The sequence below is a fragment of the Podarcis tiliguerta genome (assembly GCF_965153285.1).
Source record: "Podarcis tiliguerta genome assembly, chromosome: 8".
Lineage (NCBI taxonomy): Eukaryota > Metazoa > Chordata > Lepidosauria > Squamata > Lacertidae > Podarcis > Podarcis tiliguerta.
This window is the reverse complement of record NC_139541.1, coordinates 10,020,129-10,088,735: the sequence shown is the minus strand read 5'-3', so window position 1 is coordinate 10,088,735 and position 68,607 is coordinate 10,020,129. Positions and strand designations below refer to the sequence as shown.

Sequence of the window (68,607 nt, the reverse complement as noted above, 5' to 3'; positions counted from 1 at the left end):
TAAAACCACCATCATTAAAAAGACAAACAAACCAAAATCAATAACACTTGAAAAAACCCACATATAGATACATAGGGATATAGGCAGCCATCTTATACTGAGGTTCCTGTGGTCCAATCCAGTTCAGCCTTGGCTCCCTGACTGGCAGCGATTCTCCAGGGTTTCAGACTGGGCTCTCTGTCCCAGCCCTACCTTAAAAAGCCTGGATTTAAATCTGGGCCCTTCTGTGTGCAAAGCAGGTGATGTGCGGCTGAGCTTTGGTCCTTCCCCTAAAGAAAACCCAAGATCCTAGTCCTCATGATTCTGAACAGAGGGCTGATTTAAATAGAAACCTAGGAAGCTCATCATACTGGTCTACCTAGCTCTTTGTTCTCTACGCTGGCACTCTAGGGATTTCGGCAAGGCTTACCCCCAGCCTTACCTGGAGATTGCTCCCAGGGATTGAGCCTGGGACCTTCTACATGCAAAGCATGTGCTCTGCTCCTGACCTGTAGTCCTTCTCCTTTCAGCCTGTGGCTGCTGGTTCTGGGATTCCGGAGATCAAATGCTACTTGAACGGAGTGAAGGTCCCTGGGATTGTTCGCCTCCGGACTCTGGTGTGCAAAGCTCTCGGGGTGCTCTTCAGCGTCGCTGGAGGTAAGAGGGGACCTGTCCCCTGTGGGATTCGGCTCCCACCTGCATGACACTTTTTATGCTGTCTCTTATCCTTCCAGCTCCCAGATCTTGGCTTTTATAGAGAACTCGCCTACCTGTCTTTTTTTCCCCCAGGTCTCTTTGTAGGGAAGGAGGGTCCCATGATCCACAGCGGTGCAGTGGTAGGAGCCGGTCTGCCTCAGGTGAGTGCCAGCAGAGGTGGTGTCTTGCCAAATGCCAGGTGGCTCATTTAATGAGATTCAGAAGCAATACAAACACAAGTGAGTGAGAAGATTAAAGATTTTATTCTGAACAGCAAGCATTATATACATTACCAAGCAAGCACTTTGATCTGCCACTGGGAAGCAAGTGGTGAAGTGACTCCCAGGTAATCCTCTGGCTATGAGTTCGTACACAAGCTTCACAAAGAACTATGCCCACAAACCATCCGATTTATAGATACAGTGGTGCCCCGCAAGACGAATGCCTCGCAAGACGGAAAACCCGCTAGACGAAAGGGTTCTCCGTTTTTCGATGCGCTTCGCAGGACGAATTTCCCTATGGGCTTGCTTCGCAAGACGAAAATGTCTTGCGAGTCTTGAGATTTTTTTCCGCTCCCCACCCCCTTTTTCTAAGCCGCTAAACCGCTAATAGCCTTTTAGCAGCTAATCCCTTAAGCCTTTAATAGCCGCTAAACCGCTAATAGCGCTAATCCGCTAATAGGGTTGCTTCGCAAGACGAAAAAACCGCTAGACGAAGAGACTCGCAGAACGAATTAATTTCGTCTTGCGAGGCACCACTGTACTAACTTGTTAGCCTACGTGTCTTGCCCAGCTAGCTAGTGCAGATTATTTATTAGCCAGCCCCCTCTTCCAATACTGCACGGTCCTCCAACAACAACAATAATATATAATAATATTAATTTATTATTTATACCCCACCCATCTGGCTGGGTCCCTCCAGCCACTCTATGTGGCTTCCAACAAAACACTAAAATACAATAACTTATTAAACATTAAAAGCTTCCCTAAACAGGGCTGCCTTTAGATGTCTTCTAAAAGTTGGGTAGTTATTTTTCTCTTTGACAACTGGTGAGAGGGCATTCCACAGGGCGGGCGCCACTACCGAGAAGGCCCTCTGCCTGGTTCCCTGTAACTTGGCTTCTCGTAGCGAGGGAACCGCCAGAAGGCCCTCAGGGCTGGACCTCAGTGTCTGGGCAGAATGATGGGGGTGGAGACTCTCCTTCAGGTATACTGGACTGAGGCCGTTTAGGGCTTTAAAGGTCAGCACCAACACTTTGAATTGTGCTCGGAAACGTACTGGGAGCCAGTGTAGGTCTTTTAAGACCGGTGTTATATGGTCACGGCGGCCGCTCCCAGTCACCAGTCTGGCTGCCGCATTCTGGATTAATTGTAGTTTCCAGGTCACCTTCAAAGGTAGCCCCACATAGAGCGCATTGCAGTAGTCCAAGTGGGAGATAACCAGAGCATGCGTAACATTAAAGAAGGTCAGAAGGTACCTGGCATTATCACTTCTTCCTTCCACCAGATTATACATTAAAGACTGCTATCAGCCATCAAAGAACTTTAACGAGATAGAGAGGGGAACTAAACAAAGGCAGGAAGTAAACGGGCAGGAAGAGATGACCATGTCAGATCACTAAACGCATCGAAATTACAAATATCTTCCGGATAGAATGCCCATACAGGTGGTCAGTCTGTGCCCATTTCTGAGCTTGCAACAGGGATTCCCTGCAGGCTTTCAAGTCTCTTGTGAGAGCTTAGAGACTTGACCCTTTTCAAGATTCCAAGAAGTGGAACTCTGTTCTTAGAATTCTGTCTCATGAATTTGTGCTTGCCTCTAAGGACCTGAGCTCTCTTCCTAGTTCATTTACTGTGATTTGTGTGTGTGTCCTCAAAGGGGATCACTGTTTATATGCAGAGCACGGTCTACAGTAATTGTGTGTGTTTGTATCCATATTGTTCAGCTTCTGAGTTGTTATTTCTCTCTTTCTCTGCCCAGTTCCAGAGCATCTCTTTGAGGAAGATCCAGTTCAACTTTCCCTATTTTCGCAGCGATAGGTACATTACCAAATCATGGTGGGGATGTGGTGGTGGTGATGATTTCAAATGTTCTATCTTAAGAGGTGCATACCTGTGGTTTATGCCACGCTTGGGCAAGGAGGAAAGTGGGTGTACTGATGGTGAATCACTGGCTAGTTTCTGGAGAAAACCTGATTCACATTTAAAGGAGAGAGCAATTCTTACATGCTCATGGGAACTGGCGCTCACAGTCAAAGAAGTTGGGTCTAACACACATTCATGACAAATGGGGGTTAAATCCTGCACAGCTTGGCTGTGCATGCCTGTTCCCCAGCTGCAAACAGGCACCTGCAGCCCAAAGCACACCACGGGGCTGCTTGAAAGCCCTTTTGCAAACAGCCTTGCTCTGCTCTTTGAACTTCCAGAGCCCCACGCTGCACTTTGAAGTCCCAACGATTGGGGCTTCAAAGCACACTGCTCCCTGATTTCACTATGATGTGAGGTGATGGATCCCATCCCCCCGAGCCAAAAAGGTTCCCCGTCCCTGCCCCAGCCTCTTTTGTTAAGAAACATCTCCTAAGAAAAGCTCACTAAGCGTGTGAAAGCTTTAAATGGAATGCAAGACTCTGGCGACTTTATACAAGTGCTTACCTCTCTATTACCTTTTTCACTACAATTCCATGACAGAGCATTCTCCACTAACACATAAAAAGTTGTGGGACAATGCATTTCACTAATGACAACGTTTATATCCTACTTCTGGCGTGCGTTCCTGCAGCATTTAAGTGTGATTGGAAACCGATCAAAACATCTCCCAGTTTCTCCCTCAATTTTTCTCTTTTCCTAGGGACAAGAGGGATTTTGTGTCTGCTGGAGCTGCTGCTGGTGTGGCCGCAGCTTTTGGGGCCCCAATTGGTGGCACACTCTTCAGCCTCGAAGAGGGCTCGTCCTTCTGGAACCAGGGCCTGACGTGGAAAGTGGTGAGGCCCTAAAGGGATGATTTATCACAAGTTACTGGTTTGTACTGAAAATGAGTCTCTGGGAGGAAGACTATACCAAATCTTTTAGGTAGGGCTGCCTCTGAAGACGGTTCGGAAACTTCAGCTGGTGCAGAATTCAGCGGCCAGGTTGCTCACCGGAGCAAGATGGTTTGAGCATATTACACCAATCCTGGTCTGAGTGCACTAGCTACAAATTAGTTTCCCGGCCCAATTCAAAGTGCTGGTTTTGATCTATAAAGCCTTAAACGGCTCAGGACCGCAATACCTCAAGGACCGCCTCTTTCCATATGAACCTACCTGAACCCTGAGATCACCTTCTGAGGCCCTCCTTCACGTGCTGCCTCCTCAAGAGGGCCAGAGGGTGGCAACACAAGAACGGGGCCTTCTCTGCAGTGGCTCCCTGTCTGTGGAATGCTCTCCCCAGGGAAGTTCACATGGCACCTTCATTATATACCTTTATGCACCAGGCGAAAACGTTCCTTTTTAACCAAGCCTTTGGTTGACTTGATTGACATCCTATGCCCTTTAAAAATGTTGTAGCTTTTTTGGAGGGGGGTTGTTATTAGATTGTCGTTTTTATTCTGATTATACATGCTGTGATCTTTTCTGTGATCCGCCCTGAGACCTCAGGGTATAGGCACCAACCCTTTCAAATGCCACCTTCTCTCTCTCTCTCTCTCCTTCCCCAGCTCTTTTGTTCTATGTCTGCCACCTTCACTCTGAACTTCTTCCGCTCCGGGATCCAGTTTGGAAGTTGGGGTTCCTTCCAGCTCCCGGGATTGCTGAATTTTGGGGAATTCAAGGTAGGTATCGCTTGACATAAAACGATGCGTGGCACGGAGAAATTGGAGCAAGGAAGGTTTTTCTCCCTTGTAAGATTAGATCTCATGGGTATCCTGTAGGAATGACCGCTGGGTGCCGAGCACACTCCCAGCACACTCAGCTGCCTGCACGCATGACCTTGGGGTGTGGGGCACACTCCCCCTCACAGATAAAGCCACAGCTGTCTGAACATCTTGCGATCTCAGTAGTCAGCCGTATCCCATCTGTGACCTTTGTCTCCTTCGTCATACACCGTGCAAGGGGAAAGGATGCGGTGGAAACAGGTGCCAGAATAACTTTGTACCACCCCACGATCTCGGGACTGGAAGATGTGCAGAGGTCACAGCCCAAAATGTATCTGCCTGGGTTTGCATATTGTGTCAATAAAAGGAGCCTCCACAGAGCTGGCCGGCAGCTTGCTTGCAGCTCACCTGTGTGCAGCTCACCTGCATTATCAACTCCTGCCTCATGTCCCTCACTTCAGTATCCAATGGAAGATCTGTGACAGATAAACAAAAGCCCTTCACACAACACATAGTTAAACTATGGAACTCAATCCCGTGGGGAGGCAGGGAAGGTTACCGACTTGGGCGGCTTTGAAAGAGGATTAGAGAAATTCATGGAGGAGAAGGCTATCAATAGCTACTAGCCATGATTTCTGTGCTCTGCCACCATGACTGGAGGCAGTCATGCTCCTGAAGACCAGTTGCTGGAAACCACAGGAGGGGAGAGTATGTTTGCTCTCGGGTCCGGTTTGTGGACATCTGATTGGCCAGTGTGAGAGCAGGATGCTGGACTAGATGGGCTACTGGCTGGCTCCAGAAGGTCCTTAACAACAACAACAACTTTATTATTTATACCCCACCCTGTTGGCTATTTGCAGATTAGTTACACTGCAGAAGGCGTGCTGGGGAGACCACACATTTCAAGAAATGCAAAAGTAACCTTTGCTAGGTTTTAATGACAAAAACTCCTTTTATGCTAAATTACAATATATCAATAAGCATGACCCATCCACCCGGGTACTGACAGAGCTACATGCTGCCCTTTATATACCGTACCCAACAGATTAATAAACATAACTTAACAGCACCTGCTATACTGCTTCCCAGCTGTAAAACTAGGTCACGTTATTTCCTCTGGCCTTTAAAGAAATACACATCTTGTGGAACAATAATGAACCTTCAAATCTGAAGAGACCCTTCAACACACCCATCTGGCTGGGTTTCCCCAGCCACTCTGGGCGGCTCCCAACAGAATATTAAAAACACAGTAAGACATCAAACATTAAAAGTTTCCCTAAACAGGGCTGCCTTCAGATGTCTTCTAAAAGTCAGGTAGTTGTGTATTTCCTTGACATCTGATGGGAGGGCGTTCCACAGGGCGGGCGCCACTACCGAGAAGGCCCTCTGCCTGGTTCCCTGTAACCTCACATCTCGCAGGGAGGGAACTGCCAGAAGGCCCTCGGATCTGGACCTCAGTGTCCAGGCTGAACGATGGGGGTGGAGACGCTCCTTCAGGTATTCTGGGCCGAGGCCGTTTAGGGCTTTAAAGTTAGGTTCTTATTAGAAACAGTGCAGTTATTAAAAGTGGCCATGAAAATTAACAGCATGTCAGTACATAAAGCACAGGCTGTCGCTAGCCTCTGCAGGAAAGAAACGAGCATAACTTGCTAGCAACCCAGAGCGAAGATTTAACATAACAAGCAAGCACTTTTGAAAGTGACATGGAGTGGAAAACCCATCCCTTTAGCCAAAAAAGAGGTGGTGTCCTCTTTTTTCACTGTGCGCCTGCTTCTTGATTCCCCCCCCCCCTCCTTGAAGCATAAAATGAACCGGCCACACCTGCCTCATTTTCTCCCTTTTGACTCACCTGTTTCCCTTCCTTTCGACTCCCTCTAGTGCCCGGAATCTGACAAAAAATGCCACCTGTGGACGGCCGTGGACTTGGGCTTCTTCATCCTGATGGGGATCTTGGGCGGCCTCCTGGGGGCTACCTTCAACTGCATCAACAAGAGGCTTGCGAAGTACCGCATGAGGAACGTCCACCCCAAGCCCAAGCTGGTCAGGTACCTGCCCCCTTTACCCTGCCTGTCATTGTCGTCTTCTTGTTCTGCTGCTGCTACTGCTGTGTGTGTGTGTTTGCCAGACTGTTAATGAAGAAGGGGGTCAGGGTTGGGAGCCTTGACACATATTGGATGTGATGCCGGGTCAGTGGTCGGGGGGCATAGCCTGGGGAGGGTCGCCCAAGGGCCAGATAGGAAGTCCTAGGGAGCCACATCTGGTGTCCTCCAGATGTTTGGAACTACATCTCCCGTTTCCCCTCTCCTGGACTACCTTGGGACAACCTGTTGCGGGGATTTCTGTGGCTTCCCTGTGGAGGGACCGGTGGTGGGCGGCAGCAGCAGTGTGGAAGGTTGGGCGGCAGCAGCGAGCGGTTCTGAGCCACCGAATTCCCTTGCACGCTTCTCTTGCCTCTTCTCGCTTGCAGAGTCTTGGAGAGCCTGCTGGTGTGTCTAACGACCACCCTTGTGGTGTTTGTCGCTTCCATGGTTCTAGGGGAATGCCGGCCGCTGTCTTCCACCAACCACGGGGGCAACAGCTCTCTCGGCCTGCAGGTAAGAGCGAGAGCCGCAGGCCCTTTCCTTGAAGAGAGGGGTAAAAATGATGGCAGTGAACACATTCCTCAGCCCTTAGTTTTAAGTGCACATCCCTCGGTCCCTCTACTACCGACGCTCAGTGTGTGAGTGCTGTTCCTTTTTTATTTTATTTTTATTTTTATTTTTTCCCCAACATTTTCCCCCCAATTTTTTTTTAAACAAATAAACAAACATAAATCTCAACTGTATTAAAACCAAACTTGGTAACATTGTTAAGTGACTTCCTCATATCCCCCATTTGAATTTCAGTGTATATCATTTTAACGGTTTTCCAAAACCAATATTCTTATAAAATTAACTTAATCACTTAACATCTTTCTTTCTTTCCAATTCCGCATTAAACATATTAATTCATCCTTTTTTTAAAATGATTTTTAACTGTTTCTGTCTTGGTACGGGTTAGGATTCTTCATCTGACGAAGTGAATTCCAGCATTAAGACATTCTTCTGCCCAAACGACACTTACAACGACATGGCAACCCTTTTCTTTAACCCTCAGGAGTCTGCCATCCTGCAGCTTTTCCACCAGGAGGGTGAGTGGTCGCTGTGAGGAGCCCAGAGGGCATGTTGGCAGAGCAGCGAAAAAGGCTGCTGCTGGCTTCTTGAAAACCACACCCTGGATATTTTTGGGTGCTCAGGCTGTGAGTGTCATTGTAGCCAAAAGGGGGGGGGACACCAATGCACAGCATCATCCATGCCCAAGAGGAAGGATTCACAGGTGGGGTTTTGTGGGGAGAACCCCAAGGATTGTAAAAGCATAAAATATTCAGGGAAATACCGTATTTTTTGCTCTATAAGACTCACTTTTTCCCTCCTAAAAAGTAAGGGGAAATGTGTGGGCGTCTTATGGAGCGAATGCAGGCTGCGCAGCTATCCCAGAAGCCAGAACAGCAAGAGGGATTGCTGCTTTCGCTGCGCAGCGACCCCCCCTTGCTGTTCTGGCTTCTGAGATTCAGAATATTTTTTTTCTTGTTTGCCTCCTCCAAAAACTAGGTGCGTCTTGTGGTCTGGTGCGTCTTATAGAGCGAAAAATATGGTAATTCTCAGGCAGAATACCCCAAAATAGCACAGGAAGGACCAAGAGGATGCTGGCTAGCTGAGAAGTAGTGGGGTTGTCATGGCTGACTCTACACTGCAACATCTCCCATTAGTTTTGTTTTTCAGCTCTTGTTTTATCTATTAAACTTCCTATTGGACAGCTGCTGTTGTTACTTGCTGTTTACTAGATTAGTAGCTTATCTTAACAACTTACGGCGTGTTATACATAAAGCAGAGCTGCTATTACTCAGCTAGATGATTAGCCTTGCAGTGGTACCTCTGGTTACGAGCTTAATTCGTTCCGGAGGTCTGTTCTTAACCTGAAACTGTTCTTAACCTGAGGTACCACTTTAGCTAATGGGGCCTCTCACTGCCACAGCACTGCCAGCATGCTATTTCTTTTCTCATCCTGAGGTAAATTTCTTAACCCAAGGTACTACTTCCGGGTTAGTGGAGTCTGTAACCCGAGGTGTTTGTAACCCGAGGTACCACTGCACTACTAATTTACTAGCATACAGACTTACTGTGTCAAGAACAGCTACCAATGCTACTGTGGATTCACTAGACTATTGGAGTTGCTAGTAACTTACATATACGGTAGATTCTGGCGTATTAGGCGGCTGGGCGTATTAGACGACCCCCCCAAATTGGCAGCTGCAATTTGGGGATTTGTCTTATAAGCCCAGTCGCCTAATATGCTGGGCACCTCCACGCTGGGAGAAAGCCGCCCAGCGCGGAGCTGAGCCCACTGCTGCTGCTTCAGAGCTGCTGCCATAGCAGCGGGAGGCGGGCTCCACTCCGCGCTGCCCATACCCGGTGTATAAGACGACCCCTGACTTTTTAACCTCTTTTCCGGGGTTAAAAAGTCGTCTTTTACGCCGGAATCTACGGTAATGTCCAGTGAGTCTGTAAGCTAGTAAAGCAGAACTGCCATGGACCGCCCTAGAACAGCTCTTCTGAAAGTTAGGATTTTGTCGCCACGGCAGTACCACCTGTGTCCACTTCAGGGTGCTGTCAGTCCACATACATATTCACATAAACACAAAGACATTGCCATGTCCTTGGGTAATAGCTGATCAAGGCTGAAGATAATGCAGGGAATGGCAGGTGGTGTGAATGATACCCTTTCTGCAAGGGAACGGAAGGTAACTTTGCTGGTGCACACTTGAATATAGGAGAGAGGGATCAAGAAGACCTTAAGAAGCTTTTCTTCTCGTGAGCGAAAACTGCTTTTTAGAAGCTCACAGTTGAGATGGGGTCATTGAGAAGGCTGATATGGAGATAGGTAGGCACAGTTGCCATTAAAACATTGCAATTTTCAGGGCAGGATTTGGGTGTCTGTCTTTTGCCCAGAGTAGAGAATGCTTCTAGGGTAATTTCTCATGGAGCCTTACATAGACCCACACAAACCTGACTGGGGATTTAGAAAACAAAACCAAATGCTCGTCCTTATATAGACGGGTCTGGGGAACACCTGAGGGTCCCCCGGATGTTGCTGGGCTCTAGTGGGAAGGGTACGATAGGAGCTGGACTCCTGACACCATATGAGGCACTGAATGTTCTCCAGACCTCCTATAGAGCGATAAACAGCCAGTATTGAAATAACCTGAGTGCCTTAGGATGGCTTCTGTGGGTGGGAGTCTTCTTGGGGAGGCAAAGCTCTTGCTGAAAGAGGCGTGGCCTTTTACTTCAGTGGGCGGGGCTCCTGCTGGCTGCTACTTAAACCGCCTCTTTCCCCAGCCACTCTGAATAACCGGAGTGCTGTAAGACGGCTTCTGTGGGCAGGGTGCTTCTTTTGGGGCAGGGGGAGGAGCTCTTCCTGAACGGGGCGTGGCCTCTCGTGTCAGTGGGCGGGGCTCCTGCGGGCCGCCACCCAAGCCTCTTTCCCTGTTGTCTTTGCAGGTACCTTCAGCCCAGTCACCCTCTCCCTGTTCTTCCTCCTCTATTTCCTCCTTTCCTGCTGGACTTACGGGATTTCTGTGCCCAGCGGCCTCTTTGTCCCGTCGCTGCTTTGCGGGGCTGCCTTCGGACGCCTGGTGGCCAACCTCCTCAAAAGGTGCCTCCTCTGCTTCGCGCATGGCGCTACGGGGCAGGACCCCCCCTCCCTCTCTCCCCAGACCCTCCCTGCTTGTCTCCACTGCATCCTGACACCCTCCGCCTTGTCTTCTCTCCCCTAGTTACATCGGCCTGGACCACATCTACTCGGGGACCTTTGCCCTGATCGGGGCAGCTGCCTTCCTGGGAGGGGTGGTGCGCATGACAATCAGCCTCACCGTCATCCTGATCGAGTCCACGAACGAGATCACTTACGGGCTCCCCATCATGATCACGCTTATGGTGAGCCTGTTAGCAGGGGCACGAATCTTCCAACGGCTAGCGCAATTGCAAAGCTAAGCAGGGTTCGGTACGGTTTCAAATTGGGTGGGGGACTGTGTGTTGGGATACCTGCATTCAAGGGGGTTGGATTCGATGACCCTTGGGATCCCTTCCAGTTCTATGATCCTCCACTACCACCCCGTGGAACTACATCGGCATTTGTGCCAAGCCCCTTTGTAGGTGCGGTTTGCATCAGACCACAGATTGACAAAATGAGGGTTGCTGGACAGAAAGCCTCCTCAGCTACCCTGAGGACTTCACAGTGCAGAACTCCCTAATTCAGAAATGAACTGGCAACCAATGTAGGTGCTTTAAAATGTCTTCTATGAGATCTAGAAGCAACGCGGGTAGCGCTGTGCTCTAAACCACTGAGCCTCTTGGGCTTGCCGATCAGAAGGTTGGCGGTTCGAATCCCCACGATGGGGTGAGCTCTTGTTGCTCGGTCCCTGCTCCTGCCAACCTAGCAGTTCGAAAGCACGTCAAAGTGCAAATAGATAAATAGGTACCACTCTGGTGGGAAGGTAAATGACGTTTCTTTGATCTCTGGCTTCCATCACAGTTTCCTGTTGTGCCAGAAGCGGTTTAGTCCTGCTGGCCACGTGACCCGGAAAGCTGTCTGTGGACAAATGCCGGCTCCCTCGGCCTGAAAGCGAGATGAGCGCCACAACCCCATAGTTGCCTTTACCTTTACCTTATATGACATCTAAAGGGAGCCCCAGCCAGCAGTCTGGCCATTGTGGAAACCAATGGAGGTTTCCGAGTTGTCTCCAAGGTGTTCCCCATGTAGTATGCACTGCAGTGATCTAATTTGGAGGTTTTTCTCCTGTGTTTAGGAGCTTGTCGTACCAGCTCCTCCTCCTCCTCCTCTTTCCAGGTAGCCAAATGGACTGGAGACCTCTTCAACAAGGGTATCTACGACATCTACGTCAACTTGCGAGGGGTGCCGCTTCTCGAGTGGGAAACCAAGGCAGAAATGGACAAGTCAGTCCCCGATCTCAACAATCTTTAAGTTGTCCTGTGTTAAAATTGCTTGCTCTCTGTGCGTGTGTGTGTGTGTGTGTGCAACTTTCAAGCTTGCTTCTTTCTGATGTTCCCCAGGCTGAGAGCCAGCGACATCATGGAGCCCAACTTGATGTACGTTTACCCCCACACCCGGATCCAGTCCCTCGTCAGCATCTTGCGCACAACGGTTCACCACGCCTTCCCGGTGGTGACCGAAAACCGGGCGTACGAGAGGGAGTTCATGAAGTGGGACCAGCTGATCAGCAACAACATCAAGTTCAAGGTGGGTTCCGGTGCGGAGTCCCTTGTGGGGAACAAATTGAGTGCTTTCCTTGAGTATGGCAGCACCTAGATCTTTGGAACTCCTTGCCCATTGGTATGAGGCAGGTTGGAACTAGATGCGTTCCCTTACAACTCTACAACTCGCATGATTCTATCTTGTGATACAGTCATAGGTAAAGGTAAAGGTACCCCTGCCCGTATGGGCCAGTCTTGACAGACTCTAGGGTTGTGCGCCCATCTCACTCAAGAGGCCGGGGGCCAGCGCTGTCCGGAGACACTTCCGGGTCACGTGGCCAGCGTGACAAAGCTGCATCTGGCGAGCCAGCGCAGCACAGGGAACGCCGTTTACCTTCTCGCCAGTAAGCGGTCCCTATTTATCTACTTGCACCCGGGGGTGCTTTCGAACTGCTAGGTTGGCAGGCGATGGGACCGAGCAACGGGAGCGCACCCCGCCGCGGGGATTCGAACTGCCGACCTTTCGATCGGCAAGCCCTAGGCGCTGAGGCTTTTACCCACAGCGCCACCCGTGGTACAGTCATACCTCGGGTTGAATATGCTTCATGTTGAGCGCTTTTCAGTTGCGCTCTGCAGCAACCCGGAAGTAATGGAGCGCGTTACTTCCGGGTTTCGCCACTCATGCAAACGCTCAAAATGACGTCAAGCGCATGCGCAGAAGTGGTGAAAAGCGACGTGCGTATGCGCAGACGTGCCGTTGCTTGTTTCATTTGCTTCTGGATGTGAACAGGGCTCCGGAATGGATCCTGTTCGCATCCCGAGGTACCACTGTATTAATTCATCGGCCACCCAGTGCCTGGGCGAAGAGGAATGTTTTTCAAATTCCTCTTGGGAATGTCCGTAACGATGGATGATGGACGATGGACGTGATGAAACAGTGGCGGTTTATTTTTGCCAGAAATCCAGCATCCTCACCCGGGCCGGCGAGCAGCGTAAACGCAGCCAGTCCATGAAGTCCTACCCATCCAGCGAACTTCGCAACGTCTGTGACGACCACATCGCGACGGAGGAGCCTCCGGAGACAGAGGACATGTTGCAGCAGATGCTGGAGCGGAGGTGAGCAAACACGGAACGGGATGTGGGGGACATCTTTTTCAAGCTGAGTGCAACATTCCTTTAAAAAATCATTTTGTTTTTCAAATTAAAGTTTTGCGGTCAAGAGACATACAATATAAAAACCAGATTCCAAGGAATCTCCTGGACTTCCCTCCTCCCCTTTGTGGGTCCTGTTATTAATCATTTCCTCCTGGTGGTGCTGTGGGTTAAGCCACAGAGCCTAGGACTTGCTGATCAGAAGGTTGGCGGTTTGAATCCCTGCGACGGAATGAGCTCCCATTGCTCGGTCCCAGCTCCTGCCAACCCAGCAGTTCGAAAGCACATCAAAGTGCAAGTAGATAAATAGGTACCGCTCCGGCGGGAAGGTAAAGGGCGTTTCCGTGCGCTGCTCTGGTTTGCCAGAAGTGGCTTAGTCATGCTGGTCACATGACCTGGAAGCTGTACGCCAGCTCCCTCGGCCAATAAAGCGAGATGAGTGCTGCAACCACAGAGTTGGCCACGACTGGACCTAATGGTCAGGGGTCCCTTTACCTTTTACCTGCATCTTTTATGACAATCCAAGTCTTTTATCTCTCCATTGTGTCCAAAATTCACGCTTAAACTACAACTGATATTCCAATCCTACTAAGGACTTTAACTGTTCACAATGGTTTTTAAGATACGTTATAAATTCTCCCCATTCCTTATTAGAATTTTGGTCTTCCAGATTTCTGGCTCTTCTGGTCATTTTAGCCATTTAGGCATAATCCATCCACTTGATCTGCCATTCTTCTCTGGTATGGACTTTGTCTTCTTTCCATCTCTGGGCCAATAACATCCGTGCAGCCATGGTCACGTACATAAAGAGTATTTTCTGCTCCTTTGGGATTTCAGCACCTAGAATTCCTAAAAGGAAAGCTTCAGGTTTTTTTTAGAGAGAGTTATTTTAAACATTTTTTTTCAACTCATTATACATTGCTACCTTGGGTTAAGTACTTAATTTGTTCCGGAGGTCCGTTCTTAACCTGAAACTGTTCTTAACCTGAAGCACCATTTTAGCTAATGGGGCCTCCCACTGCTGCCGCGCTGCCGGAGCACGATTTCTGTTCTCATCCTGAAGCAAAGTTCTTAACCTGAAGCACTATTTCTGGGTTAGCAAAGTCTGTAACCTGAAGCGTATGTAACCCGAGGTACCACTGTCTGGAACAGTCTGGAACAGATTAATCCACTTTGCATTACTATCTATGGGGAAGTGCACCTTGGTTTTGGAATGCTTTGGTTTTGGAATGGACTTCCGGAACGGATTAAGTTTGAGAACCAAGGTACCACTGTAGTCTAAAGCATCTAGCAGGTGCTAGGCCGGTGAGTTTTTCATCTCAATGCCAGACACTTAGGGAGCTAGTTGTTGTTTAGTTGTTTAGTCGTGTCCGACTCTTCGTGACCCCATGGACCAGAGCACGCCAGGCACTCCTGTCTTCCACTGCCTCCCGCAGTTTGGTCAGACTCATGTTTGTAGCTTCGATAACACTGTCCAACCATCTCGTCCTCTGTCATCCCCTTCTTGTGCCCTCAATCTTTCCCAACATCAGAGTCTTTTCCAGGGAGTCTTCTCTTCTCATGAGGTGGCCAAAGTATTGGAGCCTCAGCTTCACAATCTGTCCTTCCAGTGAGCACTCAGGGCTAATTTCCTTAAGAATGGATATGTTTGATCTTCTTGCAGTCCATGGGACTCTCAAGAGTCTCCTCCAGCACCATAATTCAAAAGCATCAATTCTTCGGCGATCAGCCTTCTTTATGGTCCAGCTCTCACTTCCATACATCACTACTGGGAAAACCATGGCTTTAACTATATGGACCTTAGGGAGCTAGTGGGAGTGTGCAAATGTTTCAGGGGCTGACTGGTTGGCTGGCCTGAGCCGGCCCCTTTTTCCTGCAGGCACCCCTGCAATCCATCTCCAGAATGGCTTGCTCAATAATTACCTGTATGTTACCTGATCGACTCCTTCCCCCCCCATCCCAGGTACACCCCATATCCTAACCTTTACCCGGACCAGTCGCCCAGCGAAGAGTGGACCATGGAGGAGCGATTCCGGCCCCTGACCTTCCACGGCCTCATCCTGCGCTCGCAGCTGGTCACCTTGCTGGTGCGAGGAGTCTGTTACGCGGAGAATCAGTCGGTGAGTTGGCTCCGCTTATTGGATTACTTGGGCCTGCATTGGATTACTTGGGGCGACATTATCATGTACTGTGGAAGAGACCTTGCATTGACAGCGTCCCTGACGAGAGGTGTCCCTTCTCACCTGCACCTGAAGGGAAAAGATCCCCATGTTCCTGGCCCCCCCCCCCCGTGGATATTTGTCCTTTCTTTATTTAAACGATTAACATTTTTTATTGAGTTTCCCCAAGAAAATTCCTCTCCTGTCCTGTCTTGATATGTTTGAAACATCCATAGAGGACAAACTAGAACCCAAATTTTATCTTAAAAGAGCTGTTCTTTCTTTCAGCTCATTGGGAGTAGCTTATGAATGACGCGTGTGCCTGCACTGCATAATCTGATTTAAACTTTTTTATGTACAGTGGTACCTCTGGATGCGAACGGGATCCGTTCTGGAGCCCCGTTCGCATCCTGAAGCAAACGCAACCCACATCTGCGATTCATTTTGAGCGTCTGCGCATGTGCTAGTGGTGAAACCCGGAAGTATCGCACTCCGTTACTTCCAGGTCGCCATGGAGCGCAACCCAAAAATATTCATCCCGAAGCATATTTAACTCGAGGTATGACTGTAGTTTTACTGTACTGTTATTGGTACACTGTTCTGATTTAGTGACCGTATTTTTCGCTCTATAAGACGCACTGGACCACAAGACGCACCTAGATTTTGGAGGAGGAAAACAAGAAAAAAAATATTCTGAATCTCAGAAGCCAGAACAGCAAGAGGGATCACCGTGCAGTGAAAACAGCAATCCCTCTTGCTGTTCTGGCTTCTGGGATAGCTGCACAGCCTGCATTCGCTCCATAAGACGCACACACATTTTCCCTTCCTTTTTAGGAGGGAAAAAGTGAGTCTTATAGAGCAAAAAATACGGTATTTATTTAATCAACAGTGGTACGTACATATTTTTACAAATAAGTGGGGACGACTCTTCTCATTCAAAGATCAGAAATTCCCTCCCAGGACCCTAGAGGACAGTGGTCGTGCCCCAACTTCCCCCCAGCTTCCCTTGCAGTAGAAATTCACAGTCCAGGATTTCCTGTTCTCCACCACTTTTGATACGCCGTAGGATTTGATCTGTGTCCGCCTGACTGAGATTTGCCTTCCAGAGCACCAGCCAGCCTCGCCTTTCGTACGGCGAGATGGCGGAAGATTACCCTCGCTATCCCGACATCCACGATCTGGACCTCACACTTCTGAACCCCAGGATGATTGTGGTAAGGGCAAGAGGGTGTGCTTGCACAAATTTGTGGAGCAACAGAGGGCTCTTGCTTGCGAGTTTTCCATTGGGCCACATTGAGAACAGAATGCTGGACTAGATGGGCTAGTAATAATAATAATAATAATAATAACTTTTATTCATATCCCGCCCTCCCCAGCCGAAGCCGGGCTCAGAGCAGCTAACAACAGTAAAATGATAAAACATTATAAAATCATTATAAAATTAATTCCAATCAGATTAATGGCAACCACTGGGCTAGAGTTCTGTGAGGATTGCCAAAGGAGGGAGTCAGGCTGTGCCCTGACCAAAGGCCTGGTGGAACAGCTCTGTCTTGCAGGCCCTGCGGAAAGATGTCAAGTCCCGCAGGGCCCTAGTCTCTTGTGACATGACAGAGCGTTCCACCAGATCGGGGCCACAGCCCCCAAAGCCCTGGCTCTAGTTGAGGCCAGCCTAACCTCTCTGTGGCCTGGGACCTTCAGGATGTTTTTGTTTGAAGACCGTATTGCGTTAGATGGTACCAAACACCGAGCAAATTGGCAAAAATGTATAAATCGAAATCAAATAAATTTTCCCCTTTTTGTTTATCTCTCTGGGGAAGAGGCTTCTGCAAGTGGACTGGTAGATTCCAGCAGTGGAAGGAAATGGGACAAAGAACTAGCTGGCTGGTAAACACATAAGAACATAACAGGAGCCCTGAAGGACCAGGCCAGTGGACCATCTAGTCCATCCTGGGGGAGACTCACAAGCGGGACTCGAACCCAAGAGCCCTCTCCCCCTGAAAATGATATATCAGTGGTGCTGTGAGTTAAACCACAGAGCCTAGGACTTGCCGATAAGAAGGTCGGCGGTTCGAATCCCTGCGACGGGGTGAGCTCCCGTTGCTTGGTCCCTGCTCCTGCCAACCTAGCAGTTTGAAAGCACGTCAAAGTGCAAGTAGATAAATAGGTACCGCTCCAGCAGGAAGGTAAACGGTGTTTCCGTGCGCTGCTCTGGTTCTCCAGAAGCTTAGTCATGCTGGCCACATGACCCAGAAGCTGTACGCCGGCTCCCTCGGCCAATAAAGCGAGATGAGTGCCACAACCCCAGAGTCGGTCACGACTGGACCTAATGGTCAGGGGACCCATTACTTTTAACACGGAGTAAACTGGCAAGAATGTATAAATCTAAATCAAAGACGTGTTGGAAATGTAAAGAGAAAGAAGGTTCTTTTTATCATACGTGGTGGTCTTGTAGTAAGGTTAAAGCTTACTGGGAAATGACATATAACAAAAGGAAAAGGGTGTTTAAAATAACCTTTGTGGGAAAAAACACCCAGAAGCTTTTCTTTTGGGAATTCTAGGGAAAGAACTACCTAAAATGTATAGAAACTTGTTCATGTATGCTACTACAGTGGCAAGAATGTTACTTGCCCCCAAATGGAAAGAAGCAGAAGTCCCAGCAAAGGAAGAATGCATAGAAAAACTTATGGAATATGCAGAAATGGCAAAACTTACTGGAAAAATAAGAAATCAAGATAACAGTTTTTTAAATAAAAGAATGGAAATGGTTTATTGAATACAGTAGTTGCAGATAAATTATAAACAGATAAGAACATTGGCAGGGTTATTGTAATAACCTGCAGTTTCATAAGAATATATATTTAGAGAAGGCGAATAAATGAGCAAATTCAGTTAATTAGGATATGCAGAAGATATTAAAAACAAATTTAAGGAACCGCAGAAAGAGGGGGAAGGAAGTCAGGTTTTGAAATGTCAGAATGATTGTAAAATCAGTGAAACGTATAAACTTGAAAAGTACAAAATAAAAAATAATATATAAACAGGCAAAAATAATAATAGATGGGCTATTGGTCTGATCCAGCCGGCTCTCCTGAGCTTATTACAAAAGTGCTTCTTGCTGCATTCTTGCTGGGTTGCTTTTGATGACCTCCCCCCGTGTCTGCTTAACTCCTCTGGCAGGACATCACGCCTTACATGAATCCCTCCCCTTTCACGGTTTCGCCGAATACTCACGTCTCGCAAGTCTTCAACCTCTTCCGGACGATGGGGCTCAGGCATTTGCCCGTGGTGAATGCTGTTGGGGAGGTGAGTTTAACCTGTACATACTGTCTTTGGGAAGAATTCTGCAACTGGGTCTGGCTGTAACTTTTCTCCCACCACTTCCTCTCCCACCTAGTTAGGTTTGTGCCAAGAGTTTAAAATCCATAGGCCGTCTTGCTGGAGAATCCAGGGCAGGCATCCCCAGACTCAGCCCTCCAGCTGTTTTGGGACTACAACTCCCATCATCCCTAGCTAACAGGACCAGTGGTCAGGGATGATGGGAATTGTAGTCCCAAAACAGCTGGAGGGCCGAGTTTGGGGATGCCTGAGCTTTAAGGCAAATGTGTCTGCCTAATAACCACCACTAGATGTTGCTGTGCTCCAGAACAAACAATCCCAACATACAGTGCAGAGCATAGGAGGGCCAGTTTGTAGTATGCCTGGTATGTTCCCCAAACTTGGGTCTCCGCCTTCTTTTGCAGTGTGGAGAGCCAGTGTGGTGTAGTGGTTAAGAGCGGTAGTCTCCTAATCTGGGGAACCGGGTTTGCGTCTCCGCTCCTCCACATGCAGCTGCTGGGTGACCTTGGGCCAGTCACACTTCTCTGAAGTCTCTCAGCCCCACTCACCTCACAGAGTGCTTGTTGTGGGGGAGGAAGGGAAAGGAGAATGTTAGCCGCTTTGAGACTCCTTAAAGGGAGTGAAAGACGGGATATCAAATCCAAACTCTTCTTCTTCTTCTTCTTCTTGCACTACACTTCCTATCATCCCTGACCCTTGGTCCTGCCAGCTAGGGATGATGGGAGTTGTAGTCCAAGAACAGCTGGAGACCCAAGTTTGGGAAACCCTGGGCTAGATGATCCTGGCATAAACTGCTAGCAGATGTACGGAGGCAAAGGACTGGGTGGCTCTCCCAAGAAATGGGTCCCCCACGTGGGCAGTATTGCCCTATGGGGGTTGGTTGGATTACCGCATTTTTCGCCCTATAGGACGCACCGGCCCATAGGACGCACCTAATTTTTTTTGGGGGGGGGGGGATAAAGGGAAAAAAATTTATTCCCCCCCCAGCCGCGAGGGAAGCCCAAGCTTTTAAAAACGCACCTACCGTAGTTTTTAGAGGAGAAAAGGATATCTTCCTGAAGCGCGGGGGGCTCTGCTTCAGAGTGCCCAGCGCTTGCGGCAGGCTGCGGATATCTTACCGAAGTGTGTGGCACTCTGCTTCAGAGTGCCCAGCGCTCCGGGCGGCAGGCTGCTATCCGCAGCCTAGGGAGCCCTGCAGGAACTCCCGCGGGCTCCCCAGGCTTGCTGATAGCTTCCTGAAGCCTGGAGAGCGAGAGGGGTTGGTGCGCACCGACCCCTCTCGCTCTCCAAGCTTCAGCGGAAGCCTGCATTTGCCCCATAGGACACACACAGATTTCCCCTTCATTTTTGGAGGGGAAAAAGTGCGTCCTATAGGGTGAAAAATACGGTACCTAGGGTGTTGCCGGAGGTATAAATGACTATCAGAGTCTGAAAAGCTGGTACCTTTAGATCAAGCTTAACAATGTTGTTGAATTAATTAAACAAAATATATTTTATTGAATTTTGAGGAAATGTGTAATTAACTGTTTTATTGTGTTGCTATCTTCCTTAGTAGGGACGCGGGTGGCGCTGTGGTCTAAACCACAGAGCCTGGGACTTGCCGATCAGAAGGTCGGCGGTTCGATTCCCTGTGACGGGGTGAGCTCCCGTTGCTCGGTCCCTGCTCCTGCCCACCTAGCAGTTCGAAAGCACGTCAAAGTGCAAGTAGATAAATAGGTACCACTCCGGCGGGAAGGTAAACGGCGTTTCCCTGCGCTGCTCTCATTCACCAGAAGCGGCTTAGTCATGCTGGCCACATGACCCGGAAGCTGTACGCCAGCTCCCTCGGCCAATAAAGCGAGATGGGTGCCACAAGCCCAGAGTCGGCCACGACTGGACCTAATGGTCAGGGGTCCCTTTACCTTTACCTTTATCTTAGTGGGTCATGCAAACCACTATTCTGAATAATATACTACAATAATATACTACAATAGAATAATATGCCACAATGCGCTAGGTTATCCTGCAATGAGCTAGCAGGTGTTAGGAGGCATAAGTCTGCCTGTCTTCTGGGTCTTTGGGGCTGCAGTTCCCACAAGCCTCAGACAACGTAGTTCAGATTCATGGAGGGAGGGCCAGATGAATTTACAGTTGTACCTTGGAAGTCGAACAGCTTAATTCCCGAACGATTTGGCTCTCGAACGTCGCAAACCCGGAAGTGACTGTTCCGGTTTGCAAACTGCTTTTGGAAGCCAAACGTCCGATGGGGCTTCCGATTGGCTGCAGGAGCTTCCTGCAGCCAATCAGAAGCTGCACTTTGGTTTTCGAACGTTTTGGAAGTCAAACGGACTTCCGGAACAGATTTCATTCGACGTCCAAGGTATGACTGTCTCTATCTTTCTAGGCAAAATGCTCTTGCACTGGCAAATTAGAACTTCCGTGTTCAGAACTTCCATGTCTGGACAGTTCAGACCAGGCCCGAGGGCAGCTCTACAGAGAGCACATTGCAGTCTTCAGGTCCTGGGCTGCTGGACTGTTTATTTAATAAAATATATGCATTGCTTGATTATACAAAAAAATAAAGAAAGAACAAAAACTTTAAGCAGTTTACAAAGAGAATAAAACAAAGTTACCGGAAGGCTTGTCTAAACAAAAACGTTTTTAGCAAGGGTTGAAAAGAGCAACGGCGCATGCCTGGTATCAGTAGGCAGGGAGTTCCACTGTGTAGAAGCTGCCACACTAAAAGATGGACAAGATGAGCCTTTGCTCTGATCCAGCCACCTCCATAACATTGGTTTACCCTGCCCTCTTTTTCTCCCGCCGCCTCTTCGCAGATCGTTGGCATCATCACGCGCCACAACCTGACCCACGAATTCCTGCAGGCCAGGCTACGACAGCACTACCGGACCATCTGACCCCTCCGCTCCCGCCACCCAAGCCGCCGCTTCGGATCCCGCGTGGCCCCCGGGTCACCTTCGTGCACTTTAAAGGCAACAAAAGCGGACCGGCTTCTTTCTCACTGGGGGGAGCCCCCCCAGTGACCTCTCAGGGGGCTGGAAGACTCTGGGAGTTGTGGTCTGAACGCTTGCCGGCTCATCTTGGGGGCTCGCTCACCTGCTGCCCCAATTGGCTTCCGATCGGCATCGTCCCGACATTTCACCGCCCCGCCGGCATGATTCATATCAATGCCATATTCCAGATGGAAGGAACACCTGTCCTTTTCTTTTCTCCTCTCCTTGCCTTATATCCTAAAACCAGGTGTTAACCATCTCGAAAGACTCAGAAGACCAATGCAGCACTTAGCCGCTATATCTCAAGCTTGGGCCAGCAATTTCCTCCTTTTTCGCATTCGTAGTTTCAGTAAGGCTAAGAAGAAGAGACACTTTTTTCTTTTCTTTTTTACCGGAGACTCTGGAATTCTCTGCGTGGAATTTTCATTTTCATTCCACTTAACTGCACTTTTGAGTTGTTGTTTTCTCGGCTAGAGGCTGGGATCCTTGATGTTTGGGGGTGGGGGAAAGTCTCCACTTGAGTGAATCAAACCCTTGATCCTTAATTATATTTTTTTGGGGGGGAGGGGAGGTTATAGGTGCATATGGAAGGGAACGAACAATCGTGCCACTGAAAGTAAGTGTATGTTGGGGTGTGTTTGTGTGTGTTAGTGAAAGGCAGCATTTGCCTCTTGGGAGTGTGAGGAAAGCCGCATGGGTCAGTTTTGCAGGGGTTTGGCAGCTGGAGTGCCGTGGGTTTGCTTGCACCTACAATCCTCCAGGCATTGCTGGACTACAACTCCCATCACCTCTGACCACTACTGGCTGCTGGAAGTTGTAGTCCAGCACCTGAAAGGAGTCACAGAGTCACCAACCCTGCCTTGAAGACCCAAGATGGAGCAGGTGTGTGCATACAGAACAGATTCGGGTCTCCTAGCTCTCTAAAGGCTTGATTTTTTAAAAGAATAAGTCAGCACCCTGAATTGGACATTGGGGCCTCAAATTATCTCTTCCCGGGCCATCTTAGGTTGGCATTGTAGTATAGAAGCTTTAGAGCAGAGGGTTGGAACCTGTGGCCTTCCAGATGTTGGGACTACAACTCGCATCATCCCTGGCCCCGGGGCTGATGGGAGTTGGGAGTCCAGTGGCCTCTGGAGGGCAAAACCCCGCTCTTGAGGGAGAGAGACATTGGGAGTGGAGCTGAACCAGTTTGTCTGAAGGGTTTCCAGTACACAGTAGGCTTGATGGCCGGTGGCGGTTCAGCATCACTGAGAAGAATCTCACTTGCCTTGCGGGTGGCTGGCTGGCACCCTGCCGCAGACATTTTGCAGGGAAAGTCAAGCTCATTGGTGAAAGTTTCCCCTAATCAAACCCACTGGTGATTGGCACCCGTAATTCCTACCTGTCTCAGCCCCTTAAACTGCCACCAGCTGGTCGCTCCATACCAGGCTGCTGCCACTGTGTAGAAAACCAAGCTTAAATATATTTCTGGAGTGTTTAAAGGTTTTCTCCTGCATGCGCCAGGCATCTAGCAGCAATTCCCTAAGCAAACACGAGCAGGTCACTTCTATTGGGACAACAGCTCTGTCGCTACAGAGCGGCCAATTTGCAGCGTGGCCCTGCCATGTCCCCTCAAATCTACCCATGACACATCTGGTTGGGTTTGTTTGACACCCCCACACCCCACGGCAGATCTCCAATCTTTCCCTTCCTCCTGCAAGTGATCGTAAGGACAGCTGGGGAATTCAGTCGTCCGAACAGTAGATCTCCAGGGGGTGTCCCTGAGAATCCAGTTTTCATAGAAAGACTTCCCTTTAACTAGCAAGTCTTGAAAAGTTGCAATTGTGATACCCAGTTCAGGAGCGAAATAGGATGTTTTTTTTTGCAAGGGGTGGGGGTGGGGGACTGTCTGCAGCAGTTCCAGGAGCACTTGAGAGAGTTCATGTAATTGCAGAGTCACCTCAAGCCAGCCCAGGCTGGTCTGGGGCTTCTCGCAAGCCCCATCTCGGCTGCCCCCTTCGCAGTTATTCCAGCGGACTCCTGCCTCTGAAGGTTTTTCCCCCCTGTTCTTGCTTCTGCTAAATCTCTCCGGTTTGGAAAGGTGACAGCCCTGATGCTGATGGTCTTGATAAAGCACAGTCGTGGAGTGTGGATTTTGCAGGTTTTTTCTTCCCAGGCCGAACAGCCGGAGAGAAAATGCATTCCAAGAAAAGGACCCCTACAGCTCTGCCTGCACACAAAAATAAAACAAAATCCTCCTTCCATGTAACCCCACCTGTTAAAACCTGTTCTGTGCCACAAGGCAGGCAGGGAAGGAATCGCTTTGAGCGTCTCACCCCATCACAACCTTGTCGGTGTCTTTAAAACCAAAACGTGGGCTGCCTCCAATGTTAGTTTTACTTACAAGTAGTCCTGCTGAAATTAATAGGTTCAGGCCTGTGAATTTCAGTGGGTCTACTCTCAGCTGGATGCAACCCTGTGTTTGTGGACCCCTCCCTCTTTTAAACCATTCTGTGCCAATGACACTAATTCAGGCATTTCCTGTCTTCTGAAATTATATGTGTGCATTTGGGCTCCTGGGGTGTAGCTGGGGGGGGGGGGTAGGACACAGTGCCTGCTTTCGAGTACTGATTTCATCTCCTTGAACCAAGAATGCCCTGTGTGTGTATGTGTGTGTGTAAATGTGCAATGTGTGTTTAAAATGTGTAAAGTCTGTCTCTGCATAGCTCTTTGTGATTGTGTGGTGGTACGTGTGGGGTTTTGTTTTTCTAAGGGAAGGAAAATCAGAACCAGGTCCTCCTCTCTGTCCCTCTAAATCCATTGAAAGACTTCAGCTGTTTTCTGCTTCTCAGACCCACTGCTTTATTCCTTTGACCCCTTGAGGAGGAGGAACGAAGGAGGGCAGTCCACATCTTTAAACCTTAATTTGGCCCTGGCATTTTCTGGTTGCAGCAGGTATCAGCTCAGCCCTGCAAACCACTTTATTATCTCTCTCTCTCTTAGCTGGGGCATAATCAACTTTCTTCCTAAGCCTGTGTCCTTGACGGCAACTACTACTCTTAAATTGCTAAGCTCTTACCAAAAAAAAAAAAAAAAAAAGTTGCCACAAGTTTGAACCTCTCTGATACTTATTGATCTGCAAGCCGTGTTAAAAAGTGGGAGAGTTGAAGATTTCATTTGCACTAAATGACATGTCTGTGGTTTGTTGGGGGGGGCATGTGTGATTTTTCGTGCTGCCCCCTTGTGAAAGGGAAGGGGCTGCCACCCCCCCCCCGAAGTCCAGCAGCCTGGCACCTGACAGCCGCAGCATCGTTGACATCTTGACTTTACAGCCAGTTAAGTGAGCTGTTTTGCCACTTCTCTGCAAAGCTTGCCCAGAACGTTTCGGGTTTCTTCCTTCACTGCGATCTCGTAAGATGTCGAACCAATTAAGGACTGTCTTCCCCAACTCCCCAGAGCTGTTGGCTCGAAGGAGCTTGACAATACATTTCTGTGTTTCGAGCCGATTTATTTGTTTTTGGCATCCTGGCGATGGCCAGATCAAGCGATGCTGCTTCATTTTGAAACCAGTGGCTTTAGGACTCCTGTCCTGAGGAGTGTCAGCTATCCTGACAGGGCAGCTGTGCTCTCTCTGTCTCTCTCTCTCTAAGGGATCTTTCTTCTTCTTCCCTATCATGTTGAAAAGTTCCACTGTTCTCGCACATGCCGACAAGGGGCTTGTTAGCGGAGCTAAGATACAGAGCTGCAATGTGTCTTGGTTTCTTGCTAGGTGATGCCCTTGTGATTGCTGGGCTTCTCGTGGGCTTGAGATTGCTGAGATTTTTGTGCAGGGGGAATTTTGTGGGCGGGGGGTTGTAGTGTGTGTGTGTGTGTGTTTTTCGGGTTTGGGGAGAAAGGGGTATATCATGATGGTGTGCATTTGTTGGCATGCGTGGTAGGGGAGGGGCATGTGAGTTTTTGCTCTCACGCTGTTGTCCAAAGAACCATCGCTTAAGGCGAGACTTAAGTTCCTAAGCTGAGCTTGGTTCCAGCCTATTCACTTCCCTCCGATAGACGCCCTTTTCTCTGTCTCTTACTTTCCGGTCGTGCCTTCTGAGTTTATTCAACTAAGTTTTTAAAAAAGGGTGTGTGTGTAACCCATGCAACAATGGCTTTGTGTTCCTGTGTTATCAGGGGGAGTCTTGAACGGATAGAATCTATGCCGATTAATGCCTGCCACCGCCAAACTCTGTGCCCTCTGCAGTTCGCTGAGGTGTGTGCATGTCTTGCCTTTAGCTAGATGCACATTTTAAAAATGCGCGTAGCCCAACATCCACACACATTTGGCGCTGACCACTTCCCACCACCGCCAAATGCCTCTTATCCAAAACAAAGCAACAGGAAAGTTTTTGCTTTTCTAGGTCCGTCCCGAATAATTCTGGGAGCATCTCATCCCCGCCAACTCTTTCGTTTTTAAAGGAGGAAGCAGGCAGAATCTACTCGATGCTTTTCATTTTGCGAAGTTCAACTATAGGGGAGAAAAGGGTTTACTGCAGACGTGGGGAACCTTTGCCCCCCCAGATGTTGACGAACTATAAGCCCAAGCAAATGGCCAGGGGTGATGGGGGGTTGCTGTTCAGCCAACCGCCTGGAAGGCCAGAGGTTCTTCACACCTGGTTTGCCCAGAAAGCAACACTTTTGTCCCGCGTTGCAAGAGGATTTTTTCCATCTGGCGGATTGAAAGTCAGTGATGCAGACTTGCTAGCCTCCCTGTCTCAAATGTGCCACTCAAACCCTCATTTCCGAAATGGTCACCCCAGACTGCTTGAGGTCTGCTGATGGCTTGGCCAAAGCTTGGCACCCCCCCTTCTCTCTCTCCCCCCACCCCTGGTCAAGCCTAGACTCCCAAACAGACAGAAGGCCCTTAAACCCTCAGATCAGTGTTAAGCTTGAGCCCAGGGCAGAGAAATCTGGAGCAAATATTCATGCGTTCTGCTTTTCACTGCCCACTCTGGTCTCTAAAACAGTATTAAATTGCCATATCAAGGCATAACCCCTATCTCATTCCTCCACGTCGCAGTGCATTCCCCTGGTAAACCCTCTCGATGTTTTCTCCAATCTAATTTGTGTTTATTTTTTTCCCTGAGGGGAGTGTTTGTGACCAAATGATGGGAATTAATTCTGTTGTGTATATAATTATTATTTTTTATTTTTTTAAAAAATGAGTGAGATAATAATTATTTGTGTTTGACCACCTGTAGTGTTTAACCATGGCCATCCTCTTTGGGGGGGGGGGAAAGAAAGAAAATAAATTAAATTCCTCCCGTACATCTGTCTTCAAGGATCTTTTGTGATGACCATTTCCTTCTGTTGCGCATCACTTTCCTAGTTGCTTGGCTTCCTTCGGCCACCTGGGCATAGAAGAAAGCAGTAGCTCTGTTGCTTAGAGCACCTGTTTTGCAAGCAGAATGTCCTGGGTTTGATCAGTGGCAGATGGAAAACCTTGAGAGCCTCTGCCAGTCAGTGTAGAGAATATTGAGCTAGATCGACTGATGGGATGACACAACTTCCCATGGTTCTGTTTAAATCATCCTGTTACCCGGAGCCATGAGGACTAGAATCTTGTGTTACATGTTAGCAGAAGGACCATAGCTCAGTTGTAGAGCACCTGCTTTGAACATAGTGGTGCATGCTCTAGTTATCTCCCGCTGGGACTACTGCAATGCGCTCTACGTGGGGCTACCTTTGAAGGGGACCCAGAAACTACAATGAATCCAGAATGCAGCAGCTAGACTAGTGACTGGGAGTGGCAGCCGAGACCATATAACACTGGTCCTGAAAGACCTACATTGGCTCCCAGTACGTTTCCGAGCACAATTCAAAGTGTTGGTGCTGACCTCGAAAGTCCTAAACGGCCTCGGTCCAGTATACCTGAAGGAGCGTCTCCACCCCCATCGTTCAGCCCGGACACCGAAGTCCAGCTCCAAGGGCCTTCTGGCAGTTCCCTCCCTGCGAGATGTGAGGTTACAGGGAACCAGGCAGAGGGCTTTCTCAGTAGTGGCGCCCTCCCTGTGGAACGCCCTCCCATCAGATGTCAAGGAAATAAACAACGATCTGACTTTTAGAAGACATCTAAAGGCAGCCCAGTTTAGGGATGTTTTTAATGTTTGGTGTTTTATTGTGTTTTTAATGTTCTGTTGGCAGCCGCCCAGAGTGGCTGGGGAAACCCAGCCAGATGGACAAGGGTATAAATAAAAAAAATATTAAGTTATTATTATTATAGGAGGTCCCAGCTATAATCTCAGGCAGGTCTGGGAAAGGTTTTCCGAACTGGATGGACCAATTGTCTGACTTCCAGTGTTCCTAATGTGTTGATCTCACATAGCATCCCCTCTCTTTGCCCTAAAAAAAGTCAGTGAGCAGCCAGCTGCCTCTGGGAAGATTGCAGGCCAAGAACAAAGGCAACTCTCTATCTCAAGCTGTTGACCCCCAGCACTTGATATTCAGTGGTACACTGCCTCTAATATTGGGTCTCTAATTATAAAGCAGGGCTGAGGTCCCCGTTTCAAGTTGAGGGCCAGATTTCTTTCTGGGCAGGCTACTGAGGGCCACATGCCAGGGACAGGTGGGCTTGGGGTGAAAGTAGACGGAGCAACAAATGTAAATTTTACCATGTGTACAATAGGCTGCCTTCTACACTCTTCACCCTCCATTCAGACAAGCAAGAGGCATAACCACCATTTAAGGACACATTGCAACCCAGCAGAAACACAAAGCAGGGTCTGTAAGGGGTGTGGCCTGAGTAGAATGGGGTGTGGCCTATTTGGAGAGGGGTGTGGCTTGGGGAGGAGCATTCCAAGGACCAGGTGAACTCTCAGGAAGAGGAGTCTCGTATCACTCCCAACCTTGAGGTCTTTTTACCTGCAGTCGCCAGAGAACGCAAGTATATACAGGCTAGTAATCATACAAGGGCTGCGCAGATTTTGTCACTGCAAATGCACCATTTAATGCAGCGGTTAAAACAACGAACAGCAGGAAATGTGCCTGGAATATTGGGCAGGGGGCGTCCTTTATGAAAAACCAGGCATGGCAGCTGTTGCAAGAGGCTCTTGAGAAAATAACTGGCATAGGCTCCCTGCCTGAAACCCTAGAGAGCTGCTGCCAGTCAGTGCATGCAATACTGAGCTAGATGGACCATTGGCACAGCTCCTATATTCTGCGCTGGGAGGGAAGCAGTTTGGCAGGTGACACAAGGAGAAGGATGGCTCAGATGTTTCCACACCTACAAGCTTTCCTCAACCTTAGGAACCCAGTTGTTGTTGGGCCACAGTGTCCATTAGCCCTGACCATTAACCATGCTGGCTAGCGGGAACTGGCATCCCAACATCTTCTGGAGAGCCACTGCCAAGTTGTGGGACATCCTGTGTGGGAACAAGGCAGTTCTGGGGCTTGAGAGACCAGGCAAAAAGTGTGGTCTCTTTCCATGGTGCTGAATCCCTTTTATATCCCTGAACGGAGCAAGGGCGTCCAAGTTGCTGCTTTTGATCACATGCGTTTGAGGAAATGAAGCCAATTCGTGTTACAAAGCAGGGGGGATGTCCAATTTCCCTCCCTCCCAGTCCTGAGAGCTTGCAGTGAGGTTACAAGCAGAACCCCATCTCCTTCCGTCCTCATGATGATCTCTGGGAACTAAGTCATGGTGAAAGTGAGAAAAGGCCGGTGAATTGTCCGCATGCCAAGGAGGTTGTGCATTCTTTGATAGGAGTAGTCGGGAGTGCCTTAATAGGGTTCAAGTGCCATGGAGGCAGGGGAAGGCTGGGGAGTTGGTTGTCGCTGGAGACGGAAGACGGAGGCGGTGGTTTGCATCAGCTTCAGTTCTGCGAGAAGGGAGAGAGAATAAAAGAGCAACATTCATTACAAAGCCAACTAGGAGCGACAGCACCATCTTGAAGCAGAGTTGTCTGTTACCATGGGGTGTGGCAGCCCTGGAGTTGGGAAAGTTTATAAGTTAAGGCAGGAAAAGAAATAAATTGATGGGCAGGAAAGCATCATAAAATGATAAACTGGAAAAATCTTTTCTACCCTCCCTCAAAACTGCCTTTTGACAGTTATCTTGCAAAGCACTCTAGGATCCGAATGCTTTTTGCTATTTAAAGCTGTCTGGCTTTTCCTCATTATTGTCTATACCATTATTTACTCTACCTAATAATAATAATAATAATAATAATAATAATACCGCCTGGCCCATCTGGCTGTGTTTCCCCAGCCACTCTGGGCAGCTTCCAGCAAAATATTAAAATACAATATTTGTATTTTACAAATATGACCCCACCAATACCCTCCGTAGCCAAAGGAATCTGGACACAGAGGCTGTAGGGGCACCAGATGGGGAGCTGGGTGCCACCTAACGCCCATTATGCATTTGTAAGAAATCAATCTTCTAGGACAGCAGCACTTGAAAGCTTTGGAACTCCCTGCCACTTGACATCACTGTCCCCTTTCCGCTTCGAAGTTTCTTTAGACAAGCCTATCCAGACACATGGAACACTCACATGGACTTTATACCTTTTCAGCTGCAGTTCATTTTAATTTTGTCAATGCCTTAGAAACCTGAGATCTTATCAAGGATTTTGATGTTTTGTTTTAGCTCTGCTAACTGCCTAGAGGGTGTGTATGTAAATCTTGTTGGATAACTAATAAACAAGTGAATAGCTATTGCAAAGTGCCCCCCCCAACACCCAAAGGGCTTTAGCTCAGACCTAGATCACCTGCACTGCATGCAGAATGTCACAAGTTCAGTCTCCAGCCAGAAAGACACTCTGACTGAAATCTCAGAATGCTGCTGCCAGCCTGTGTAGGCAACATTGCGCTAGAGCGACCAATGGGCTGACTCGATGTCAGGCACCTTCCTGTGTTCCCTTACCCGGTTCCTGTTACAGCCAAGTCCAGTTGAGGTCCCTATCCTGTCCAGCCTCTGGCCGAAGCAGTTTGAGGACCTTTGCAGGCTGCGGGGAGAGTTGAAAAGGCCTCTCAGTTTGTTCCTTGCAGCTGCCGGCTCTCTTGCCACTGGCTGCTCCCAGCTGCTGGGGCCGAAGGCGCCTTCGCCCTGAGGCCTTGCGTATTCGTTGTCCCAGGTGGCAGAAGCCTGGGAAACATCTCTGGCTGTTTCCTCATTGGGTTCCAGCGCTGACTCCTTTCCTCCGAATTCAAGTCTGTCTTCCAGGAGCTCCAGAAGGGCCTGGGAAACAGGAGTGGGGAGGGGAAGAGAACAAGAACCATAGAATTGGAAGGGATCATGAGGGTCATCTGTGGGACGTGGGTGGCGCTGTGGGTTAAACCACAGAGCCTAGGACTTGCCGATCAGAAGGCCGGCGGTTCGAATCCCCATGACGGGGTGAACTCCTGTTGCTCGGTCCCTGCTCCTGCCAACCTAGGAGTTCGAAAGCACATCAAAGTGCAAGTAGATAAATAGGTACTGCTCTGGCGGGAAGGTAAATGGCGTTTCCATGCGCTGCACTGGTTCGCCAGAAGCGGCTTAGTCCTGCTGGCCACATGACCGGGAAGCTGTACGCCGGCTCCCTTGGCCAATAAAGTGAAATGAGCGCCGCAACCCCAGAGTCGTCCGCGACTGGACCTAAGGAAGTATGACCTTAACACAAGAACATAGGAAAGATTTTAAAATTGCCTAAAGTGGAGTCACACCCTTGGGTTCACCCAGCTCAGTACTGTCTGCCCTGACTGGCAGCGGCTCTCCAGGGATTCAGGCAGAAAATCTTTCCCAGCCCTACTGGGAGATGCCATCAAGGAGTTAAGCCTGGGATCTTCTGCATGCAAAACAGGTATTCTGTTTCTGCTCTACAGGGTCCCTCCTGCACAGGAGTCTAGCTTTTACTTGTTTGTTTTTGCAATTGTTTAGTCGGCAGAGCGTGAGACCGCCGGCCTTCTGATCAGCAAGTCTTAGGCTCTGTGGTTGAACCCACAGCGCCACCTGCGTCCCTGCAACCTAGGAAGCTACCTTGTACCAAATTCTGAACGGGATGCTATTCCATAGAACAGGGGCGGCCACACTAAAAGCCCTGCTCTGAGTTACTGCGGAGCTGGCTGCTGAGATCCATGGAGCTTGCAGGAGAAGTCAGCCTTGCCCATTAACTTCGAGGGGGTCTACTCTGAGTAGGACTAGCATAGGATGCAATCCTTTAGCTCTGTTGTCCGAACCAACCTGAAATTAGAGCCCTGCTAGTCCTCTGTGGGTAAAACCACAGAGCCTAGGACTTGTCATTCAGAAGGTCAGCAGTTCAAATCCCCGCAACAGGGTGAGCGCCCATTGCTCGGTCCCTGCTCCTGCCAACCTAGCAGTTCGAAAGCATGTCAAAGTGCAAGTAGATAAATAGGTACCACTCCAGTGGGAAGGTAAACGGCGTTTCCATGTGCTGCTCTGGTTCACCAGAAGCAGCTTAGTTATGCTGGCCATATGACCCGGAGGCTGTACGCCGACTCCCTCAGCCAATAAAGCGAGATGAGCGCCGCAACCCCAGAGTCGGCCATGACTGGACCTAATATTCAGGGGTCCCTTTACCTTTACCTAGTCTTCTTCAAACCTATCCATTCTGAAGGAAATCAGCCCTGAGTGTTCATTGGAAGGACAGATCCTGTAGCTGAGGCTCCAATACTTTGGCCTCCTCATGAGGACTCCCTGGAAAAGAGCCTGATGTTGGGAAAAATTGAGGGCACAAGGAGAAGGGGATGACAGAGGACGAGATGGTTGGACAGTGTTCTCGAAGCTACCAGCATGAGTTTGACCAAACTGCGGGAGGCAGTGGAAGACAGGAGGGCCTGGCGTGCTCTGGTCCATGGGGTCACGAAGTCAGACACGACTAAACAACTAAACAACAACAGTCTTCTTCCTCTTACCTTGAGGTCCGCTAGCTCTGAACCGTGGGCAGCTCTGCCTTCAAGTTGACCGCCAATGAAGAACAGGACAAGGAGGAAAGGAATTGCTAATCCCATGGTGTTGGGGTTGGACTAGATGATTCTTGAGGCCCCTTCCAACCCTACGATGGCCACCGATCTCCCTCTCTTCTTCCTTTCTCAGTGCAAACCCTGACGCTCTCCCCATCTTTATAGCCCCACAGGACCAGGAAATGTTAATGGCCAAAGAATGAACCCCACCACATTCCGTCACCCGCACTTGATAAGGGATCTGAGATACGTGGAGCCAGGAGAAGATTCCCTTTTAAAGTGATCTGTGTTGGCCTGACGGGAAGAACTTCTCAGCCCCCATGAAGAGCAACTGTGGGCGGCCAGTTCTCTCCCTTGTGACACCACATTCCTGTTGACTCAACTGAAGAGGCTTCACACTTCCAAGGTGTGAAAGAAGCTCCAAAGTTTCCCCTCTTAGTTTATCTCTCCGGGGAAGCGGCTTCCGGCTTCCGCAAGCCAACTGGTAGATTCCAGCAGTGGAAGGAAGTGTGACAAAGAACTAGCTGGCTGGTAAACACATAAGAACATAACAGGAGCCCTGAAGGACCAGGCCAGTGGACCATCTAGCCCAGGGGTCAGCAAACTTTTTCAGCAGGGGGCCGGTCCACTGTCCCTCAGACCTTGTGGGGGACCGGACTATATTTTTTAAAAAAATAATGAACAAATTCCTATGCCCCACAAATAACCCAGAGATGCATTTTAAATAAAAGGACACATTCTACTCATGTAAAAACATGCTGATTCCTGAACCATCCGCGGGCCGGATTGAGAAGGCGATTGGGCTGGATCCGGCCCCCGGGCCTTAGTTTGCCTACCCATGTTCTAGTCCATCATCCTGGGGGAGACTCGCAAGCAAGATTCGAACCCAAGAGCCCTCTCCCCCTGAAAATGACATATCGATGGTATCTAACACAGAGTAAACTGGCAAGAATGTATAAATCTAAATCAAAGACGTGTTGGAAATGTAAAGAGAAAGAAGGTTCTTTTTATCATATGTGGTGGTCTTGTAGTAAGGTAAACTGGAGTAAACTGGCAAAAATGTATAAAACTAAATCAAATACCATGTTTTCCCATGTATAAGATGCCCCCATGTATTTTTGGCCCAAAGTTGTTGAGATTTTTTTTGGGGGGGGGGGGGCATCACCAATGCAAATTGCTCTATAACCTGCCTGCCACTGCAAATCCCGCGCATCACCCCGACCAAAAAGCCCACGTTCTTGCATTCCAGGGGGTGGACTAGAAGACTAGATGATCCTTTGGGTTCCTTCCAACTCTACAATTTTATGATTCTATGTTTTTAACCCTTTTCCTCGGTTAAAATGGTTTTATGTCGGAAGTGTATTTCAAAATGCACCGGGTCTTATACCCCATAGCTTTGTGCTGCTTTGAGATTTAATCTACTCGATCCAGCCAATGGCCCACCTAGTCCAGCACCGTCTTCTTACAGTGGCTGAACAGTTGCCTGGGGGAGCTACAGGATGGGCAATTTCAAAACCCTATATAAGAGCTTGTACACCAATGTTTGGGGTTCCTCTCCTCCTTCCCTGCGTGGGGTGAGCGGGAGACCCTGTTGCAACAATTTAATAAAGATCATGCTTCAGATTCGGATACTTTATTCGGCTATAAGCCCACAAGGTAAAACCAATCCATAAATAAAGTAGCATTTTACATTCTAAAATATCAACTAAAATATTTCAACGCGTAATCTCCTTCACGTTACGTACCATCTCTAGATATACCATATTGTGGCCTTGAGTATAAGGATGGTGGATAAAGTTTACTAGATTTTTAATAGTCATGCAGCATTCCATGAAGTCTTTTATATGAAAGAACTGAATTCAGGAATCTGGCAACATGTAATGTTCTATAAGAGTCAATGTCCTGGAGTAGATAGGCAAGATGTAATTCAGGTGGTTTAGCAACAGTTTCCAAAATGATTGAACTCAGAATCCTTGATCGGGGAACAAAATATAAAGGACAATTAAACAAGATATGATAAAGGGATTCTATTGATTAAAGATCATGCTTGCTAGCTGCTTTTCTTCTCAATATTCTCTGGTTGGCCTCTGTTATTTTCTCCTATCGATAGGGAACCCACTTAAGGACTCTATAGGGGCTCTTGGATACCCCACAAGGGATAAAGGAACAGTTTTTTTCTTATAACACAGGTTAACAGGCTAGCTAGGGGATGCGGGTGGTGCTGTGGGTTAAACCACAGAGCTTAGGACTTGCTGATCAGAAGGTCGGCGGTTCGAATCCCCGCGACGAAGTGAGCTCCCGTTGCTCGGTCCCTGCTCCTGCCCACCTAGCAGTTCAAAAGCACCTCAAAGTGCAAGTAGATAAACAGGTACTGCTCTGGCAGGAAGGTAAACGGCGTTTCCGTGCGCTGCTCTGGTTCACCAGAAGCGGGTTAGTCATGCTGGCCACATAACCCGGAAGCTGTACGCCAGCTCCCTCGGCCAGTAAAACTAGATGAGCGCCGCAACCCCAGAGTCTGACACAACTCGACCTAATGGTCAGGGGTCCCTTTACCTTTACCTTTAACAGGCTAGCTAGCTGTAAATCGAATGGTTTGGGGCATAGTTTCTGAGAAGCTCGTGCACAGACTGATTGGCTGCAGGGCCGTGCAAACTGAGGCTACCTATGGGGTTCATTCCACCGGTTCTTGAGGGCTTCCAAGTGGCAGGCTGAGGAGCTTGTTGGGTATATATATATTGCTTGCTGTTAATCTTCTCACTCGCTTGTGTTTTGTGTTACTTCTGAATCTCATTTGAAAAGAACCACCTTGCATTTGGCAAGACAACTAACCTGACCCGAAGTCTCTTTTGAATAAATCTTTATTGGTTTAAAATACAAACATACAAGCATACAACGAAGGTAAATATTACCGAGTTAAATACAGAAATAAAGAAAAAGAAAAGAAAAGAAAGAAAATTTTGAAGCAGTCAAGAAATGATAAAAAAGAAAAAAAGACCGAAGATTTATATGACATTATATCTATCAAATACATTTTTTTTTTTGCAAAAAACTTCCAATCTTTCTTGTTATACTTTTTCTGTTGTCATGGTATTATCGCGCAGTTTTGTTTTATATCCTTTTTCTTACATTCCATTATAATGTTTATTTCAGTTATCTATTATTCACAAGTATCATTCCAATTCTGCTAAGATGGTATCATTTTTGCAATATAGTCTTATATATTCCTTAAATATTTTCCATTCTCCGTATGTTTTCTAGTTTAAAATATGGTTTTTCCCCCCCCATCCATTTGCTCCTTCAGTCTGCTGAGTCTATGGACCTCCCTCAGGAGGTTATGGATTCTCCTTCCTTGGAGGTATTTAAGCATAGATTTTGGATGGCCATCCGTCATGGACCAGATGGCCCACAGGACACCTTCCACCTCTTCAGTTGTATGATTCTGGGCAACCAAAATGGTCAAAGGCCTGGAAACGATGCCTTATGAGGAACGGCTAAGGGAGCTGGGCATGTTTAGCCTGGAGAAGAGGAGGTTAAGGGGTGATATGATAGCCATGTTCAAATATATAAAAGGATGTCACATAGAGGAGGGAGAAAGGTTGTTTTCTGCTGCTCCAGAGAAGCGGACACGGAGCAATGGATCCAAACTACAAGAAAGAAGATTCCACCTAAACATTAGGAAGAACTTCCTGACAGTAAGAGCTGTTTGACAGTGGAATTTGCTGCCAAGGAGTGTGGTGGAGTCTCCTTCTTTGGAGGTCTTTAAGCAGAGGCTTGACAACCATATGTCAGGAGTGCTCTGATGGCGTTTCCTGCTTGGACTCGATGGCCCTTGTGGTCTATTCCAATTCTATGATTCTATGATTCTATGTGTAAAAAGAGCACCCTTCAGAAATTCTGCACATTGGGATAATCTGTCAATTCCAGGTTCTCCGTTACTCCGTTATACCAATCCAGTCTGGTACAGTGGCTAGAGCATTGGACCTGCGTTCAAATCCTCCACTCACTGGCCATGAAACTCACTGTGGTGACCTTGGGCCAGTTACTGCCTCTCAGCCCAACCTACCTCACAGGGTTGTTGTGGGGGAATGAATGTATGCGACCATGTGCTCCTTAGCGGAAAAGGTAGAATATAAATTCTAATAATAATAATCTTAGATTCGGTCCTCCACATCTCTATGTCAATCTGCCATTATTTTTTTTGAAGTTTTATTTAATTTTATTAAAATGCATATTAATGGTGGGGTGTGTTTTTCAATAGACTTGTAGTTTCTAACATATTCTAACACATCCCAAAAGGACGTGGGTGGTGCTGTGGGTAAAATCTCAGCGCCTAGGACTTGCCGATCGTATGGTCGGCGGTTTGAATCCCCGCGGCGGGGTGAGCTCCCGTCGTTCGGTCCCAGCTCCTGCCCACCCAGCAGTTTGAAAGCACTCTTAAGTGCAAGTAGATAAATAGGTACCGCTCTGGCGGGAAGGTAAACGGTGTTTCCGTGTGCTGCGCTGGTGCCAATTCGCCAGAGCAGCTTCGTCACGCTGGCCACGTGACCCGGAAGTGTCTGCAGACAGCGCTGGCTCCCGGCCTCTTAAGCGAGATGGGCGTGCAACCCCAGAGTCGGTCACGACTGGCCCGTACAGGCAGGGGTACCTTTACCTTTAACACATCTCAGGTCCCTTTCCTCCTTTCCATTGGAATCTCAAACCTGTTTTCTGGGACAAGTCTGTTCTAAGCTTGATTTTTGTGTTTTAGTAAAAATCTATTCAATTTTTATTTTTTTAATATAATCCTTGTGAAAATCAATTGATGTGAATAGATACAAGTTGTTGTTTTTGCAAAGCAGTTTCCTCTAAAATAATGCATTCTCACTTTCACCAAAACATATACATTTTTATGCACAGTTTACCATGATATAATTTAATTCTGTATGCATTGCTTGGTGGAGACTTGCATTGCAAATTTGGGTAAAGTGCACATTTCAAATATTGCAGGAGGGCTGTGTTTTGCTTCTAATAATAATAATAATAATAATAATAATAATAATAATAATAATAATAAATACTTTATCTATACCCCAGCCACCCTGGGCAGCTATTGTTTATGTATTGTTTCAAGTAGGGTCTAAACCATGGGTAGGCAAATCAAGGTCCGGGGGCCGGATCTGGCCCAATTGCCTTCTACATCTGGCCCGCAGATGGTCTGGGAATCAGCGTGTTTTTACATGAGTAGAATGTGTGCTTTTATTTAAAATGCATCTCTGGGTTATTTGTGGGGCCTGCCTGGTGTTTTTACATGATTGGAATGTGTGCTTTTATTTAAAATGCATCTCTGGGTTATTTGTGGGGCATAGGAATTTGTTCATTTATTCCTCCCCCCCAAAATATAGTCCGGCTCCCCGCAAGGTCTGAGGGACAGTGGACCAGCCCCCTGCTGAAAAAGTTTGTTGCCCCCTGGTCTAAACTACTGAGCCTCTTGGGCTTGCTGATCAGAAGGTCCGCGGTTCAAATCCCCATGACAGGGTGAGAGCCTGTTGCTCTGTCCCAGCTTCTGCCAACCTAGCAGTTTGAAAGCACACTAATGCAAGTAGATAAACAGGTACCGCTCCGGTGGGAAGGTAAACAGTGTTTCCATGCACTCTGGCTTCCGTCACAGTGTCCAGAAGCGGTTTAGTCCTGCTGGCCACATTACCCGGAAATCTGTCTGTGGACAAACGCCAGCTCCCTCAGCCTGAAAGCAAGATGAGCGCCACAACCCCATAGTCGCCTGTGACTGGGCTTAACCGTCCAAGGGTCCTTGACTTTACCTTTACCTTATGTATTGTTTCAGAAAGTGTGAATTAGGTAGGTTTGCCTTTAAATGCAAATGAAATCTAGCGTCTCTTGTATCTCTCCATCCCCAGCACTGAATTTTCCTCCATTTCAGCCTTCTGTATCCTGAAGGAGCTTTGAAATTACACAACTAGGAGCTGGTTCTGGGAGTGGGTGTGGCTATGCAAATACATGTTTGAAAGGAAAGAACACGCGAGAGGATGAGGAACAAGTAGATCCAACAGCAGCGGGGAAAAGAGCAAATGTGTTTGATTTTTATTGTTTCAATCTCTGTGCCGAAAGTAAGAAAGTTTGTTTTAGAAAAAAGAAAAGAAAAAAAGAAAACACAAACATACAAGAGGTCAAAGAAATAAATAAATCAATAAATTAAGAAATAAATAAGCGGGAAGCATGATTCCAGAGGGCTTTTTGGGAAAGCACACATCTTCAGAAATTCACATGTCGTCAAAAGGTCGGATGCGGTCAGCTGACGGCAGGAAAGCGGATCTTAATTCCTCCTCGACCCTAGAAGCAAAAGGTTAAAAAAGAAAAGGATTTAGAATTCTAGGATTAGAAGGGGTCCTGAGAGTCATCTAGTCCAACCCCCTGCAATGCTGGAATATATAGCTGTTATATATGTGGGGCTACCTTTGAAGGTGACCCGGAAACTATAACTAATCCAGAATGCAGCAGCTAGACTGGTGACTGGGAGCAACCGCCGAGACCATATAACACCGGTCTTGAAAGACCTACATTGGCTCCCAGTACGTTTCTGAGCACAATTCAAAGTGTTGGTGCTGACCTTTAAAGCCGTAAACGGCCTCGGTCCAGTATATCTGAAGGAGCGTCTCCACCCCCATCATTCTGCCCGGACACTGAGGTCCAGCTCCGAGGGCCTTCTGGCGGTTCCCTCATTGCGAGAGGCCAAGTTACAGGGAACCAGGCAGAGGGCCTTCTCGGTAGTGGCGCCCGCCCTGTGGAACGCCCTCCCATCAGATGTCAAAGCGATAAACAACTACCTGACATTCAGAAGACATCAGGGAAGTTTTTAATATGTGACATTTTAGTGTATTTTTCATCTTTGTTGGAAGCCGCCCAGAGCGGCTGGGGAAACCCAGCCAGATGGGCGGGGTACAAATAAATTATTATTATTATTATTATTATTATTATTATTATTATTATTATTATTATTTTACCAGCTTTATAGACCCCTGTAAGATTTATTCCTTGGCTTTTCATTAGAGATATGCGAGCCAAGCAACAGAACTTGGGAGATCCATTACTCTTCCCAGATTGATCAGTGGGAGGAAGCAGCTGGCAAGCCGATTCTGGCGAAACACCAGACTTCCAAGATGCCAGATATCCGCCCTTGAAGCGTTTGGTGCTAAGAACGGGGACTCGTGGAGAGTTGCAACAGGCAGCTCTCACTAAAGAGGGAGTTGCCTGTCGCAACTCTGTACAAGTCCCTGTTCTGGGCATCAATGGGAAGGATTTGCAGGTTTAGATGGTGGACCAAAACGAAGAATGCATCTGTTCTCATAAGCTTGGAGGGGTGTGTGCTTTCCTGTAGTTCTCCCAGAAAGCGATATTCTAGGTCCGGCAATAACAAGGGGGTGGGGTGGGGAGGGCTCACCTCTGCATCCCATCGCAGTCACTTCCCCGATCCGGTCCAGTCTCCTCCCGAAACAGCTCTTCGCTGTCTGGATTCCCCGCATGCGCTTAAGCAGGGAGCTGCGGTCGGAGAGGAACGGGGCTGAATAGGCCGGGGTCTCGACTTGCTGGCTGTTGCCATCATCCAGGAACTCGGCCAGTCCCTCCCTCTGGCTTGCAGGATCTTCTAGGTTGGGGCTGTTCTGCAGATCTTCCATCAGGGAGACTTTCTCCTCCAGCCTCTGCAGAAGGGCCTGAAGGGAAAATGAATATAATGTTCCTCCTTCGTTCCGCTGCAATGCCTCCAAACCTTTCTGCTGCCTGAACCTCACTTCCCTCCCTCTCTTTCTTTCTTTCTTTCTTTCTTTCTTTCTTTCTTTCTTTCTTTCTTTCTTTCTTTCTTTCTCCTTCCCTCCTCCCTCCCTCCCTCTCTCTCTCTCTCTCTCTCTTTCTTTCTCCTTATTATTTCGTTATGGGACGCGGGTGGCGCTGTGGGTTAAACCACAGAGCCTAGGACTTGCCCATCAGAAGGTCAGCAGTTCAAATGCCCGCAATGGGGTGAGCTCCCGTTGCTCGGTCCCTGCTCCTGCCAATCTAGCAGTTTGAAAGCACATCAAAGCGCAAGTAGATAAATAGGTACCGCTCCAGCGGGAAGGTAAACAGCGTTTCTGTGTGCTGCTCTGGTTTGCCAGAAGCGGCTTAGTCCTGCTGGCCACATGACCCGGAAGCTGTAAGCGCCGCAACCCCAGAGTCGGCCACGACTGGACCTAATGGTCAGGGGTCCCTTTACCTTTATTATTTCATTATTTGTTAGGTTCCCATCCCACCTTCTTCTTCCTCCAAGGAGCTTGAGTTGGCATACATGGTCCTCATTTAATCCCCTCAACAACCCTGTGAGGTAGGCTAAGCTAAGAGACAGGGACTGGCCTAAGGTCACCTCAGATGACCTTCATGGCCCAGCGGGGATTTGAACCCTGGTCTCTCAGGTCCCAGTCTGAGACTCTAACCATTAGGCCATGCTGCCTTTTAATGGGGAAGTGTCATACTTTGGTGGTAGAGCACATGCTTTGCATGCAGAAGGTCCCAGGGCTCACCCCCCCCCCCGTTTCTTTCTGGTGTCTGCCAGTTCCTGGAAACTGGGTTTGTCGTTCTGCAAATACAATTCTTTCGGGCTTGTGATTTTACAGATATGAAACATGCATTTTGCTGCTGAGCTCCAGGTCTCCTAAACTGCGTAAGACTCCGCAGCATTAAGGCCAGTGAGTCAGATGCCTTCAAGAAGTTAACAAGGAAGACACCTGATCATTCAAGAGTCAGGGTGCTGGAGTGATTAGAGTGACTATCCCGTAACAGAACAAATACCGTACTTCTCGCTCTATGAGACACACCAGACCACAAGACACACCTAGTTTTTGGAGGAGGAAAACAAGAAAAAAAATATTCTGAATCTCAGAAGCCAGAACAGCAAGAGGGATCGCTGCGCAGTGAAAGCAGCAATCCCTCTTGCTGTTCTGTCTTCTGGGGTAGCTGCGCAGCCTGCATTCGCTCCATAAGATGCACACACATTTCGAACTGCTAGGTGGACAGGAGCAGGGACCAAGCAACGGGAGGTCACCCTGTCTTGGGGATTCGAACCGCCAACCTTCTGATTGGCAAGCCCTAGGCTCTGTGGTTTAACCCACAGTGCCACCCGCGTCCCATATGAATGTAATAACAGGGGATAAATAAATAAATCCCAGTTAGACACTCCGTAACATGGAAAAGCCTTGTCTCTCTGGCACAAGCCTGGAATCCTTTATTAATTTTATCATTTATTTGTTGCATTTATATCCTAGAATTTTAGGTTCGGCTGGGAGGCAGGGACGGATCTCAAGGTCACCCAGTGAACTGCATGGATAAGTGGGGATTTGAACCCTGGTCTCCCAGGTCCTAGCTCTGTAACCACTCTGCAACATTGCCTGTCTTTTACAAGTCGCCAACGCTCACTGCCATCCTAACATTCTGCAGTGATGAACTGCAACCAAGGAAGGACAGATCCGCCCAGAATGGAAGAAGGGCAAATGACACAACCCAGTATTTTGTTCCCAGCAGTGACCGGTACATTGGCTAGAGCATTGGACCTGCGTTCAAATCCTCCACTCACTGGCCATGAAACTCACTGTGGTGACCTTGGGCCAGTCACTGCCTCTCAGCCCAACCTACCTCACAGGGTTGTTGTGGGGGAATGAATGTATGCGACCATGTGAAACTTAGAAGAAAAGGTAGAATAAAAGTTCTAATCACAACAATAATCTTAGATTCAGTCCTCCACATCTCTATATCAATCTGCCATTTATTTATTTTTTGAAGTTTTATTTAATTTTATTAAAATGTATATTAATGTGTGTTTTTTTAAATAGATGTAATTTCTAACATATTCTAACACATCTCAGGTCCCTTTCCTCCTCTTCTTTGGCATTTCACACCTGTTTTCTGGGACGAGTCTGTTTTAATTGATTTTTGTGTTTTAATAAAAATTCTATTCGATTTTTTTTAAAAGTCCTTGTGAAAAATCCGTTGGTGTGAATTTTACCTAATAGATGCAAGTGGTTGTTGTTTTTGCAAAGCGGTTCTCCCTAAAATAATGCATTCTCATGTCCACAACAACCCAGTAGTTTGTTCCCAACAGCGAGCGGACAGAGGCTGGCATCGCTTCCCTGTCAATCACCCCCAGTCTCCTCCGACTCTGGGGTAGACTGTGTCTGAACATGGAAGGTTGGCCTTCCGTGAATTTCTCCCCCAGGACCTCTCCTGGGAGAGAATCCTAGGACTGAGTCTCCCAAAACCTGCCCCTCTGGGATTCTTAGAAAAACCTAGGCAACATCTTAAAAAGCAGAGACATCACCTTGCCAACAAAGGTCCGTATAGTTAAAGCTATGGTTTTCCCAGTACTGATGTATGGAAGTGAGAGCTGGACCATAAAGAAGGCTGATTGCCGAAGAATTGATGTTTTTGAATTAGGGTCCTGGAGGAGACTCTTGAGAGTCCCATGGACTGCAAGAAGATCAAACCTATCCATTCTGAAGGAAATCAGCCCTGAGTGCTCCCTGGAAGGACAGATCCTGAAGCTGAGGCTCCAATACTTTGGCCACCTCATGAGAAGAGAAGACTCCCTGGAAAAGACCCTGATGTTGAGAAAGATGGAGGGCACAAGGAGAAGGGGACGACAGAGGACGAGATGGTTGGACAGGGTTCTCGAAGCTACCAGCCTGAGTTTGACCAAACTGTGGGAGGCAGTGGAAGACAGGAGTGCCTGGCGTGCTCTGGTCCAGGGGGTCACGAAGAGTCGGACACGACTAAAGGAGTAAACAACATAGGACTGAGTCTCCCCAAACTTGCCCCTCTGGATTCCTTACCTCCATGCTGGCTAGCTCCTTAGCGGGGCTGAGGCTGTCGATGGGGTGGGCCATGGGGTGCTGGAAGCAGATGAGGAACAGCAAGACGAAGGTGACTGCGGTCGAGCCCTGGGTGTCCATGCTTGGAGAAGGTGCGTTTGGCTTTCTCGCCCTGGAGACGATGTCCTTTTCGAGAAATATCAGGCTTCGCTTCGTCCCTGCTCTGTTGTGTCCTGTGCTGCCTGCTTTTCCCCAGCCGGCCTTATATACCCTTTGAGCCGAGCTCTGCTTCCTTGGGTTATCGGTGGGACTATCTGGGGCGCATTCCAGCCCCCTCGCCGGAATGCAGCTCCGTTCAGAGAAGATTCCCTTTATTAGGTGTCACTGGGCAGCTGATCTCCTAGCATGCAGGAGTCACAAGCCGGTGATTTCATGCCGCCTGCCCTCTCGGCTGATACTGGCCTCGGAGATTACAAACCCCATCCCTCGTTGGAATTTCTTTTACCTCCCCCCCTCAACTTTCAAACATTTCCCAGATCTGAGCAGAGAGGACCCTCAAAATATCCCCAGAAATGCACCTTGGGGAAATCGCCTTGTATAGCAAAAGCAAGAAGTTGGAGAGGACAGCGGGGTTTTTTGCAGGGTGAGAGGGAATCTGATGACACCCCAGCCCTGGACTTTCCCTCAAGGGCCATTCCTATATATGGAGTAATGAAGGTATCAGCTCAGTCCTGGCTTTGCTTCTTTTCCAAGTGGCTTTGTTCCATTCGGGGCTTAATATCGGCATCGAGAAGAGTCAGACATTTGCAAGAACTCCATCTTTGAGCGCGGCGGCACTTTGGAACTCCCCGCCACTTGACGTCAGGCAGTTGCCTTTGCTGCACTCTTGGCTGTACCTGCTAAACGAAAAACAAAAAAACCATTTTCATTTAGACAAGCCTGCCCAGGTATTTAGGAAGTTTTTAATCTGTTCTTTAGTCTTTTTTTGTCAACCACTTTGCGTTTAAAAAACCCAACAACAAACAAGCAGTGTATAAATTTTATGAAATCAATCAATCAATAAAATTAAGCTTACCTGCGCATCATGACCTTTGGCCCAGATGGGGCAGCTAGCCTGCGGGTCAGATACCTAAATCAAACCTTAAAAGGTAAAGGGATCCCTGACCATAAGGTCCAGTCGCGGACAACTCTGGGGTTGCGGCGCTCATCTCGCTTTATTGGCCGAGGGAGCCGGCATACAGCTTCCGGGTCATGTGGCCAGCATGACTAAGCCACTTCTGGCAAACCAGAGCAGCGCACGGAAACGCCGTTTACCTTCCCGCCAGAGCGGTACCTATTTATCTACTTGCACTTTGACGTGCTTTTGAACTGCTAGGTTGGCAGGAGCAGAGAATGAGCAACGGGAGCTCACCCTGTCATGGGGATTCAAACTGCCGACCTTCTGATCAGCAAGTCCTAGGCTCTGTGGTTTAACCCACAGCACCACCCGCGTTCCTTAGTTCCTTCTTTTTCACTTTTACTGATGCATTGTAATGTAGCAAAAAAAAAAGCAGACCTCCCCAAAGTCTTTTCATTTCAGACTGCAGTCACAGTCCTGAGTACAGACTCAGTCAAACAGTGAAGTTCTTTTTTATCATTGTTCTTATTCATTATATTCTCCCCCTCCCCATTTTATCCTCACAACAACTGCCCTGCAAAGTAGGTTAGCCTGGGAGGCGGCAGCTGGCCTGAATTCACCCCAGGGCAGGGATTTTAACCTCACTCTCCCAGGTCCTGGCCCAGCCCTCTAACCACTGCTCCACCCTGTCTTCCAAGCGAAAGAACAGAGAGATGAACTATCATTTTCCTATGGGCAGAAAATCCCAAGGGGAAGCAAGTCAGAGCCATCCCAGAGCCACAAACGCAAGAAGGGTATAAGGCAGGGCTTACGTGGCCCTCCAGGTATCACGAACCTGGCCCTCAGAACTCCTCCCAGCCACCCCCACACTAACTCTGCTCTCTATCACCCTTGAGAGTCCCCCTCCCATCTGCTTGGACTGTGCCCTTGAATTCTTATAAGGCCTCTTGCTGGCTTGGATGAATACAACTCTATATGCTTAATTTAGGATGGATGGATTTTTATTTTTATTCTTAATGTGGGCTGGCAATGTTTCTTCCATCTCCCAATTTTTCATAGATAGATAGATAGATATAGATATAGATATAGATATAGATATAGATGATATATATATATATATATATATATATATATATATGTGTGTGTGTGTGTGTGTGTGTGTACATACATACACTTTTTTTATTCAAAATTAAAACAAAACATATTATCCAGAGACATATCATCCTTATTCCCCCCCCCATTTTTCCTCCCTCCCCCCACCCTCCCACACAAAACCCACCCACCCCCACCCCCCAGCTTCCAGTCTTTGATTTCTCTAAGAATGCTGTTTTCTGCATGTTACACAGTTGTATAGATCCTCAAACTATTTGGCTGATTATCATCAATAAAAAGTTTGTGAATCTTTATTCAAAGCCAGTCAAGCTTTGTTGTGTCTTCAAAAACTTTTTCTAAAATATATAGAGCTCAGCCCAACCCAGTCCTATTCAGAGTAGATCCACTGAAATGAATGGATCTAGGTTAAGCAAGGCCACCCACCCCCATAGGTTTCAAGTGCTATGATGTGCTTTATACAGCGGCTGCCCACAGAGAACTCTGGGAACCGTAGTTTATTAAGGGGGCCAAGAGTTGTCAGGCTACCTCTCCCAGAGTTCCCTGGCAGGGTAGATTGATTGTTAAAAAACCACTCTGAGACTTGTACCTCTGAAAAGGGGGTTTCCTAACTCTCAGTGCTCTTAGCAAACTACAGTTCCCAAGATTCTTTGGACGGAAGCCATGGCTGTTTAAAGTGATGTCCTGGTGCTTTCAAAATATGGTTGCTGCTGCCTGGCCATCCAGAAAAGAGCCACATTTTAAAAGGGTATAGGATGTTTTAAACGGTTCTAATTTCTGTTCCTCTGTTTAGTTTTTGTCAGGTTGTTGTTGGTTAAATGTTTAGCTGGGGTCGGCGTTTACTTTAATTTGGGTATAACTGTAAACCGATTGTTGTTATTGGTTTTTATTGATTTGTTGGTTTGTTTGTTGATTGTATGGGATATCTTGTTTTTTAATGTTTGATGTTTTGTTTTGTTCTGTTTTATATGTTGTAAGTCCCCCAGAGGGGCTGGGGAAACCCAGCCAGATGGGTGGGGTATAAAATAAAAACGATGATGATTATTAGATGGTGTGAATGTGGCTGGGGTCAAATTCTGAGCAGGAGTAGCACTGAGCACATTTTTTAAAAAAAGTTCCCCTGTGGCAGGAAAGTTTCTGAAAAGCACTGTTCCGATGCATCAATTTGCGCCCAGAGTGTCCTTTTCTTTGAAAGTGGTTTGACCTTGGCAGAACGGTTTGCATTTTTGTGCGACAGCCTCCCTGCAAGCTCGCTTTGCTGGGAACCAGAAAATAAGACTGTAAGCTTCCTCCTAGAAAGAACTGATGAGATCAATGCCCTTGGCATCTCTCCAAGGTGCTGAATCAAACCTCCCTCCAGCTACTTCCTTAAGCTAGGTGGGGATGTTGAACCGCAGAACCCTTTCCCGGGTCAACAGAACCTGTCTCTCTTATCCCAGCATGGATTTACTTTTCCCCCCTGCTCCCTTTGGGGGGAAAACAAACAGGAGAATCGTTCCTGCTGTGGTTCTGAATCATAGAATCATAGAATCATAGAGTTGGAAGAGACCACAAGGGCCATCGAGTCTAACCCCCTGCCAAGCAGGAAACACCATCAGAGCACTCCTGACATATGGTTGTCAAGCCTCTGCTTAAAGACCTCCAAAGAAGGAGACTCCACCACACTCCTTGGCAGCAAATTCCACTGTCGAACAGCTCTTACTGTCAGGAAGTTCTTCCTAATGTTTAGGTGGAATCTTCTTTCTTGTAGTTTGGATCCAATGTTCCGTGTCCGCTTCTCTGGAGCAGCAGAAAACAACCTTTCTCCCTCCTCAGATCTCTGCATGTCATGAACCTAGTCTAGTCTTGAGGCCAGAAATTAAGGGCTTTAAAAATTGGTTGGGGTGGCAGCGTTTAGGGGAGCAAGGAAATCAGGGATCGGTGGGAGATGAATTTGGAACAAAGCAGGAAGGTTTTCAGGGGGCCTTTTACTGAGTCAGCACTCCACCCAGCTCAGTGTTGTCGGCCCTGACTGGCAGTTCCAAGCAAGCCACTTGCTCTCCTCTCTATTTAAATCTCCCTTTGTGTAGAGATTTTCAAAAGGGATACATGACAAATCTGAAGAATCATGAATTGTGCAGGCTGTTTATGTTAGCCAGATTTAATATGTTTCTTTTGATGATAGTGAGAGGAAGATATTTAGCTCTCCCAGAATCAGAGCATCTCTGCAAATGTAGCAGACAGGAACCTGATACTTTGGAGCATATTTTCTTTTCTTGTGATTTTGGCATTTATGCCAGAAGACAATTATTAGAGGCCTTACAACTCAATAGACTGATTTCTATGCTTCCAACGGTTCAGGACCTGCTCTCGGACAGGAATGATCAAATTACTTTTAATAGTGGCTGAATTTTTGAGTGCTGTCCAAGTAGAAAGACTGGGCCGTTATAAAGAGATTTAGTGGTTCTTAATTGATCGGTGATGTGGTAGTGTTGTCTTGTATTATTTATGCAAATTGATTTTCTCTGGAGTTAAAGATCTGATTGGGACAAACCTTGTTATGCTGAGCTCGTATTTTGCACAATTTGCATACGGTGTCTGTTTGATAATGTGTGGTTTGCTAATAAAGGATATTTGATCAAAACAAAACAAAACAAGGCAAGGATTTTGTACGATTCACAGCCACTGCTGGTTCTGTGATGGCTTTTGGTGGCTGGTGGCTGCTAGCTGTGCCTGCCTGCTTGGGCTAGATAAGGCAAGGGAAACAGTAAAATGCAGGCAGAGGGAAAGCTTTGTGAGCGTTTAAAAACAGAAAGGTGAGAGAGGAGGTGGTGAACTTTGGTAGCTGCCAGTGTCCTCAAACTGTGTGTAAAATTGATCCGGGTATCCTGTCTGAGAAGGCAATAATTTAGATCAGGGTTCAGGAACCTTTGGTCCTCTGGGTGAAGTGGTACTACAATTCCCAACCAGCCCTGGCAAACATGACCGATGAATGATGTGAGTTGTAGCTCTGCAATATCCGCCAGGGCCAAAGGTTCCCCACGTCTCACTTAGAACATCTGGGATTTTGTTTACCAATTTCACCTCACCCTATTATCCCAGACACTGGGATTTTCTGTTGTTGTTCCTCTAATGGAACACCCTCCCCTCTTCCAGACATGAAGCGCTGTCGATCTGCGACATCTGATATCTTGCAAAGGCTTGTCTTTTTGCCCAGGCTTTCCCTGACCCCTAAGATTGGACCATGTTATCAATGAATTCTTATATATAAAGAATATATTGAATGCTTTTGATGACATCAATCTAATTATACCGTTATATAGTTTTTCCTGTAAAACAACGGGAAAGATCTCCCTTTCTGTGGCGGAACTGATATCTCATAATCACCAACCCCAATAAGTGGACTTCTATTTAGACGTATAGGCTGCCTATATTAATGAATGCATATAAGTGCATTAGGGCCGAGGGAATGCTGGCGATGCTTTGCCAATTAAGAAAAAGTAAATTTCTGAAAAGGAGAAAGGATCAGACACCCACCCTCCTTTTTGTTCTGAACAGAGGAGAGGGGGAAAGAGCTTCTCTCTGTGAACAAATGTAGCAGTGACTGACGAAGGGGCCTTTTCCTCACTAGTAGAAAGGATCCCCCCCCCCAATCATTTTGTGGTCATTTCATTTCCCACCTCATGGCAGCCATTTTGTGTTAGGCCACACCACTGCCTTGGCAGCCATTTTGTGACTGGCATCCCATCCGCGACATGTCCTCAAAATTCTCAGTGTGCTCCTCAGCCCAAAAGAAGTGTGGTGACCCTTACTTTACCACAAGTTTTCCCTCATACTTTATTTATTTTTATTTTTTTGGTCGAGAAATGTTCTGCAAGTCTCAGAGGCATGTGTATTTCAAAGCTTGTGGTCACGTGCATATGGGTTCAGGGTGTGCAAATTATGCAGGCTCATGAATGCAAATTGTGAAATTTCTCTGCTCTCGCTACACCACAGTGAAAACACTCCATTTCTATAAAACGTTTATTCAGATTTTGCAGCACCAAAGCCCCCGTTCCAGTAGGCCGAAAGACGGTCTCAGTGGCACACCACTAAGCTTCAAATGTAGCGGGAGCCCATACAATATGAATATACAGGTTTTTATATTGTCTAGGAAGGGGTATGATTATTGAGAGGGACTGTGCGCAGAGAGTTCTCAAACAGATTTAACAGTCTATATAAACTTTATGGCCTTTGTTTTCCAAAGTTTTGGGGCAGCCGACAAAGAGGTCGTCTTCTGATTTCAACTTCTGGGTTTCCTCCAAGAACCTAAAAAAAAGAGTTAAAGATCTTTTGAGTTAAGGGTTCCCCTTCTGCTTAAAAGGAGCACTTTTACTCATGAGGACTAGCTGCTTTCCAAGCTCATTCCTCTCTATCGGGGTTCGTTCTGACAAAGGAGAGTGATATAAGGACAGCTCTGCTGGATCATACGAAATGCTCAGGGATGGGAAACCTTGTGGCCCTCCAGGATTCTTGATCTGGCCCTTGGGAGGTTACACAGGCCACATCCCTTCTTCACAGGCCACACCCCCTAACCAACCCTGCCTTGCACCCTCCTTGAGTAGTTTTGCCTGCCTGGAAAGGCATCCTTAAACTCTGAAAATTGCCTATTGCTTGCCTGGACAGAGCATAGAGTAGATTTCGGTTTGACCCAGAAGGTTGCCTGCACTGTTTTCAGCTGCTGATTCTAATATTTCTCGAAAGCGAGTTTTGTGAAATAAATGAATCCTGCATGCCCACCCAACCCAGCAACGAGATTCCTTAGAAGGAGACCTACGGGCTCTGTAGACATTGCACCCAAGGCCTGTCTGGGTCCCGATCCGCTCAAGCCTGGTGCCAAAGCATCCGGAGAAATATCTTCTCCGCTTTGGGGAAGCCAGGAATTTCATCCAGTGGTCCTCCATTTCTGCAGGGTGAAGGGAAGTCTGAAGTCTGAGCTGGCTGGAAGAGAGGGTTTCTGTGTCAACAAGGTCCATCATGTCAGAGCCGTCCTCTGCCTCATCAGACCTCGAGATGGGAGCCTCCAATTCCCCTTCCGGAAATTTTTCCTTCAGGCGCTCGAGGAGGTCCTAAAATCAGAGGGGATGGAAAGAGAATATCAAGAAACAAACTCAGTTCAGAATGTGAGGACCTAGAAAGCTTCCTCCTACTGAGTCAGACAATTGAGTCCAGCTAGCTGTGTATTAAAAGGGAAGCGGGTGGCGCTGTGGGTTAAACCACAGAGCCGATCAGAAGGTCGTGGTTTCGAATCCCCGCGACGGGGTGAGCTCCTGTTGCTCGGTCCCAGCTCCTGCCAGCCTAGCAGTTCGAAAGCACGTCAAAATGCAAGTAGATAAATAGGTACCGCTCCGGCGGGAAGATAAACGTTGTTTCTGTGTGCTGCTCTGGTTTGTCAGAAGCGGCTTAGTCATCCTGGCCACATGATCCGGAATCTGTACGCCTGCTCCCTCGGCCAATAAAGCGAGATGAGCGCTGCAACCCCAGAGTCGGTCACGACTGGACCGAATGGTCAGGGGTCCCTTTTCCTTTACCTTATAGCTGTGTATTACCAGCACTGGCTGGAAGCAGCACGGTTTCAGGCAGGGGACACCCCCAGTCCTCCCTGGAGATCCCACTGGGGTTTGAACCTGGGACCTTCTGCATGCCAAGCAGTTGCTCTGCCACTGAGCTAAATGGTCCTTCCTGCGATCACCATAGCAATCAATATTATATCAAAGCAGTTGCTGCTTTCTTTCTTACACACACACACAGAAAATTTACAATCTGGTCCAGTTTTAGCACATGGGTTTGACTTTTCTTTGAATTGCCACCTTTTAAAATTTGACTGTGAGGTCTTTTTGTAAAGAAAATCTTAATTCTTTTTAATGGATTTTCAGGGCACGGTGTTAAATATTAGTGTGCCATCTTTTTACACCTGCATTTTCCTCTCTCCAAAACCTCAACTGAACAGTGTCTTCTGCTGGGGAAACTGGTGGGAAGAGAGAGATTTTGAACCAGAACGATCTAGATTTTGAATTTGCGGAAGAGTATCTGGAGCTGGGAATCTTGGCTTGAGAGTCCTCACCCCACACCAGCCTTCAAACAGAAGTTTCCTCATTACTTCTTTAGGATATACAGTGGTAGCTTGGTTCTCAAACGCCTTGGTTCTCAAACCCCGAAAACCCAGAAGTAAGTGTTCGGGTTTTCAAACATTTTTCAGAAGCCGAATGTCCAATGCGACTGTCAGCTATTGTTTCCTGCACTTATCAGAAGCTGTGCCTTGGTTTTCGAACATTTCGGAAGTCAAACGGACTTCCAGAGCGGATTAAGTTTGGCATTTTTATTTTTGCCACTTATTTTGCGTTTTTGTTTTTGAGGCTTTTTCAGTTAATTTGTTTCTGTGACTGTGTGGAACCCAGTTCAGCTACTGGATTGATTGTGTGACTGCAAAAATGGATAAAAGCCCCCCATCCAAACAATGACCATCATCAGTGCAGGTAAGAATATATATATATATATTTAAATAATCTACAATACTATCTTATTTATTTTATATTACAGTACATTGATTATTGCTTTCATTTTATGAATCAATGGTCTCGTTAGATAGTAAAATTCATGTTAAATTGCTGTTTTAGGGGTTGTTTTTAAAAGTCTGGAATGGATTAATCCGTTTTGCATTACTTTCTATGGGAAAGCGTGCCTTGGTTTTGGAATGCTTTGGTTTTGGAAGGGACTTCTGGAATGGATTAAGTTTGAAAACCAAGGTACCACTGTTAAATTAAAAAATAAAAATTGGGGATGCCAGTTCCCTTCTCTCTTCTCTCCAAAATTTGCCACCCCCACTATATGTAATGCTTTTGATTCCTGCAATGCACGTTGGTCGAGCTGCAAAGACCTTTTTCTGCTCACAAGCAGCTAACAAGTTCAAATTATCATTCTCTTTGGTTGCATCCAATGATAGTCCTACACAGAACAGACCCATTGAAGGCAATGGAGAAGACTGACATAGGTCCATTAATTCCAGTGGGTTTCCTCTGAGTAGGAATCTTAGAATTGTGCTGTTGCAAGAGACCATAGGGATGCGGGTGGCGCTGTGGGTTAAACCACAGAGCCTAGGACTTGCCGATCAGAAGGTTGGCGGTTCGAATCCCCGCGACGGGGTGAGCTCCCATAGCTCAGTCCCTGCTCCTGCCAACGTAGCAGTTCGGAAGCACGCCATTGCAAGTAGATAAATAGGTACCGCTCCAGCGGGAAGGTAAACGGCGTTTCCGTGTGCTGCTCTGGTTCGCCAGAAGCGGCTTCGTCCTGCTGGCCACATGACTGTACGCTGGCTCCCTCGGCCAATAAAGCGAGATGAGAGCCACAACCCCAGAGTTGGCCACAACTGGACCTAATGGTCAGGGGTCCCTTTAACCTTTAACTTTACTAAGGGACCATAAGGGTCATTTAGCTCAGTCCCTTACAATGCAGGAATGGCAGCTAGAGGGACTGAGTTAGATAGAATCCATTAATCATCATTCTTTGCTAGCACTCCCCCTCCCCATGTAAAACATTTTATTTATTTATTTATTACATTTACAAGCCACCATTATTTTCCAATGATCTCAAGGTGGTTTATGTGGTTCTCCTCCCTACCCCCATTTTACCCTCACAACAACCCTGTGAAGTAGGTCAGACTAAAAGATGATGACTGGCCCAAGGTCACCCAGCAAGCTTCATGGAGCAGTGGGGATCTGAACTCTCCTCTTACATTATTTTCACCAAAATGAGCATTTTGGAGCTCGTTTGAGAAGCTTGTTGCAAAATTCGGAAGAGTACAAAAAAAGACTTGTGGGAGGGGCTGGAGGGTTAATGGTTTGTCTTGTTTTCATTATGCTTTCTGCATTTTTAACCTTGCATTTGAATGCTGCTCTGAGATCTACAAATATAACCAAATAATGATTAAATTTTGAATGATAGTTGCATTTCAATTTGCCTTTGGGTGAGTTCTAAGTTTGATCAGTTGGATAAATTTCTGCAAGTGTGAATTAGGTACCTTCTAATCAAACTGAACCAACATGAGTTTGACCAAACTGTGGGAGGCAGTGAAAGACAAGAGTGCCTGGCGTGCTCTGGTCCATGGGGTCACAAAGAGTCGGACACGACTAAACAACTAAACAACAACAACAACAACCAAACTGCACCAAGTTAGAAACAATAGAGGAATGTAAATGGGTAAAATTGATGGTAATTGCAGCCAGACAGGTTATAGCGAGTAATTGGAAAAATGCAGAAGAGCTAGGGGTGAACCAATGGAGGGAAAAATTGAAAAATATTATAATCTTAGAATATCTAACTGTGAAGATACATAAAATGAAAGGGTTTAAGGTCAGTGAGAAGGAGGAGGATTGGTTTGAGAAGATATTGAATGATTTGGGTAGGTTTGAACAATTTGGGGCAATTAAAATGTTAAAAGTTAAACAAACCTTGTGGAGGGAGGAGTGTTAGGATATATAGAATTGTACATATGATTGATTTGAATATGTTATTATTGATTATTAATACCCAATGTATCAGCCACCTGGGGGTTTTCACTGTTTGTTTTCACTGTGTTTTGGTTGTTGGTAAAAAAAAAAAAATTAATTATTATTTTTTAAAAAACAACAACAATGAACTGACTTCCCAACACACACACACACACCACCCCTGACCTGCCTCCTCCTTCCTCACCTGAAAGGACCGCAGTTCTTCGCTGGAAGGACTCCAGGCCACAGGATGACTCGAACCCAGGCCTGCTTGGGCGAACACCAAGAGCACAGAGGACCAGCGACACCAGGTCACAGCATCCATCATCCCTGCTTCTCTTCGGGCCTCTGAGGTCTGGTAGCTTTGGCTGGGGATGCGAAACACTTCTTTGCAGACCTAGGGAGCCTTTCTTTATAAGCCCCTTCGGAGGATGGCTCCTTGCTGCTTCCAGCCGGCCTGGACCCCAGCGAGCTGAGCCACTTGGCTCTGATAAGGGAACTGGTTCCAGCCAGCGGTGCTGAGTCTTTCGGAAATGACACATTCTGCCCCCACCCTGCTTTTAACAGAGCAATTATAGACGCTTTCTTGAGCCGCCAAACTGTTCACGGCCGCGAACCTGCAGAAATGTATTTTCTTCTTTATTAGAGGCAAATGCAGGGCTACGACTTACGCTACGGGTGAGTCCCCAAATTAGGCAATTCCACGATGATAGGGAAACTGGGGTTAATAGCTGGCTGTACTTTGCCCACAAATCATCCGATTTTAGAACTCTTAAAGGAACTGAGCAGGAGATTAATGCAACACCTCTATAACTGCTACCAGAAATATTATTTGTCCAAAGTGGAGGGTGCAATGAGATAACACCCTCCATGAGATGTCTAAAATCTAGGACATGGTATGCGTGGCTAAGCTTATATATGAGTATGGTTTGAAGCTCAACATCAAAAAAACGAAGATCATTGCCACTGGTTCCATCACCTCCTGGCAAATAGAAGGGGAAGTAATGGAGGCAGTGAGAGATTTTACTTTCTTGGGCTCCATGATCACTGCAGATGGCGACAGCAGCCACAAAATTAAAAGACGCCTGCTTCTTGGGAGAAAAGCAATGACCAACCTAGACAGCATCTTAAAAAGCAGAGACAAAGGTCTTCGTGACTCCATGGACCAGATCAGGCCAGGCACTCCTGTCTTCCACTGCCTCCCGCAGTTTGGTCAAACTCATGCTGGTAGCTTTGAGAACACTGTCCAACCATCTCCTCCTCTGTCGTCCCCTTCTCCTTGTGCCCTCCATCTTTCCCAACATCAGGGTCTTTTCCAGGGAGGCTTCTCTTCTCATGAGGTGGCCAAAGTATTGGAGCCTCAGCTTCAGGATCTGTCCTTCCAGTGAGCACTCAGGGCTGATTTCCTTCAGAATGGATCGGTTTGATCTTCTTGCAGTCCATGGGACTCTCAAGAGTCTCCTCCAGCACCAGAATTCAAAAGCATCCATTCTTTGGCGATCAGCCTTCTTTATGGTCCAGCTCTTACTTCCATACATCACTACTGGGAAAACCATAGCTTTTACTATACGGACCTTTGTTGGCAAGGTGATGTCTCTGCCTTTTAAGATCCTGGGTCCCCTTCATGGATCACTGCCTTGCCATGGCGAAAGGGCTTGAATAACTCAGAGAAGCTATGAACTATGCCGTGCAGAGCCACCCAAGATGAACAGGTCATAGTGGAGAGTTTGACCAAACATAATCCACCTGGAGCAGGAACCGGCAAGCCACTCCAGTATCCCTGCCAAGAAAACTCCATGGACAAAGACAACAAGGTCCATAAATTACCATATAGCATATATTCAACACACAAAAACAGCGACAATTTGTTGTTGACAAAGGACAGCTGGACATTATCAAAGGCCCCATTGCCTTCAGTAGCTTAGGGCCTCACCAAACCTAAATCTGGCCCTTGCTGCCAACCAGTGTTGGCAGTGCTGAACTAGATGGAACCGATGCACATCACCTCAAGTCGTAGACATGAGATAAATACATAAATAGAGTGGTTTAGCTATTTTAGAATGCGTTGATTAAGGCTTGGGTATCTGCTGGGATCAGAACCCTCTCCTGCAACGTTATCATAGAATCATAGAATCATAGAGTTGGAAGAGACCACAAGGGCCATGGAGTCCAACCCCCTGCCAAGCAGGAAACACCATCAGAGCACTCCTGACATATGATTGTCAAGCCTCTGCTTAAAGACCTCCAAAGAAGGAGACTCCACCACACTCCTTGGCAGCAAATTCCACTGTCGAACAGCTCTTACTGTCAGGAAGTTCTTCCTAATGTTTAGGTGGAATCTTCTTTCTTGTAGTTTGGATCCATTGCTCCGTGTCCACTTCTCTGGAGCAGCAGAAAACAACCTTTCTCCCTCCTCTATGTGACATCCTTTTATATATTTGAACATGGCTATCATATCACCCCTTAACCTCCTCTTCTCCAGGCTAAACATGCCCAGCTCCCTTAGCCGTTCCTCATAAGGCATCGTTTCCAGGCCTTTGACCATTTTGGTTGCCCTCCTCTGGACACGTTCCAGTTTGTCAGTGTCCTTCTTGAACTGTGGTGCCCACAACTGGACACAGTACTCCAGGTGAGGTCTGACCAGAGCAGAATACAGTGGCACTATTACTTCCCTTGATCTAGATGCTATACTCCTATTGATGCAGCCCAGAATTGCATTGGCTTTTTTAGCTGCCGCATCACACCGTTGGCTCATGTCAAGTTTGTGGTCAACCAAGACTCCTAGATCCTTTTCACACGTACTGCTCTCAAGCCAGGTGTCACCCAACTTGTATTTGTGCCTCTCATTTTTTTTGCCCAAGTGCAATACTTTACATTTCTCCCTGTTAAAATTCATCTTGTTTGTTTTTGCCCAGTTCTCTGTGTGCTTTTAATTTTGCATATTTTGCAAAAGCCTGGCCATGCTGTGAAAACGCCTTTTGCGAACCTGCTTGGTGCCAGTTGGGAAAAGAGGCTTTACAGCTCAGCTCATAGACCCGCGCACCTCTGCTTTCCTCCACCTGCTCCTATCTGGGGGGAAACAGCCCCCCCACCCCTCTTGGTAATGGAGGACCCTTCATCTCCCACCCTGGGCTCACTTCAAAGGGCGGCTGTTACCATTTATATGCTAATTGGAACAAACACGTTTGCCCGGACGGGAATGGGCAGGCGCATTTAATTAGCTGTGGCCTTTTATGCGAGAGAAAATACATTACCTCGCGTGTGCACGAAAGGATGGCTTTGTGATGTAAGCTGTGCCCCCCCCTTAGAATTCCCCTCTATAATTTTTATTAAATTTTACTGTTTTACATTTTAGAATATGACCGGCATATCATTTTCCAACTCTACAATTCTATGATCTAGTATCTGTGATGTGGGCAAGGTCAAGGAACCTGCAGCTGTCCACAAGATGTTGGGTTCCTCTCCCAGCCGATGGTCAGGGATGATGGGACTTGGAGTGCAGCGAGATCCGAAGGACCACAAGGTCTCCACCCCCTTAGAAGAATATAAACAACCATTTCTAAAAACCTTATGGCATGTTGCTAGTCCTCAGCCTCTACTTGCCACCTCTAAAATGGGCATAATTTAGGGTTGCCATATTTCAAAAAGGAAAAAGCAGGACACCCCAAAAGTTGTTGAGCTTTACAAAAAACCCCCAAAAACCCCAAACCCTGCGATTTTTCTATTGACTTGCCTAAGATCCAGGACAAAGCGGCACATTTCAGAAATCACCCCCCCCCCCGTCATTTCTGCCTTTGAAATTACAGTAACGTCTGGGGGAATCCAGACATATGGCCGCCCTAGCATAATTGTATCTGTCTGTTCATTCTTTCTACCCCTTCTTTTGTATCTTTCCCTTTCTCTCGCTGAGGATTCTAGAACCCCTAGCAAACTGCTAGACCTCAGCCTCTACTTGCCACCTGTAAAATGGGCATAATTTTCTCTGTCTGTTCATTCTTTCTCCTGATTTGCATCCTGCCCTTTCTGTTGCAAAGAGTCCAAGGCCGGCTTGAGAGAACTTTGGGATTCTTCTGAGCTTGGAGACAAATCCTGGCTGCCCGTGAAAAAATATTTCATTTTACGCTTGTGCTGACACAGAGACCCAATGCTCCAGGACTCGCCCCTGGCCACATTCCCCTTCCTCGTCATTTCTTTGGCAGCAGGAACACTCTGCTCTTTTCCCCTGCCTGCCCAAATCATTAAGCATTCTGCATTAATGCGAGTGTCAAAATCCTCTTGTGCGTCTCTGTGTTGTTGAAAGCCCATACCGGCGGTTTTCATTTTAGCTGAGCTGAGGGCATCTACACGACAGTTCCTTCGCTGTGCAAACACCCCCGCGCGGTTGATTTGGGCACCAGGAGACAACATCCACACCTACGCAGGAGATCTGCCGCTGTCATATTTCCTTTTGCAAAACCAAAGGCCCCCTTGCAAACATTGACATTCTCCTGCCTTCTCATAACGCTGGACCCTGGGTGGTTAAGGTCAAGCTTAATTGCCCAGCGATTGGATTCACCACTTTACCTGCTTGTGGGGCTTCCCATTGAAGTATCCGGTGAGAGGAGGATGCTGGCCTGATCCAGATTTAGCACTCTCCTTCTGGGTTGTATCCAGCCAAGTTTGTTTGTATGATTGGTTGATATCCCACCTTTTTCTCCAAAGAGCTCAGACTGGTATACGTGGTCCCTCCCCCCCCATTCAATCCTCAAAACAACCCTGGGAGGTAGGTTAAGCTGAAAGGCAATGTCTGGCCCAAGGTGTCCCTGTAAGCTTCATGCCTGAGTGGGGATTTGAACTCTGGTCTTGCAGGCCCTGGTTGGACAATCTTAACCACTCCAACACCCTGGCTTTCTCAAGACAAGGAGGACCTAGCACAGGATCCAACCCTCCCCCTAATTTCCCCCCAAACAGGGGCACTCTGCAGTCTATTTTCAGGGTCTTTTCCAAGTCTGAGAGCCATATTCTAAACGAGAGTTGGAAGAAATAAGTTGCGTTCTTTTTTACACACACACACACACACACAGCATATTGGAAATGAATCGGACCAATTATGAAAACCAGTTTATTTCGACAACTGTCCGCATGCAGAATTTTGCACATGAACAAGACACGGAACGAAAGTTAGATGGGATTTATTGTAGATGCACACCTTTGCCACGAATGAGAGAGCACTGACTGGAGGTGTGGGTGTGAGGACTGCGATCTGATTTCTCTGGTTCCCTCAGCGCCAGAAGGCTCTGGATGGGTGAACTAATGTTCAATGGGAGAAAGCTGAGCCTCAGATGTTCTGTGAGTTTTTTCCAGGTTGACTCACTCACATCTGCCCGCCACTGAGAAGAACTGCCTATGCTGGGCCGGCCCAAAGTACCAACTAGCCAGGCCTCCTGTTTTCTACCTGTGGGACCGCTAAACTCCTTTTTTTAGGGAAGGCCACACTCAAGGAAAGATGATGGTCAACCCACTTAGGCAGTGGCATAGCGTGGGGGGTGCAGGGGGGGCCGGTCGCACCGGTCGCAACATCTGGGGGGGGGGGGGCGTGCTCGCATTCGCAGCTCTCTGCCCCTACCTGGCTCACTCTCTCTCTCTCACTGCAGTGCTGGCTGTGCGAATCCGATCCGAGCCGCCGGGTCGCCGCCCACTGTGGAGGGGAGGGTGCCAGGCGTGCGGTGCGGAGAGACAGCGAGGGACTATCTGGGGGAGGGACAGTGCAGCGGGGAGGGGGGGGCGCAAATTACTTGCCTTGCCCCGGCTTAGGGGGCGCAAATTACTTGCCTTGCCCCGGGTGCTGACAACCCACGCTACGCCACTGCACTTAGGTGGCTTTCAAAGAGGATTAGGCAAATTGGAAGATGGAGCAAGCTTGTTTTCTGCTGCTCTGGAGGGTAGGACTCAAACCCATGGATCCGTTACAAGAAAGGAGATTCCGACCAAACATCAGGAATAATTTTCTGGCAGTAAGAGCTGTTTTGACGGCAGAGCGGACGCCCTCAGGAGGTAATGGACTCTCCTTCTTTGGAGGCTTTTAAGCAGAGCCTGAATGGCCACCTGTCAGGGATTCTTGGGCTGTGATTCCTGCATTGCAGGGGGTTGGACTAGATGTCCTCTAGGTCCCCCTCCAACTCTAAGATTCTATGAAATTCATGGAAGAGAAGGGTAAAGGTAAAGGGACCCCTGACCATAGCTGTCAACTTTTCCCTTTTCTTGCAAGAACTCCTATTCGGAATAAGGGGATTTCCCTTAAAAAAAGGGAAACGTTCACAGCTATGCCCCTGACTGTTAGGTCCAGTCACGGATGACTCTGGGGTTGCGGCGCTCATCTCACTTTACTGGCCGAGGGAGCCACCGTACAGCTTCTGGGTCATGTGGCCAGCAGGACTAAGCCGCTTCTGGCAAACCAGAGCAGCGCACAGAAACGCCGTTTACCTTCCCGCCGGAGTGGTACCTATTTATCTACTTGCACTTCGTGCTTTCAAACTGCTAGGTTGGCAGGAGCAGGGACTGAGCAACGGGAGCTCACCCCGTCGCAGGGATTCGAACCGCCAACCTTCCGATCGGCAAGCCCTAGGCTCTGTGGTTTAACCCACAGCGCCACCTGCATCCCAGGAGAAGGGTATCAATGGCTAATGGTTAGATGTTCTACCTCCCCTGTCAGAATCACAAGTGGGAATCCCAAACTGCGTCCATGTCCTGCTCCCATAAGCATCTGCTGGCCACTGTGAGAACAGGATGCTGGACCAGATTGGCCTGCTAGCAGGATGCTTCTCATATAGTCTCCCTTCAGCTGTTGTTTCCCCTCTAGTGTTTGGTATTCAGGGTACACTGCTCCTGTTCATGGACTCTCTGTTTTGCTATCGTAGTTAACGGGCACTGCCCCCATCTTCCCTGAATTTGGCTACCTCTTAAAGAAGAAAGTTAACCGCTTCTGGTCACGAAGGCAGCAGTTTAAGCATGACTTGTATGCGGGGGAAGAAAGCAGCTTCGAGTGCGTGGGGGAATGAGTCCGGACAGATCGAATTGTATTATGGAGGTGGGCAGAGGCGGGAGGTGTGAAGGTTTTTGCTTGAAGGTGGGGATGCTTTGGCGATGAATGAGGGTGTTGGTTGTCTCTCTGGGAGGCGATGGGTCCTGCCAGTGAAGGGTCCTGCTGAAGGAGAAGAAAGGGAAACGAAAATATATCATGTTCTGAAATGGCCTCTCTCTGGAACAGCCTTGTGAGAGAGGAAGCTCAGCGCATCTGTCATGCTTAGCTGCCTTCCTTGGCAAGGTTAATTGGCTGAAAACCTTTCCCTGCAAGTGGAAGAGAAGGCGCCCCGATTTAATTGGCTTGGTCGATTCCTTCCCCCAAGGAATATTATTTTTAATGTAATAAATGCAGATCGCAAACTCTGCCTAAAGAGCTGGGTGTGTATAAGGGCAGAGGTTGCCCACGAGGTCCCTGCGGGGAAGCATTTTAGCTCACTGGCAGAGCTTTGCATGCAGAAGGTCTTAGGTTCAATTTTCAACAGCATCTCCAGGTAAAGCTGGAGACATCCCTTGCCTGAAACCCAGGAGTGCTGCTGCCAGTCAGGGTTGGCAATGCTGAGCTAGATGGACCAAAGCTCAGTAGAAGGCAGCTTCTTACGTTTCCATTTAAATCACACAGAACCACGAAGACTAGTATCTTTTATAACATCCTCTGTTCTGTTATAATCCTTCCTTGGTGCTCACAGAATCCCCCTCCCTGAGTCCAGGATTGAGGGGAGGGACATTATGTTGTAGCCCAAAGAGTTGGGTGCATTCTGGTGCCCAGAACCATTTCTCGGTATTGGAACCAGGCTACAAGTAAGGTTGGCAGACCCTGTGTCAGGGAGAATGTCTGCGGCTCTTATGGTCTACCATCCCTGAGAGATGGTTGCCTAGCCTCTATGAACCCCATGAAACTCCTGCCTGAAATTTATTTATACAGTGGTACCTCGGGTTAAGTACGTAATTCATTCCGGAGGTCCGTACTTAACCTGAAACTGTTCTTAACCTGAAGCACCACTTTAGCTAATGGGGCCTCCTGCTGTTGCCGCGCTGCTGGAGCACGATTTCTGTTCTCATCCTGAAGCAAAGTTCTTAACCCGAGGTAATATTTCTGGGTTAGCGGAGTCTGTAACCTGAAGTGTATGTAACCTGAAGCGTATGTAACCTGAGGTACCACTGTATGTTTCATAAAACATATACACCACTTGATTGTAAAACAAAAACCTCAAAGAGGTTTACAAAAAAGGTAATAAGATCAGTAAGAAAGATCAATGACTTTTGAAAAGCTAAAAAAGAAGATTAAAAACAGATCAAAACTCACACCGACTTTTTAAACATCTGGCTGGGCTTATCTGTTTTCAGCAGACACCAAAAAGAGTTCAATGAAGGCACCTGTCTGAATTCAATAGGCAGGGAATTCCAAAGGTACTGCCGCTGCACTAAAAGCTGGACTTTTTAGAAATGCAGGACAGGGATTCTGTGGCAGTGGCGTAGCGTGGGTTGTCAGCACCCGGGCAAGGCAAGTAATTTGCGCCCCCTAACCCGGGGCAAGGCAAGTAATTTGCGCCCCCCCGCTGCACTGTCCCTCCCCCAGATAGTCCCTCGCTCTCTCTCCGCACCGCACCGCATGCCTGGCACCCTCCCCTCCACAGTGGGCGGCGACCCGGCGGCTCGGATCGGATTCACACAGCCAGCACTGCAGTGAGAGAGAGTGAGTGAGCCAGGTAGGGGCAGAGAGCTGCGAGTACGAGCGCGCCCCCCCCCAGATGTTGCACCCGGTGCGGCCGACCCCCCTGCACCCCCCACGCTACGCCACTGTTCTGTGGCACCTTTGGTAGTGCCAGTTCCACCAATCAAAGCAATCGTGTGGGCATATTTGGGGGGTGAGGTGTTCTCATAGGTAAACTGGTGAAGCTGTTAAGGGCTTTATATACTAGCAGATCCCTGGGCACAGCTATTGTATGCAATTGTGCTGCAGAATTCTGCATGGACTGCGGCTTCTGGTTCATGTGCAAAGGAAGCCCCACGTGGAGCACATTGCAACCATCCAGTCTTGACGCAAGCAGGCCAGAATCTTCCAGTTGTGGACACTTACCTGCCGGGCTGCCTTTCAGCACCCCAGCCCACTCAGAGCCCCGATGCGGTCCAGCTTGACCCCGAAGCATCCTCTCGAAAGGCCCTTTTTGCTCCTTCCCCGATACCTCCGTGAAGAGCCCAGGAGGTCATTGAAGAGCCTCTGGAAGTTGCTTTCTGAGAGGGGCATCCCTTCCTGGGATCTCCTGGCCCATGGCAGCACAGCATCCTGTTGTTCCAAGGCTCCGGTTAGGAGGGTCTCATCTTGGTCCTGCTCTGTTTCCTCGGACCCTGCTGGCTGTTCGAGGTCCTCCTCTAACCACTTAGACAGGGTCTGAAAAACACAGGAGGGTGCAGGGAGAAGGAAGAGAAACAAAATAGGTAAAGGACCCCTGACCATTAGGTCCAGTCGTGACCGTTTCTGGGGTTGCAGCGCTCATCTCGCTTTACTGGCCGAGGGAGCCGGCATACAGCTTCCAGGTCATGTGGCCAGCATGACTAAGCTGCTTCTGGCGAACCAGAGCAGCGCACGGAAACGCCGTTTACCTTCCCGCTGGAGCGGTATCTATTTATCTACTTGCACTTTGGCGTGCCTTCGAACTGCTAGGTTGGCAGGAGCTGGGACTGAGCAACGGGAGCTCACCCCGTCGCGGGGTGAAACCAAATAAGCACCAGCAAACAAAAGAAACAAAATAAGCACCAGCAAAGCCAAGACCCCCCTCCTCTCGCCCTCTCTGCTTCCCCCCATCCCTGCAAGCTGACGCCTATAGAATTTGACTTGCTTATAACTATTGGGGTGGCTCCCCCCCTTTTTGCATCACCTCCAACTTCGGTCCAGGTGAGTCTTTATACCCCCAAAGAGCCTCTTCCCTTCATTCCACTGGAAAACCCCACTTGGCTTTTTTCTGGGGGCTGTTCTTTCCTCTTACCTAAAGATGGGACAGATCTGTCACTTTCAATTTCTCATTCCTCCCATCTAAAGTTCGGCTCTCAACATTAGTTTGCAATGAAAGAAACAACAACCGAAACGAAAAATGAATTACACTTGAAAACCTAAATCATCTGTATTTATTTGCTGCATTTTTATCCCACCATTCTTCTGAGGAGCCTGGGGTGGCATCCGTCCGTCCCATAGCTGTCAACATTTCCCTTTTCTTGCGAGGAATCCTATTCAGAATAAGGGAATTTCCCTTAAAACAAGGGAAACGTTGACAGCTATGGTGGGTCCCCTCCTCCCCATTTTATCCTCACAGCAACCCTGTGAGGTAGGGCAGGCTGAGATACAGCAACCGGCCCTAGGTCACACCCAGTGAACTTCGTGAAATTCGAACCCTGGTCTCCCAGGTCAAAGTCCGACACTCTAACCACTGCTCCCAAACCAGCCCCTAACCATAATCTCCTCTGCAATGAAATATTTGCCATAAAATAAAACCTTTGCAATTTTGCCTAACGTGCACATTTTTTTGCAATATCTCTTTTTGTAGTGCATTTCTCTATTCGCTCTCTCTTTCTCTCTCTCTCTCTAAAAAGAAATTATGCATTTCTGTGTGCGTGCTTTACCCTAGCACAAGCATTTATTGGTGCCGTTACCCAGCTGGAGAACTTGCACTGCAAAATTCAGAGCGGTGCGAGTTTCAAAGGCTGCTTTTCGGTTCACGAATTGCTTTGGGAAGTGTGACTCTGGTTTGGCTCGCTTTGAAATGCAGCCAGATCCTTCTGACCCCCTCCACCACCCCCTCCACTTACCTGGACATTGGTCACTGGCTTGGCTCTTCCTTGTTGGTGAGCAAAAAGCAGCAGCAGCAAGACCCAGCGGGAGTACATAACTTTGGGGTTCATCATCTGCCTGGCTGCCTTGCCTTGCCTCCACTTCTAGCTGGATCCCCTAAGCCTTTCCCCCGCGGCAAGGTGAGCCGGCTGGTTCTCTGCCCGGCTTTTATATCTCCCTTGACCCCTCCCCAGGTCCACCGCTGAGCTCCTGGAAGATGCCCAACGATTGGCTTGAGTGCATCTCATCCCTTGTCAGGGAGGAGGGGACTTTGCAAAGCATCTTTGCCAATGCACTCTCTTTCTCTCTCCCCCTCGGCAGGTATCAGCCGGTAACAAAAAGAGGAGTTTTGCGTTTGGCAGATGCTGGTGATCTTGAGCTGGAAATCTTCTCTGCTTTTCCGCCTCCGGACACCTCCACCTGTCAGTTTTGTTCAATTCTCTGCCGGCTGGCAGCAGCAAAATTGCTACCGCTGTTAGGATACTCCGGTAGAACATGTAATATATAGAAAGCCTGCGGAGAAATAGACTCAAAGGAAAACAGGAAGTTGACTTATGCTGACTTATACACTGGCCCATCTTAGCTCAGTATTGTCTACACAGACCGGCAGCAGCGGTCCTCCAGGGTTTCAGGCAAAGGACATTCCCCTACCCTCCAACATTTCTCTGATTTGTCGGATCAGGAAGCTTCTCCTGTGCTTGATCTTGCCGTACACATGAACCTCATATACACAGCTACTTCGGTTTACTTTGAGCAATTACATACTCTCCACCTAGCCTACCTCACAGGGTTGTTGTGAAGAAAAAAAATGTGTAAGGGAAAGGACTGTGTGCAACACCTTCCACAGATAAATGAAGTGAAATAATTTTTTAGCTGTAAACTGCTTGGAGTCCCTGTTAGGGGACTCTAGGTGGGATATACAGTGGTACCTTGGGTTAAGAACTTAATTCGTTCTGGAGGTCCGTTCTTAACCTGAAACTGTTCTTAACCTGAAGACCACTTTAGCTTATGGTGCCTCCCGCTGCCGCCGTGCCGCCAGAGCACGATTTCTGTTGTCATCCTGTAGCAAAGTTCTTAACCCGAGGTACTATTTCTGGGTTAGCGGAGTCTGTAACCTGAAGCGTATGTAACCTGAAGCTTTTGTAACCTGAGGTACCACTGTAACAACAACAACAACAACAACAATAATAATGGAACTGTGAGAAGGATCAGGAACCTACCAGAAAGTAAATCCTATTGAACTTTCTGAGTAAAAATGCTTAGGATTGCAGTCCAGTCTTTACACAGTCACTTGGGAGTAAGCTCCATTGAATACAGTGAGGCTTACTTCTGAGTAGGCAGTGCAAGGCTCCATGTACAATAATAAAGGAACAAACATCACCCACATTCCCTAAGAAATAGCTGGCTGCTAAAGCATTGCAAGGGAAGAATCCGAAGTCGATTGCTGACCTTTTCCTTCAGAATTATAGGAAGCGCTTCGTACGCCAGCTTCGAAGTTTCTTTCATTCGGTGCGGAGATTTTATTTTCAGGATAAACAGGACTCTGTTTTTTCACCTACACACATAACTTTTAATTGTTCTCACAGACATGGAGGAGAGGGAGTAGGGAAAAGGGGACATTCCGGGATCAAATCAGAAACTGGGACGGCTTCTGTAATTCCGGGACTGTCCCTGGAAGATCGGGAGACTTGGAGGAGATGCATTCAGCTGTACCTGGAGATGCCATTTGGGGACTGAATTTGGGACCTGGCGCTGTGGGTTAAAGCCTCAGTGCCTAGGGCTTGCTGATCAAAAGGTCGGCGGTTCGAATCCCCGCAGCGGGGTGCGCTCCCGCTGTTCGGTCCCAGCGCCTGCCAACCTAGCAGTTCGAAAGCACCCCTGGGTGCAAGTAGATAAATAGGGACCGCTTACTAGCGGGAAGGTAAACGGCGTTTCCGTGTGCGGCTCTGGCTCACCAGAGCAGCGATGTCACGCTGGCCACGTGACCCGGAAGTGTCTTCGGACAGCGCTGGCCCCCAGCCTCTTGAGTGAGATGGGCGCACAACCCTATAGTCTGTCAAGACTGGCCCGTACGGGCAGGGGTACCTTTACCTTTACCTGCACGCCAAGCAGGTATACTTCCACTGAACAGCAGGTGCTCTGCCTGTCCTGGTGTTCAGCTGGAAGGGCCTGACTCTGTGTCAGGCTTTCCGGGTTCCGAAGGGAGATCTGAAACACCTTTCGATAAGGGAAGCTCAGAGCCCGTTATTATAACTTCTAAAGAAAGGAGGGAAGAAAGTCAACAGGATTCTCAGCTGAACGATTCCTGTCTGTTCAGAAAGAGAAATAACGACTGCTGCTTTATTTATTGTTCCTATCAGCCAGTTTGGGTTCTTTACAGAGTAACGGCATCTTCAGACGGGAGGTCTCTGGCCCCAAGAAGCTTACAGTTCAACCTCCAGCAAAAGGAACCCTGCAGGATCTCCCCAGGCAGGGCTGGGCAAGGCCCTTGCCGGAAACTGCCGAGAGCAGCTGCCAATCAGTGTAGGCAATACTGAGCTGGAGAGAACGACGTTCTTACTTCGTACTAGGAAACTGCGTCTTAAGGGATGGACCTTCGTTCAGCTGCAGAGCATCTGCTTGGCATGCAGAATGTCCTGGGTTCAATTTCTGACAGCATCTCCAGGTAGAGCTCCAGGTAGAGGCCCCAGGGGTGATGGGAGCTGTTGTTCAGCAACACCCAGAAGGCCAGAGGTTCCCCATGCCTGCTTCCAGCCATCCTCAGACAAGCCAGTCTTCTCTCAGTCTAACCTCAACCTCCAAGGTACCATTGCTGGCATTATAAATCCCTAAGGGGCTTGGGCGCCACATATCTCCATGCTCTTCTCCCCCATTAACAACCATCTTGAGCCTTATGATCAGTGGTGAGAAGGTCACTGAGTGAGACCTGTTTGGCGCTGGCCCACGACGGGGCCTTCTTGGTGGCGGCTCCCTCTTTGTAGATTGCGCTCCCTGGCAGAAGTGCACCTGCCCTCCCTCATTGCTGACTCCCTGGAGGAATTTAAAGACATTCCTATCCAGGTCGGCATTTAAAGGCCGGAAGATCCTGTCCCTGGCAACCTTGAAATTATTAGCTGTGACCCTATGTGGCTATTTTACATGTCTTATTATTATTTTTTACCATTTGATTTTCCAGCAGTGTCTTTGCAGCCGAAGGACTAGCAGCTTGCCTTTGCATGTTTAAAGGAAAGCCAAGGTCCTTGGGGCTTTCTGCCATCCCATATCAAAGTCTGCCCCCCCCAACTCCTGCAGAAGAACGGTGACATTATTCCACACGGCCCCGATCATCATTCGGCACACTCCAGGACACCGGTGGGCTTAGCAGGAAACAGACAGCGCGCTGCTTAATTGAGCCTCAAATTAGCATCAGAAGCCTTAGATTAATTTTTCACAACTGCTTACTGGGAGGGGAAACAGATCCCTGATTTAGAGCTCCAACATTGCCTTCCAACCTGCCAGGAGCCAGCTTTGCATGCAAATCCTGAAACCTGGAAAATCCCTGTTCTTCTTCATGCAGAGCCTAGCCGAACTGTAGAACTAGCCACAAAGGCTATGCTTTGCCTCTACAGTTGTTTCCGAATTTCACTTGCTGGAAGCAGCGAGAGGGAAGAGAGCAGTTGTCCTCAATTCTGCTCTCTGGTTCCCCCCAGGCTACTCTTATGTTCCTGTGTTCTGCGCACATACATGCATGAATGCCGGTGGCGCTGTGGTCGAAACCACTGAGCCTCTTGGGCTTGCCAAGCGGAAGGTCGGCGGTTCGAA

General features: G+C 48.0%; 5 protein-coding genes and 1 long non-coding RNA gene across 8 annotated transcripts in view; 1 reads left to right on the top strand and 5 right to left on the bottom strand.

Annotated features, from left to right (window-relative positions):
- CLCN6 (chloride voltage-gated channel 6) overlaps positions 1-26,733 on the top strand; it is a 36,637-nt gene extending 9,904 nt beyond the window's left edge. Inside the window, exons 7-23 of the mRNA XM_083453841.1 lie at positions 510-636; positions 769-836; positions 2,656-2,714; positions 3,523-3,655; positions 4,366-4,479; positions 6,400-6,566; positions 6,989-7,115; positions 7,561-7,690; positions 10,098-10,251; positions 10,373-10,532; positions 11,446-11,552; positions 11,670-11,856; positions 12,769-12,926; positions 14,926-15,082; positions 16,228-16,335; positions 18,299-18,424; positions 21,271-26,733. Of these exons, the coding sequence (XP_083309967.1) occupies positions 510-636; positions 769-836; positions 2,656-2,714; positions 3,523-3,655; positions 4,366-4,479; positions 6,400-6,566; positions 6,989-7,115; positions 7,561-7,690; positions 10,098-10,251; positions 10,373-10,532; positions 11,446-11,552; positions 11,670-11,856; positions 12,769-12,926; positions 14,926-15,082; positions 16,228-16,335; positions 18,299-18,424; positions 21,271-21,351 (2,163 nt within the window). The 3' untranslated portion in view covers positions 21,352-26,733. The remainder of the gene's footprint in view (positions 1-509; positions 637-768; positions 837-2,655; positions 2,715-3,522; positions 3,656-4,365; positions 4,480-6,399; positions 6,567-6,988; positions 7,116-7,560; positions 7,691-10,097; positions 10,252-10,372; positions 10,533-11,445; positions 11,553-11,669; positions 11,857-12,768; positions 12,927-14,925; positions 15,083-16,227; positions 16,336-18,298; positions 18,425-21,270) is intronic.
- Positions 14,110-14,909, bottom strand: LOC310684033. The gene is made up of 2 exons (XR_014514671.1): positions 14,762-14,909; positions 14,110-14,294 (listed from the first exon to the last, which is right to left on the bottom strand). It is a non-coding gene; the product is annotated as an uncharacterized lncRNA (long non-coding RNA).
- Positions 26,734-28,386: 1,653 nt separating the features above from the next.
- LOC310683917 (natriuretic peptides A-like) lies at positions 28,387-32,529 on the bottom strand. The gene is made up of 3 exons (XM_083454391.1): positions 32,317-32,529; positions 30,329-30,643; positions 28,387-29,282 (listed from the first exon to the last, which is right to left on the bottom strand). Exons 1-3 carry the CDS (start codon positions 32,410-32,412, stop codon positions 29,277-29,279), a joined length of 417 nt encoding a protein of 138 aa, XP_083310517.1. The 5' UTR covers positions 32,413-32,529; the 3' UTR covers positions 28,387-29,276.
- Positions 32,530-38,418: 5,889 nt separating this feature from the next.
- Positions 38,419-43,561, bottom strand: LOC310683920 (natriuretic peptides A-like). Its single transcript, XM_083454394.1, has 3 exons — positions 43,212-43,561; positions 39,800-40,070; positions 38,419-38,691 (listed from the first exon to the last, which is right to left on the bottom strand). Exons 1-3 carry the CDS (start codon positions 43,329-43,331, stop codon positions 38,675-38,677), a joined length of 408 nt encoding a protein of 135 aa, XP_083310520.1. The 5' UTR covers positions 43,332-43,561; the 3' UTR covers positions 38,419-38,674.
- Positions 43,562-49,405: 5,844 nt separating this feature from the next.
- Positions 49,406-54,466, bottom strand: LOC310683916 (natriuretic peptides B-like). The gene is made up of 3 exons (XM_083454390.1): positions 54,127-54,466; positions 50,213-50,504; positions 49,406-49,704 (listed from the first exon to the last, which is right to left on the bottom strand). The coding sequence occupies exons 1-3, from the start codon at positions 54,247-54,249 to the stop codon at positions 49,679-49,681; spliced, it is 441 nt and encodes a 146-aa protein (XP_083310516.1). The 5' UTR covers positions 54,250-54,466; the 3' UTR covers positions 49,406-49,678.
- A 5,302-nt stretch (positions 54,467-59,768) lies between these two features.
- LOC310683924 (C-type natriuretic peptide 1-like) lies at positions 59,769-65,216 on the bottom strand. Of its 3 annotated transcripts, none has more exons than XM_083454400.1 (3): positions 64,785-65,216; positions 63,057-63,372; positions 59,769-61,101 (listed from the first exon to the last, which is right to left on the bottom strand). In XM_083454400.1, exons 1-2 carry the CDS (start codon positions 64,878-64,880, stop codon positions 63,076-63,078), a joined length of 393 nt encoding a protein of 130 aa, XP_083310526.1. In that variant the 5' UTR covers positions 64,881-65,216; the 3' UTR covers positions 59,769-61,101; positions 63,057-63,075. The 3 variants fall into 3 exon arrangements, with proteins under 3 accessions (XP_083310526.1, XP_083310525.1, XP_083310524.1); XM_083454399.1 differs by having other exon boundaries at positions 59,769-61,104; positions 63,061-63,372; XM_083454398.1 differs by having other exon boundaries at positions 63,061-63,372; positions 64,785-65,211.
- Positions 65,217-68,607: the final 3,391 nt, after the last annotated feature.

Coding starts and splice junctions, on each gene's coding strand:
- LOC310683924 (XM_083454400.1), bottom strand. CDS start 64,880: ATGATGAACCCCAAAGTTATGTACTCCCGCTGGGTCTTGCTGCTGCTG. Junction 63,373..64,784: donor AGCCAGTGACCAATGTCCAG/GTAAGTGGAGGG, acceptor TGTGTTTTTCAG/ACCCTGTCTAAGTGGTTAGA.
- LOC310683916 (XM_083454390.1), bottom strand. CDS start 54,249: ATGATGGATGCTGTGACCTGGTGTCGCTGGTCCTCTGTGCTCTTGGTG. Junction 50,505..54,126: donor AAGAACTGCGGTCCTTTCAG/GTGAGGAAGGAG, acceptor CTCTGATTTTAG/GACCTCCTCGAGCGCCTGAA. Junction 49,705..50,212: donor GTGCAATGTCTACAGAGCCC/GTAGGTCTCCTT, acceptor TCTTTTTTTTAG/GTTCTTGGAGGAAACCCAGA.
- LOC310683920 (XM_083454394.1), bottom strand. CDS start 43,331: ATGGACACCCAGGGCTCGACCGCAGTCACCTTCGTCTTGCTGTTCCTC. Junction 40,071..43,211: donor AGGAGCTAGCCAGCATGGAG/GTAAGGAATCCA, acceptor TTTTCCCTTCAG/GCCCTTCTGCAGAGGCTGGA.
- LOC310683917 (XM_083454391.1), bottom strand. CDS start 32,412: ATGGGATTAGCAATTCCTTTCCTCCTTGTCCTGTTCTTCATTGGCGGT. Junction 30,644..32,316: donor CAGAGCTAGCGGACCTCAAG/GTAAGAGGAAGA, acceptor CCTGTTTCCCAG/GCCCTTCTGGAGCTCCTGGA.